The sequence below is a fragment of the Capricornis sumatraensis genome, chromosome 4, assembly GCF_032405125.1.
Source record: "Capricornis sumatraensis isolate serow.1 chromosome 4, serow.2, whole genome shotgun sequence".
Classification (NCBI taxonomy): domain Eukaryota; kingdom Metazoa; phylum Chordata; class Mammalia; order Artiodactyla; family Bovidae; genus Capricornis; species Capricornis sumatraensis.
Genome location: NC_091072.1, coordinates 52,026,572 through 52,098,660, shown reverse-complemented (window position 1 = coordinate 52,098,660; position 72,089 = coordinate 52,026,572).

Sequence of the window (72,089 nt, the reverse complement as noted above, 5' to 3'; positions counted from 1 at the left end):
AACTGTACCCTTTGCCCCTCTCCCGTCTCTCACTGAGTATCTCTCACTGTACCCTGTACCTCTCTCCCGTCTCTCACTGAGTCTCTCACTGAGTCGCTCTCACTGAACCCTTCACCTCCTCTCCCGTCTCTCACTGAGTCTAACTGTACCCTTTGCCCCTCTCCCGTCTCTCACTGAGTCTAACTGTACCCTTTGCCCCTCTCCCGTCTCTCACTGAGTCTAACTGTACCCTTTGCCCCTCTCCCGTCTCTCACTGAATCTAACTGTACCCTTTGCCCCTCTCCCGTCTCTCACTGAGTCTAACTGTACCCTTTGCCCCTCTCCCGTCTCTCACTGAGTCTAACTGTACCCTTTGCCCCTCTCCCGTCTCTCACTGAGTCTAACTGTACCCTTTGCCCCTCTCCCGTCTCTCACTGAGTCTAACTGTACCCTTTGCCCCTCTCCCGTCTCTCACTGAGTCTAACTGTACCCTTTGCCCCTCTCCCGTCTCTCACTGAGTCTAACTGTACCCTTTACCCCTCTCACGTCTCTCACTGAGTCTAACTGTACCCTTTGCCCCTCTCCCATATCTCACTGAGTGTAACTATACCCTTTGCTCCTCTCCCATCTCTGAGTGTAACTGTACCCTTTACCCCTCTCACGTCTCTCACTGAGTCTAACTGTACCCTTTACCCCTCTCCCGTCTCTCACTGAGTCTGTCTCACTGTACCCTTTGCCCCTCTCCCATTTCTCACTGAGTCTCTCTCACTGTACCCTTCATCCCCTCTCCCATCTCTCACTGAGTGTAACTGTACCCTGTACCCCTCTCCCGTCTCTCACTGAGTCTAACTGTACCCTTTGCCCCTCTCCCGTCTCTCACTGAGTCTCTCTCACTGTACCCTTCATCCCCTCTCCCGTCTCTCACTGAGTCTGTCTCACTGTACCCTTTGCCCCTCTCCCATTTCTCACTGAGTCTCTCTCACTGTACCCTTCATCCCCTCTCCCATCTCTCACTGAGTGTAACTGTACCCTGTACCCCTCTCCCGTCTCTCACTGAGTCTAACTGTACCCTTTGCCCCTCTCCCGTCTCTCACTGAGTCTAACTGTACCCTTTGCCCCTCTCCCGTCTCTCACTGAGTCTAACTGTACCCTTTGCCCCTCTCCCGTCTCTCACTGAGTCTAACTGTACCCTTTGCCCCTCTCCCGTCTCTCACTGAGTCTAACTGTACCCTTTGCCCCTCTCCCGTCTCTCACTGAGTCTAACTGTACCCTTTGCCCCTCTCCCGTCTCTCACTGAGCCTAACTGTACCCTTTGCCCCTCTCCCGTCTCTCACTGAGTCTAACTGTACCCTTTGCCCCTCTCCCGTCTCTCACTGAGTGTAACTGTACCCTTTGCCCCTCTCCCATCTCTCACTGAGTGTAACTATACCCTTTGCTCCTCTCCCATCTGTGAGTGTAACTGTACCCTTTACCCCTCTCACGTCTCTCACTGAGTCTAACTGTACCCTTTGCCCCTCTCCCGTCTCTCACTGAGTGTAACTGTACCCTTTACCCCTCTCACGTCTCTCACTGAGTCTAACTGTACCCTTTGCCCCTCTCCCGTCTCTCACTGAGTGTAACTGTACCCTTTACCCCTCTCACGTCTCTCACTGAGTCTAACTGTACCCTTTGCCCCTCTCCCGTCTCTCACTGCGTCTAACTGTACTTCCATAGCGCCTGTCCTATTGGTCCTCTCCTCTCTGTGCCAGCTTTTTAGCTCAATCAATGTCAGTTTCTTAAAGGCTTTCAATGCTATATCTCCTCTTCTGACTTTTCAAACAATCTTCTCTATAATGTCAGAGGGCTCTTTCTAATACAAAGTTATTTTCTTACTTAAAGTTCATCAATGGCTCCTTTTAACTATCAGGCCAATGCCCAAGCAAAGGTCTTGAATACGACAAGAAGGCTCTTCATGAACTAGTTTCTCTGATGTCTACCCATTTTTTTTACTAGTTCCTCACAATCCCCCTTTATATGCGCATGATGTATTCTATGTTTCAGCTCTGCTTGTACCTTCCGATTGCCCAAATCACTCTTTTTTCAACCTGTGCATTTACTATTCCTGTCTACAACTTAGTTACAACTGACATAGGGTAATAGCTAACCAGAAAGGAAAGGAGTTGGACTACTCAGATTTCAAATCACCTCCTCGATTCACTTGCTTCATGACTCTTTGCCAATTAAATGCTGGGTCTCCTGTTTTTCTTTTTTGTAAAATAGGGTGAAAACAACTTTTACCTCATAGAGTTGTGGCAAGGATTAGGTGAGATAATCCATATGAAGCAATGAAAATAAGGCAGCAATAACCTCTCAGTAAGTGTTAGCAGTAATCACCAAACATATATGCAAGGAGTATCTACAGGAAGTCCTGAATTCTACCCAGTCTGAGAAATTACTCACGAAACTAATCAAGCGGATCAGATGCAGTGTTGAGGCCCTATAGTTTGGTTCCACTTACGCATGGAGGCGCCTTCAAGAAACAATGAGAAGAGCCTCCTTTCCAATCTCCCTCTGTCAGCTTATGTTCTCTTTCAGTCAAATTCTTCTCCAGTTCAGTTAATGTTTAACTCCCTTCCTAAACTCTTTCTCATTGGTTCTTCATTTCAACACCATGACCTTTTTGGGGAATTGCTCATCAACTGATAAAAACCTACTTCACCACCCCTGCATATGGGCTGCAAAGTGGGCTATGGAATTTGGGATGGAGAAGCAGTAGGGATGCAGAATGAAGGAGAAGAATGTTAATCCTTTTCTGTGTTAACCCTAATCCTTTTCTGTGGCCTCCATGCAAACTTTACTATTTGAGGGTTTTAATTTGCGGGCTCTCATTTTTTGCCTTGTTTTCAAACTTTTTTTCTCTCCTGTTCCACTCTCTGTATTCTATAACATGATTCAAATCTCTCTCACACTAAAGCTGCTCAATGGATCAACCGTTCCTCGAGTTTCTTCCTTCTGCCCTTCCTAGCTTAATTCTAACCACAATTGTACTACATTTGCAGACTCTTCTTCAAGCATTCCTCCTCTATTTCAGAATAATTTTATATCCAGAATGTTATGTGCAAATTTTAACTTAGAAAAAAAATCTTTTTTTTTTTTTTTGTAAAAAGATACTGGAAAGAATTTGGAAAAGAACAGATATGTGTATACATGTAACTGAATCACTTTGCTGTGCTCCTGAAACGAGCACAACATTGTAAGTCAACTATAGCCTAATATAATTTTTTTAATTAAAGATTTTAATAAGAACAGCAGTCCCCTGTGTCAACATGGAGTTCAGTTTCTTGAAAAGCAATTATTTTAACTCTTTCAGTTAATTTTCCTAGAATTTATCTCAGAGGTACAAACAATATCTGTTATTTCCTATTATTTCAAAGTTCAAGAATCTCTTGAATTTCTACATGGAAGATGAAGATTTTCTTTCTCCTACGAGCTTACTTTCTGAAGAGCAATTTCCAATCACAATTTGAATAGAAGTCAATATGCAGCATATTATTATTACAGTAACTACAGTAACTAAGTAACTTTGTTTACTGCTGGGTCATGCATTGCAGCATAAAATCATTATTATACTTTTTTTTTTTTTTTGCTTTTCTTGGAATTAAATGCCTTTTTAAAAACATCTGCATTGTTTTCTATGTTCCTGTCACTAAATTATTCTATAAATCTCTATGGTGAAGCATGTAGGTTAATCCATCATTTTAACTTTTTCTTTGAAAGACCTTCCCCTGGACCCTTTCCTTCGAGTCCAATAGTCAGTCCTGGTTGCCCTGTAGGTCTGGTATACAGACATCACCCTTGACTTCAACTTCATTTTTCTGGGACTCACCTTTGCCTCTCTTCTGGGTTGCTGCTGCTGCTAAGTCACTTCAGTCGTGTCCGACTCTGTGGGACCCCACAGATGGCAGCCCACCAGGCTTCCCCATCCCTGGGATTCTTCTGGGTTAGGTCTCCTTATTCCTGAATCTAACGCTACCTTCATTTTTGATTTAAATCCATTTATCTGACGGACCATATGTGATGTAAGTGGTAAAATGTTCAATGCCATGTATTTTCTCAAATACCTTTGTTTTATTTTTAATCCTCACAATAATCAGAGATTAGCTGAATACCAAAATGTAGGTTGGCAACTGTTCTCCTTTGAGGACTGCAGGAATTTTCTTTTTTTCTAGCTTCTAGCACCCCTTTCAAGAATGGTTGTCTCCTTTTTTGGAAGTTACCTTCCTTTCTGAAAGCTTTTAAACAATTTTCTCTTTATTCTGACTATGCAAAATCCCATCATAATGTGCCTTTTTAAAGAATTCATTATATATAATTCAATGGGCACTTCAGTTTGGAAGCTCAATAATTCAATATTATTTTTGTATTATTTCATTCCTAATTTTTTCACTAGTAACTTCTCAATGGAACATGAAATGGAACTTCTCAATGGATATGGAACAACAGACTGATTCCAAATAGGAAAAGGAGTACATCAAGGCTATATATTGTCACCCTGCTTATTTAACTTATATGCAGAGTACATCATGAGAAACGCTAGGTGGGATGAAGCACAAGCTGGAATCAAGATTGCCAGGAGAAATATCAACAACCTCAGATATGCAGATGACACCACCCTTATGGCAGAAAGTGAAGAGGAACTAAAGAGCCTCTTGATGAAAGTGAAAGAGGAGAGTGAAAAAGTTGGCTTAAAGCTCAACATTCAGAAAACTAAGATCATGGCATCTAGTCCCATCACTTCATGGGAAATAGATGTGGAAACAGTGGAAACAGTGTCAGACTTTATTTTACTGGGCTTCCAAATCACTGCAGATGGTGATGGCAGCCATGAAATTAAAAGACGCTTACTCCTTGGAAGGGAAGTTATGACCAACCTAGATAGCATATTAAAAAGCAGAGACATTAAAAAAAAAAAAAAAAGGGCAGAGACATTAGTTTGCCAACAGAGGTCTGTCCAGTCAAGGCTATGGTTTTTCCAGTAGTCATGTATGGAAGTGAGAGTTGGACTATAAAGAAAGCTAAGTCCCGAAGAGTTGATGCTTTTGAACTCTGGTGTTGGAGAAAACTCTTGAGAATCCCTTGGACTGCAAGGAGATCCAGCCGGTCCCTCCTAAAGGAGATCACTCCTGGGTGTTCATTGGAAGGACTGATGTTGAAGCTGAAACTCCAACATCACTTTGGCCACCTCATGCGAAGAGTTGACTTGTTGGAAAAGACCCTGATGCTAGGAAAGATTGAGGGCAGGAGAAGGGGACGACAGAGGATGAGATGGTTGGATAGCATCATCAACTCGATGGACATGGGTTTCGGTGGACTCTGGGAGTTGGTGATGGACAGGGAGGCCTGGCATGCTGTGGTTCATGGGATTGCAAAGAGTCGGACATGACTGAGTGACTGAACTGAACTGAACGTCTCAATTCTGTCTTACCAGATCTCGATATCATAGGATTTTATTTTATCCACTGCATGTTCCCTGCATCTAGAATAAAAGATGACATAAAGTACTGCTAATAAAAATTGACTAAAATACTATAATTAGGATATTAGCCCTCTTGGTTTACTTTCCTCACTTTGCTTTCCTATTATCATTCTCTCATGCCTTTTTTAGCTGTTACTGTCTTCCTGATGTTAACTGTTAAATCTCATTATTTTTTAATTTCTTGGAATAATTCTTTCTAAAAATCTTATTTTTCATTAATTGTTCTTTTTAAAAATCTCATCCTATTCTTCTTTCTTGTATCTTCTATTTTTTTTTCTGTGAGCTTATCAATTATTGCTCTTTAACTTTTCTTTTGCTATGTATATATAAATGTTTTCATTTTGTTTGAGTTATTTTTCCTAAGGTTCTTGTCTCACATTAAAGGAATTTCTCAAATGTCTTGTGATCCTTGGAAGTCTATATATTAACATGAAGCAGATAAAGTAGATTAGAAGATCTTTGTGAATATTTAGAGTTTTTGGGCTCGTGGTTCTTATTGTGGAGTGAGTGGATAGAGTCTGCTTTCAACATAGAAGCTCTCAGATGTCACTATCTAGAAAGCCTTCTGTTTCCTACTCCCCTTTCTTGAGAAAGAAAGCTACCATTCTCTCATCAAAGGAGTTAAAAGCTTGGAGGCAGCATTCTGTTAATATAAAAGGAAGCATTTCATGGTCTGTCTATTTATATCTACATTGTCAAGTGTTTTTAGGCCTTCTATTGTATCTGAAATTATTGTATCAGATACAATACTGTGTCTAATACTATATCTGCTTCAATTTAACAGTGATTAAACCTTCCGCCTTATATCTGGATTGAGGAGGAACATGGCTCAGAGGGAATCTGGGAGACTAAGAGTGCATTTAAATTTCAGCGATCATTCATCTCCCTTTTCAGTGATTCTTGTCACCTCTGATTCCTTAGCCATTCCAGGATCTGAAGACAAAACTCCACTTCTCATTGGCTCTTTCTTCTAAAGATAATTACATTGCAGCTCTACTGTATTCTACTGACCATTTTTCCTTGGCACTTCACTCTTGAACAAGCCATACATCTTACTCTTTTCCTCTCCCGTCACTTTTCCTGGAGTATTTTTTTTCCCTTTGCTAACATTTTAGTGAGATTTGAGAGGTAAAAATAAACACATGAACTCAGTCTTCCGTGTTTCAATAGAAGACTTCCCTCTCCAATTATAAAATCAGGCTTCTAGCCTTTTTAATTGGGGTTATAATTACTTTGCAATGTTGCGTTCATTCCTGCTGTTACATCAGAGCGAATCAGCTATATGTATACATATACTCCCTGCCTTTTCAATCCCCCTCCCGCCTGGCCCCATCTCCCCATCTAGGCCATCACAGGGCACAGAGGTGGGTTCCCTGTGCTCTACAGGAGGATCCCTCTGGCCATCTACTTGCTGCTAACACTGTTTTAGCCAGGATCGATAATGACACTTTGCATTCTAAAATCAACATATTGATGATTTCCAAACCTATATATATGAGCCAAGGCCTCTTCTCCACATGTACAAGTGTGCTCTGGACATCATTTGCAGAATTGCACTCACTGTTTTCTCCACCCTGAAGCTATTACTGCATGAAACCATACCACTACTCAACTTACAATTCAAGCTAGAGACTTGGACATTTTCTCCCTCCTCCCCATCCTTCTCCATCTAATAAAAAAAAAAATCAGCAAGCATGGTTAAATTAATATGTTTTATATAACTATGACCCCTCTCCTCGGTGCAAATGCTTTAACCCACTTTATAACAACATTTATTGGGGTTACAGAAAGTGTCCAGCTATAGTCTTTCTGTCTCTATAGTCTTGCACTTTTGATACCATTAAAAGGGAGAATTTTACCAGACACAAATGTACCCGTGCCATTGCCTACTGAAAAGTAATAAAACACTTTTGATCATATGCCCTAATAAACAACTCAAATAACCTTAGTAATTTTTTGGTTCATATGATCAAACTGCTGAAAAGGGATGCTTGCCCCCATAGGACCGGAATGAATCAAGTATCTGAATACCTCCCAAAGACTCACTAGATCTCTCCTCTGCTTCTCTTGGTGTGTTAGGTTTATGAATTCCACTGACTATGCCCACAAGGCTGGAATCCTAGTCACCTGCAATCCGCAGTGCACATTTTACTGGCTTTGCTACCAGAGAAGCAGAGATTTATACTCTCTTAATTCTGACTTTTAATCCTAAAGGAAGATTCTCACGAAGCCAGTCTGGGTTTCCTGTCTACTGTGATAGCCAATGGGAATGGAGATGATTGACAGAATGAATAGCGGAGTATTTTCCCACAAAAGGAGGAATAAGTAGAAGGATGCTGAGCAACAGCACTGCCCACTATGTAATACAGACTCTCCGGACTCAAATTCCAACACAACTTCCTAGCTGTATAACTAGGGAAAGTAACTTCTCAGTGTCCTTCCTGTCTAAAATATAAAATGAGAGTAATGACACTAATCATTTCATACACTTGTTGATTTAATAAGGATAAAATTCTTACAACAGTCTTAGCTCCATAGTCTGTAATAAACAAATATTCAGTTCAGTCGCTCAGTCGTGTCCGACTCTTTGCGACCCCATGAATCGCAGCACGCCAGGCCTCCCTGTCCATCACCATCTCCCGGAGTTCACTCAGACTCACGTCCATTGAGTCCGTGATGCCATCCAGCCATCTCATCCTTGGTCGTTCCCTTCTCCTCCTGCCCCCAATCCCTCCCAGCATCAGAGTCTTTTCCAAAGAGCCAGCTCTTCACATGAGGTGGCCAAAGTACTGGAGTTTCAGCTTTAGCATCATTCCTTCCAAAGAAATCCCAGAGCTGATCTCCTTCAGAATGGACTGGTTGGATCTCCGTGTAGTCCAAGGGACTCTCAAGAGTCTTCTCCAACACCGCAGTTCAAAAGCATCAATTCTTTGGTGCTCAGCCTTCTTCACAGTCCAATTCTCATATCCGTACATGACCACTGGAAAAACCATAGCCTTGACTAGACGGACCTTAGTCATCAAGGTAATGTCTCTGCTTTTGAATATGCTATCTAGGTTGGTCATAACTTTTCTTCCAAGGAGTAAGTGTCTTTTAATTTCATGGCTGCAGTCACCATCTGCTGTGATTAGTCATGTATAAATAAATCAAATTTTTCTTACTGTAACAAAGAAAACCCATTACAACCTGGCCCTTGCTTAATGTTTCAGCGTAATTTCTTATCCTGTTCCTCATACTCACACTGGTAGACAAAATCTCTCTCCATGCCTCTTGGCCATGCTGGCACTATTCTCTGTCTCTGGAATGCCCTTCCCTAGTTTTGTCTGCCTTTGTGCCATCTAAATTTCATCTCAATATTAAAATATTTATACTTCAACTTGGTAATGGTACTTCTAGATCATATAAAAAGTAGTCAAAGATTTATGCAATATTTTAATTGCTCCTCTTAAGAGCTGAAATAGGAAGGGGTTCCCTTTCTTCCCCCCTCTTTATTTCCATTCCATGCTCACTGTAGCTTTATATAGACTAAAGATGGCCAGAGATATAGATCCAACTCAGACTGAACTCTCAGACTTTGAATAAATTATTAAATTTTCCCCTTGAAGCGTCACATTGATGATGGAAAGGCATCTCAAACTCAACCTACCCAAGGCCAAACTCAATATTCCCACTGCAGCTGCTTTCTCTGACAGTACTTGTTCTTGTAAATGGAGATAACCATCCAGTGGTTCCTGTCACCCTGACTATTCACTTCACTATCAACTTGTGCACACTTCTCAACACAACCCTCCTTTCCCAGTTTCATTCTGCTCCTTTCATTTGGGAATGTCTACAGCCAGATGGATCATTTTAAATGCAACTTCACTAAAGTGTTCAATAGCTTTCTTTGTCTTTAACACAAAACCCAATATTCTCACCCTGGCATATGAAGTCTTGTAGGATCAAAGGATCAGCCCACCTCTCCTTCGTTATCTTAAGCCATTCTCCTGCTCACCAAGGAGGAGATTTCTCTTGCTTCTGTGTATGTGCTTAGTCGCTCAGTCATGTCCGACTCTTTGCTATCCCATGGACTGTAGGCCACCGGGCTCCTTTGTCCATGGGGATTACTGTCCAGGCCAGAATACTGGAGTGGGTTGACATGACCTCCTCCAGGGGACCTTTCCACGCCAGGGATCGAAGCCAGGTCTCCCACATTGCAGGTAGATTTTTTTTACCATCTGAGTTACCAGAGAAGTCCAAGAATACTGGAGTATGTAGCTTATCCCTTTTCCAGGGGATCTTCCTGACCCAGGAATCGAACTGGAGTCTCCTGAAATACAGGTGGATTCTTTACCACCTGAGCTACCAGGGAAGCCTCTCTGACTTATACAGATTCCTCGAATTTTCTAAACAATGTCCTGACCTGTGGTCTTTAATTATGCTCTTCTTTTTCCTCAAACACTCCTCCCCACTTCCTAAAAGTATATAAATCCATCCATCCTTCTAGTCAGTTTTAATGTCACTTAATCAGGGAAACTGGGCCTGACTAGGAATATTCTATTTTTATGGCACCCTTGTTTTCATTTTCACACATAAGTCAGAATTTTAATTAATTAATTCTTTGGTTAATCCCTTACTTTTCTTTCTTTTCCATTTCCCGTAAATTCCCCAAAGGCAGAAGCTTTATCTTACTTATGACTAAAGCCCCATTTCTTTGCAGAATACCTCCAAAATAATTGGAACAAAATAAATATTTTTTGAATAAGGGAAATGGCCAATATGAGGTAAGTATAGTAAATTATTTCAATGTAGTACAGGTGAAAAGACATATACTAAAAACTGCTGATATGAGAAAATGCTACATATAAGTTACACACATACTATTTCAATTTTGTAAAAAATGCACAGAAGACAGATGTGGTAGGCAGAGAAATAACCCCGTCCCCAAAGATGTTCACATTCTAATCCTTGGAACCTTTGAATACGTTGTATTACATGGGAAGGGGTAATGGAAACTGTTAATCAACTGACCTTAAAATAAAGAGCGCTATGGATTATTTGGTCAGACCCAATGTAATCACAAGGGTCTCTTAAATGTGGAAGATGATGCAGAGGAGCCAAGTAGGACGGAAGAGGAATGTGGACAGCTCCTAGAAGCTGAGAAAGGCCAGGAAAATTCTCTCCAGGGCCCCCAGAAAGAGCACAGCTTTGCATCCTCAACTTTATCCCAGTGAGACCCCATTGTGGAGCTCCTGACCTCTAGAACTTTAAGATAAAATATTTTAGGGTTTTAATCCCATCAGTTTGTGGTAATCTGTTAAAACAGAAATAGGAGACAAATACTATAAAAGGATATATGAGGATAGGAGAGTTGATGAGCTTTTGTTTTCAAAGTTTGCATGTTTTTCATATAAACTCTCTGTAACTTCTCCTTTCTCTGCTTTTAGCCCAGTTTTATCACTATCCTTATGACTGCCATATTTCCACTCAATCCATAAAATTAAAAAAAAAATGTGGAGGAAATTATCTGGTTCACACATGAAAGCATTTTTTGTCCCTAAAAGAACATTACATGAAAATGTAAATGGCAGAAATTCAAAGAAATATACAGAGAAATTCCATAGTTTTTCTTGCTAAAATGATAAATGAATAAATTTTCATCAGTTACACTAACATCAGAAAAGGACTTTGGAAAATATGTATATAGCTTGATGACTTTTAACACTGAAAGACAGAAAGAGATCCCAGGATAATATTATTGTCCCTTTACTATTTTATCCTCTTTTTATACCTTTACAGTAGTAATAAAGATAAGTACTGGATTTTGAAATCTGAATGGGAAAGAAAAGGGAAATCTTCGATGGGATTTTTTAATGTCAGCATCTTGAAAAAAACTATCTCAATAAAATACACATGCATACCTCATAATATACCTAGGAAACCTGGAGAACAGCAGAGTCTTTACAGTTAATGAATTTACTAACAAGATTAGAAAGTGTGCTCAAGAAGTATGCATTCAACACTACCATTCTCAGTTCTATCTTATTTTGAAATGAGTGTAAACTGACTTTTGAAAGATTTGAAATTTAAATTAGGACAGATCATAAGGTCTCTTTGTCTAGTTGACTTAAAAGATGATTTTTTACACAGAAGCATAAAATATTTATCTTCAATTACATGACTATTATGTTCTCAAATAAGTTGTACATTTCCTCCCCCCGCCCGGCCCCCCACTCCACCACCACCCCCCTGCCCCCACCCCCCACCCCCGCCCCCCAGCTTCCCCGGCCACCCAAGGTCTCTTCTACTTATCTTAATGAATAAACAGATTAAAAATCTGCTTTTCTTTTTGCACATGGCCAAAACCCTGAAACTCTGTATATCTGATATTTAAACCATATGAAAACCTGTCACTGAACAGAGGAGATTATTTAGATGGAGAAAACACCACCAAGCAAATGGAAAATAGCTAGTGCAAAGCATTCATAGAGCTGGTTTCATTTCCCTCTAGCACCTTCTGGTGGCTAACTTGGTATATTGCTGATTTCTCTAGAATGAATAGGAAGAATTTACTGCAAACATTATTTAATGTTTGAGGTATTACTCAGTATCTTGATTATCCCTCAAAGCAGTCCAAATATTTTTTTTCTGTAATTATGGTGATATGTCCATAAAATGACCATATCAGAAAAGATAATTTTAAGATTTCTTCCAGACCTTTTAGTTAATTTATTTGCAGGTATGGTGAATTTTTTGAAGGTTTGAACTCAAAAATAAAATCGGATAAGGCAGAATCAAAAAGCAGGACTGTAGATAAATATACAAATACCCACATATGTGGTTTCAGCTTGGATTATATATGAAAGAAGAAATTTTAACAGAAAAATACCTTTATTTTAATTTTTTAGATTTAGAATGTGATATTATTTAGTGTCAGTAATATTCAACATTTATTGAGATCTTACATGAATGTCTGGGATAACATTAAAGTATGTTATAAATAATTTCATTTGGTTAAACAATAAGCTAATGATGTACGCATGTGTATGCATGCTATTATCCACATTTAATGGATAAAGAAAAGTAATAATTCATTGACATATTTAAAAATAATGAATAGAAAAACACAACAAATACTCAAATGCACTCTCACATTCAAAGAATAAATGTATATATAAATGTACTCATTACCTAACATCATGTACATATCAAAGACCAAAATTGGGAAATTTAACATGAAAAAGTGTTAGTGGCTCAGTCATGTCTGGTACTTTGCGACCTCATGACTGTAGCCCACAAGGTTTCTCTGTCCATGGGATTTCCCAGGCAAAAATACTGGAGTGGGTTGCCTTTTCCTCCTCCAGGGGCATCTTCCGATCCAGGGACTGAATTTGTGTTTTCTTTGTCTTCTGCACTTCAGGCTGGTTCTTTACTGAGCCATAGGGGAAACCTTGTTATGTATATGATATGTACGTGTACATGATATAGTATGTACATGATATGTACATGATGTGATATCATGCCCATATCAAAGACCAAAATTGGGAATTTAACATGTAAAAGGCTCATTACTACATTGAAAGCATTCACTGTGTAGGTTGCAAAAGTTATAAATGAACAGTATCATGGGATACTGTTATAACAGACACATATGTACCAAATGGCAGAAGTGCCAACACAAGTCCCTAAATCTGTATGAAGACACAGAAAGGACAGATTTGGCTAGTGATCAGGATCTCCTGTTAATCCTCTATTTCCATGACCATTAAACATCCAAGGAATCAAAATTTGGCTCGCATCTAGATTTACTGCAAGGAAAAGATACATAAGTCTGAAGAGCCAAACTTTTCAAAGTATTTATCGTAATTTAAGTTTTGAAATTTATTTACATTAAGCAGACAAAGATCCCTGTTTTGTTCATCACTGACCTCCCAACAGCCACCATAGTATTGGGCACAGGGTGAGACGTGCTCAACATCTGCTCAATCGCTCCACATGGCCTCTCCATCTGCCTGTCTCCTTAATGAACATCTCATCACAACTCTTCACACAACACCATCCTATGAAGCCAAAAATTTTCAATACTTTCCAACAGCATTAAATGTAACAAGTGGTGCAATTCTGCAAAAGTGAAGTGTTAATGCATACAGTCTTTACTGTATTGATAGGCACTTCAGTAAATGGCAAGGTTTGATAAAGGAAAAGGGACTGAGAAGAGATATTTTTGTAGATCACATAGTCTCCCATGAGGGCAGAGACCACACCACTGCCACTTCTGCATCCTAGTAACCTGCTCAGTGTTTGGCACACAGTAGACAGACAACCAAATATTTGTTGAAGAATGAAGAACAATCAATAAATGAGACAGCTTATATATTTCACAGAGTGAAAGTGAAAGTCGCTCAGTCGTGTCTGACTCTTTGCGACCCCATGGAATTTTCTAGGTCAGAATACCGCAGTGGATAGCCTTTCCCTTCTCTCCAGGGGATCTTCCCAACGCAGGGGTTGAACCCAGGTCTCCTGCCTCGCAAGCAGATTCTTTACCAGCTGAGCCACAAGGGAAGCCCAAGAATACTGGAGTGGGTAGCTTATCCCTTCTCCAGGGGTTCTTCCTGACCCGGAATCGAACTGGGGTCTCCTGCATTGTAGGCAGATTCTTTACCAGCTGAGCTATCAGAGAAGCACAGAGAGTTAATCACAAATCAGAAAAACACTAAGATTCTAAAAGGCAGAAAGATTATTTGGGATCACGAAGCTTGTCACCCAAAAGCTACAGCAGTACCCTTATGTAGACTCAGAAACAGAAAGAAAGTCTGCACACACTCATTTGGACTTAGCCTCATTGAGGCTTATGCCAAATACGCATGGCAAAGAAGGAGAAAAAAGAAATCGTTTGAAAGCTGAACTTCACGAGTAAGGTCTTGGCTAGAAAACTGCTATCCTCGTAAACATTGCATGATTTCCAAGGAACATGACAAAACTTCTATCAATAATGCCACAAGTTAAATATTTGGCCTAATTCAAGAATAGTTCAGATCATTCTTTTATTTAAACCATGTTCCCACATAAACAAAGCATAGAAACAGCCTGGACACTCTTCAAAAGACTCTAAAAGAACTCAATGATCCATATAATAACATTATTTAACAAAATTTCTCCCAGACTATAGAAGAATATTTTTCATTTTTTTCCATCAGTGCAATTTATGTGCAATTTTAATACTGCCCATTTAAAAAGAGTTTCATAGCCCTTCAGTAATCAAAACTTATTGTTAAGCAGCATTACTAGCATAATGCTTTGTAGAAACAAAGGTTTAAACATCAAAAAGCTGAAAGCTATCACGTACCATATTAACAACATTTTTTTATACTACCTGGCACTTTAACATATAAATACACAACATGTACTTTTCTGGAAAGGACACAAGTATATTACTTACAGGAAGTCTTAAATCCTCTTTTTCATGAACAAAGGGTGCTTATAATTCCTATCAAATGAAGAGTCAGTCAAGCACAGTACACAGTGTAAAAAATACTGCCAAACACAACTGAAATTATTTCCATGTCTTTCATTTTCTAGAGACATCCCACTTACAATAAAACAAGAGAATAAACAAAAAATGTGCATCATGTTGAAGGGCTTGTTTGTGGGCTCCATCACTGCTGTTTTCAATGCAAACATTTGTCCAGCAGAAAATTGAGTTGAATTTCTGTTCCGTTTAAACACAAGGAGCACACGGTTTATGGCAACTGTTGGCACAGAGTAAAACTCACAATTCTTCCAAGGGTGCTACCCTTAATTTCTTGCCCTCAGAAAACCTAAGCAGTGCAGTGGTTTGCAGACTGGGTTAGGGTTGGCTCTCCGGAATCAGAAAAGCCTCTTTTCCTTTAATCAAAAGACTGAGATTTTACCCCCACCCCCAACAAATCAGATAAGTCTTGAACTGCTTTGTTCTTGAGTAAAAGTGCCTTGTAAATTGCTACATTCTTATACAACAATTTTCTAAAACGGTTGTTTATGTGCTAGTATGACTTTCAGCATTTCAGATTTTGAATGTAACATCTTAATTTCAATATAAAGGATGGTAATAGGATCACTGATTTTAAAAAGATAGATGACTAAAGCTTCTCTCTTTACTGTCCATTAAATGTTTCATATTTTTATACCATGCTTCTTACTTATAACTAACACTAATTTAAGTATAAAATGCGTACCTACATTACTAAATTATAGGATTTCATATATGAGAAATGGATATACATTCACATATGTGAGGGAATTAAAGGGAAAGTGAGTCACTCAGTCATGTCCAACTCTTTGCAACCCCATGGACTATCCATGGAATTCTCCAGGCCAGAATACTGGAGTGGGTAGCCTTTCCCTTTTTCAGGGGATCTTCCCAACCCAGGGATTAAACCCAGGTCTCCCACATTGCAGGCAGATTCTTTACCAGCTGAGCCACAAGGGAAGCCCAAGAACCTGGAGTGGGTAGCCTATCCCTTCTCCAGGGGAATTTCCAGACCCAGGAACTGAACTGGGGTCTCCCACATTACAGGAAGATTCTTTACCAACTGAGCTATCAGGGAAGCCTGTGGGGGAATTAAGACAAATATAAACAGGTAATTTTAAATATTTAATTACTCAGAATTTGCAGCAGACACAAATATCTTCATTATGCTAACACAGGGCCAAGGAGCTACTGTCAAAGCGAACCAATTTTATGAGTAGCACATACACAAATAACTGTATTAAAAAGTGGGCAAAGAACTTGATAGATATTTCTTCAAAGAAGACATACAAACAACTAACATGTAAATGAAAAGATGCTCAACATCACTAATCATCAAGAACATATGAATCAAAATCACAGTGAGTGATCACCTCATACCTGTTAGGATGGCCACTAGGGGAAAGAAAAATAGAATATAATGTTGATAAGGATATGGAGAAACTAGAACTTTTGTGCACTGTTTATGATAATACCAAATGGTAAAATCAGTATGAAAATCAGCAGGCATTTTCTTCAAAAAATTAAAAATAGAACTACCATATGACCCAGTAATCTCACTTCTGTGTATTTATAAAAAAGAAAGAAAAAAAAAAAAAAACCTGAAAGCAACCTTCAAAAAGACACTTGCATTCCCATATTTATTATAGCATTACTCACAATAGCAGAGAAGTGCAAAAAATCTAAACATTCACTGATGGATGAACAGATAAAGACAATTGTACACACATGCAATGGAATATTACGGGCCTCCGTGGTGGCTCAGTGGTAAGGAATCCACCTGCCAGTGCAGGAGATGCGAGTTTGATCCCTAGGTAGGGATGATCCCCTGGAAAGGAAATGCAACCCACTCCAGTATTCTTGTCTGGGAAATCCCATGGACAGAGGAGATTGATGGCTACAGTCTATGGAGTTGCAAGAATTGGACAAGTCTTAGCAACTAAACAACAACAACAATGGCATGTTATTCATCCTTCAGAAGGAAGGAAATCTCACATGCTATAATGCGTATGAACCTTTAGGACATTAATCTAAACAAAACAAGGCAGTCACAGAAGGACAAATACTGTATGATTCCCCTATATAAGGTATCTAAAATAGTCAAATTCAAAGAAGCAGAAAATGGGATGGTGATTGACAGACTGGTGGTGAGGGGGGGAGGAAAATAAGAAGTCACTGTTCAGTGAGTATACAGTTTTGGTCATTCAAGATGAGAAACTTCTAGACATCTGCTATACAACAATGTGCCTATAGTTAATACTGCACTGTACACTGAAAAATTTGACAGTGGATTCCATGCTATGTGTTTTTATTACAATGAAAAAGGATAAAATCCAGAGCTATTCAATAATTCCCTCTACATACACACATGTACACACTCACGCACAGACGTATGTCTAACTCTCAGCAAGCTGCAAAACACAGTTCCTTTACTCTTTTCATTATAGTGCTCCCTTAGGATAAACGCTACAAGCAGTTTCCTAAAAACCTTATTCCACAGGATTTCTGATTTCCTTCCTCATCCTATTTAATGGGGTTTGCCTCATCCCATTTAATATTAGTCAAAATCTGGTGTGGGGGGAATTGTATCTCCCTTTTGACAGATAAGAAAGTTGAAGCTTACACATGGTAAGGGGGAATAAATAGCATAGTTTAGATTGAAATTAGATATGTGGAGCTCTAGTTCAGGATTCTAACAATTTTTGTCCAAGAGAAAAATTGAGAATTTAGATTTATTCACTGGTAATTTGATTTGTTACTATAGGACCTTGAATGATAAAAGATTTTAGTTGCTTAGATAAAATGCTTATAAATTTCTATGTCACGACTGAAAAATGTACAGGAAAATTAAAGGTCATAATTTCTGCTATTCCTCTAATGTGGTTGCTCTTGAGGATATTAAAGATGTGTAAAGAAAGGAAAATTACATCATTTCCTTTTGATAAATGAAATCAGATTTCTTGAATTCCAAAACTTATTTAAAAAAAACAGGTTGAATTTCAAAATTTATTTAAAAAAACAAGTATTACAATATTTAATTTAAACTCTTATTTAGGAAAAAACACTGATGTCCTCAAGACTTACGTAGATTGGAAAGAAGCTTGAAAAATGAGACAACATTTCTTTGTAAGAAATTGACGAACTCTACGAGGTTCAAAGTTATAATTACAGGTTTTGTATATTGTAAATATAACAGAAATATATTGTACTTGTGAAGTACAATGATTTTTATTTTGGCTCTAAATCTTAAATGGCCTCGGCTCTACAGACTTCTGAGAATTTGCACTGTAGGTATGAAGTAGTTCATACAGACATACCTAAGTATAATTTTATAAAGACCTCAAGTTCTCAAGATATAAATAAATGGCCTCCTACAACAATGATTGAAGGCCACATAACTTTTTTTTTATCATTCAGCAAAGTAGCACACTACACAGAGAAAATACACAAAAAGTAAAAAATGGCCAAGTCAGCAAAGCTTTGCTACTCAGCCCCTAAGTGCCTCCTCAATGAGGCACCCTGAATAGAGCAACAAAAGACACTGGAAAAAGACAAAAGACTTACTTCAGAAATGACCAATGGTTTAAAATATCTAAAACTAGTGTTTTCAGTAACGCACCCACGCTCAGTCGCTCAGTCATGACAGACTCTCTGGGTTAGGATGTAGATCCCCTGGAGAACGGAGTGGCTACCCAATCCAGTATTCTCGCCTGGAGAATTCTATGGACACAGGAGCCTGGCGGGCTATAGTCCACGGGGTCGCAGAGAGTCCGACAAGACTGAGTGACTAACACTTTCACTTTCACAGCCTACTTAAAATGGCAAAGACTCCCAAATTGTAAGGGATACTTTCAAAAGGCATATCTTCCCAAATTTCCTTCCTAATAGCACATAATGAGGCTTGAAAGTAAAATTTTTAGTACAGAATAAAAACTTGAATTCAATAAGTTGAATCATTTACTATGAATAAAACCATAGATGTTATTGAATCTAATATATTTTAAATTTTCAGGGTTAAATGGGTAGCTGTTTAAGGCAGATGCCAGTCACAGAAATCCCTAAAGAAACGAATGTTCTAAGGTGGCCCTGTGTCACTTTCTCAGTCCTATCCGACTCTTTGCAACCCTGTGTACTGTAACCCTCCAGGCTCCTCTGTCCGTGGAATTCTTCAGGCAAGAACACTGCTGCTGCTGTTGCTAAGTCACTTCTGTCGTGTCCGACTCTGTGCGACCCCGTAGACAGCAGCCCACCAGGCTCCCCCGTCCCTGGGATTCTCCAGGCAAGAACAGTGGAGTGGGTTGCCATTTCCTTCTCCAGTGCATGAAAAGTGAAAGGGAAGTCGCTCAGTCGTGTCCAACACTAGAGTGAGAGAAATAAAAAAAGAATGGAATCTCACAGATAGGTGGCGCTGCACCTTCAATTCTAAAAAGATCTGATAGGCTGTAGGACACGAAGCTGAATGAAGTCAAGAAGATCAGAAACTAGATCGATTAATGAGAGATTGTGCACAGGGCTCATTACAGTTCAGCATGTAGCTAGTAAACTGAAAACAATAATAAAATAACAGCCTCAGCTGATGAATTTCATAGGATAAATCTGAGTATAAGGTAGAGTTGCATTAGATCTTCTTCTCTATCCATTAATGCAGTATTATTTTGGATATATCTTCTTAGCTTCATTTCCCAAATTTCTAAGTTATACAGATTTGACATCTTTATGCCTTATATCCTCAATCTAGATTTTGAGAAGCAGAGTCTGTAACAGTCTGTAGAAATTCTCTGGAATTTCTCCAAATGTCTGTCACAAGCCATGCATTATACATATAATAAATAATATTCCCAGAAGAAAACAGAAAATATGTATGTTTATGATCTCCATAAAATAGTATGATATTTTCTACCATGCAGAAGAAATATTTCCTCAATGTAATAATGTTATATTATACAAATATATAATAATAATACACTTTGCTATGCTAATAATGCGCTTTAGTCATGTCCAACTCTTTGCAACCCCATGGACTGTAGCCCGCCAGGCTCCTCTGTCCATGAAGTTTTCCAGGCAAGAATACTGGAGTGGGTTGCCATTTCCTTCTCCAGGGGATCTTCCCAACCCAGGGACTGAAACTGTGTCTCTTGGGTCTCCTGCATTGGCAGGTTCTTTACCACTAGCTCGATCTGAGGAGTCTTATAATAATAATCATAACAAAAATAACAACGAAGGCTTATTGGGCACCTAATTTTGCTAGGAAATATTACTGGCCTTTTTTAGAAATGATGAGAACACATTTAGGGACTTCTCTGGCAATCCAGTGGTTAAGACCTTGCCTTCCAGCGCAGGGTATGAGTTCCATCCCTGGTCAGGAAGCTAAGATCCCACGTTCTCTGCGGCCAAAAAACAAAAGCGATATTGTAACAAATTCAATAGAGACTTTAAATAATGGCCCACATTAAAAAGTCATTAAAAAACAAAATGAACAATGAATTAATAATGAAAATGAATAATATTAACAAACAATGAATTACTTAGCTGTCAGTATCCATTGAACTGGTAAATATTAGAGCTAGGATTCAGATCCAGACTTTCTGACCATAACGTCCATGCTGTCATCCACCACGAGATAGTATATACATTGTTGTATTTCCATTTCTGGTTTGTACATTTGCATTATTAATCTTAGATTGGAAAGAGATAAAAAGCAAGGGTGCAACAGAGGAAATTAAGACATCAAAAAGTCACACAATAAAGATCAGAAAGGAAGATTATTAAAGGTACCTTTAAAGCATGATAAAGAGTATAAAATAGAATAAGCAGGGGTGCTTCCACTCAGCATTTCATGAGCGTCATATACTCTATATGTTACCGAACACCATTTCTAATTTTTGGTTCACTGACTTTCACTCAAATGCGTAATTAAGAACAGATATATTACTAAAATCAAGCTTTGGAATACTATTTTACGATGCAAAAGTTACTCACTCTGTAAGTTTTAAATAGTATATAAAACTTAATATACATTATAAATCAAATTTTAAAACTATAGGAATAGATAGGCACAGATACATACCATAGATAATTTCTGAACACAGCATATTTTTGTGAGTGAAGATATTTTTATAACTGGATAGAAAACCAAATGTTTGAAGAAATCAGAAACTAATGCATACACACATCTACCTCCCTCTTTCAGATGACTGATTACTTGCTGTTTTCTTCTATCTAAATGAATATGTGAACACACAGAGCTGGCAATGCATAGGTATGCTGCTTAAGTCAACTGTAACCAATGGAAGGGCCATTTCTGGGCCTTCACACTGCCTCAGCAGAAGAACACTAGGCCTGAACTAGCTTCCATGGTGACGCAGCTCCAGAGTGGAAGGACAGGCAGTGTCTGACCCGAAGGCATCTGGGCCCACAGCTGCAGTGCCCATGAGCATTGGCACCGTCACAAAACAGTCCAATAGGACTCAGCCACATGCTCACTTTGTTGAGAAAACCAGACACAGCTCCAGAGCGTGATTTATGAAATTTAGCTGTATATAATTGTGTTAAGTGATCTCCATCACCTCGCTTGCCTGTTTTTTAATGAGCAATTTGCATGGATGAGTTTGCTTTATTTGTATGCAAACTCTGAAACAATGGTTGGTGTGTGTGTGTGTGTGTGCATGTGTGTTTAGTTGCTCAGCCGTGAACAACTTCGTGACCCCATGGGCTGTAGCCCTCCAGGCTCCTCTGTCCATGGAATTTTTCAGGCAAGCATAGGGGAGTAGGTTGCCATTTCCAGGGGATCTTTCCAACCCAAGGATGGAACCCACATCTCTTGCGTCTCCTGCAGGCGGATTCTTTACCACTGCACCATTACTTCACTATTATCCAAAGAAGTTAATTGTTTGGCATTTTATACAAATGAAGCCTTATTTGAAAAGAAATGTCCATAGTTGGGCACTTATAACTATCAGTTATTAAGAATCCGACAGGCAAAACTAAGACTGTAAGCACCTTTAGGTCACTGTAAACATATTCTTGCTAGGGCATCAGATTAATACTTATCGTACTGGAGTCTCAATTCTAATTATCGACAGAAGTGGCCTTTCATTGAAAACGCTTTTTGGACCTCAGCATTTATTGGTCCTGAACTTATCCGAGGCCAGCATCTTCCTGCTTCCTGATATAAAGATAGGGCTTTCAATGTATTTTACTTTAGAGGGAGCCTGGGTACATTTAGAATGGTGCTTTCTAGAAACAATGAGTATTTACAAGTAGAACAAATTCACAAGGGAAAACATTGTATGATAAACATACAATGGTATCTTCCATCCACTTAAATCTTCCCTTAGTCCAGCATTCTTTTTTTCTCTTGGCTTTCCTTTAGTCTCTGCTGCTTATTTTCACAAAAATCTCCTCTCTCTCTCTCTGAAAAGGAGACTGTGGCTTAAAGGGTGTACCAAAGCCAGACATGATAAAGTGCAATATTAGAAAATAATATAAGACATCTAAACCAGAATTTGCTTTTACCATGCTCAAATTACAGGTGGTTTAAATGACCTGGAGGTTGAAGAAGAGATGCACATAGTCTTAATTCAAAAGAACTAAAAGCTTTTTAATGGAGTTATGGGGTTTGAAAAAATAAAGAGGGAGGGGGAGGGAGAGAGAAAGCGGAGGCAGAATGAGCTCACTGTAAACAGCTCTACAAATAGTCCACCAGAGAAAGGATAAAACCAAATACAGGAGGCAACGAATAAGAAAACAAGAAGATCACACTTGAGGGTAAATAACCTTAGCTCTATTTGTTGGCACAGAGGCTGAGTAGTAGAAGACTAATCAGAAAGTTCCTGAGAGCTGACTTAGTGGTTGCTTAGTGGCCACTGGGGTAGCAGTTTTTATCTAAGACTGGAAATGAAGACAACTGTTCCCCAAACCTAAAGACTGAAAAGACTGGACCAGTGTTCAAGATGAGAGCCTAGAATTGATAAGAAGAGGATGGTAGCATCCTCAAGCAGACTGTCAAACATTGCATGCCTGCATCTCACTGGATATAACCAAGTAACTACATCTGATGAATGACTAGCAATTATAGCTTCCACTCTACAATTTCCTCCCACTGTGAGAAGAAAGGTTCCAGGACTTACAGGACAGCTTCAGACCCCTGGGAGGTAAAGAGAGAGAGAAGTAACAGACAGGCATCTAGGGCTTAAAAGGATGGCTGCCTTCTCTGGCTCTCAGGGGATGGTAATAAAAAAATTATCACTAGATTCACAGCAATGGGGGTTCCAGCTAAAAGCTTCCAGTCTGTGGATACCTCCTTCCTCAGAGATCCCTTGCCCCACTGACATCCTGGCTAATCTTCTTTAGGCAGCTTAAGAAAAAAGACTGACAGGACATAAGGAGTGTCTGCCCTTCAGCTTCCCTTGACACCACACTCCATGCCACAGACAGAGATAAGGTCCTGGATGGGATTCCTTCCAGTTTTAAGTTATAATTTCAAGATCAGTTCAAAGTTCTTGCCCCTTGCCCCAGATTTTAAAAGCAAAATGATGAGAAAAGAAAATTAGCCCAATACTCTTCCTACTTTCACTGATTTCCTTAGAGTCAGGGAAAGATAACTTTAACATCGTTACATTAATAGTGAAGACTGGGAATTTCTCATGAGAGTAGTTATGTACAGACAACAAAAGGCAGGGCAGAGGCCATAGCCAAAATAAATAAATAAATAAAATATAAATTTAAAAAATAAGCAAAAACAAAGAACAAAAAAAAACAAAACCCCAACCAATGAACTAACCAAAAACAATCTTCTACGTCAGTCCAGAGGCATGGGGTTAGGTCACACTAACAAGAGTGAAGGATACATGAGTCTCTGAGGTCCCACTGATAATTCTAATGCAAAGTCACAGAGGGTCTGCAGATGACAGTGGGATCCTAAGTGGGTTTGATGTTTCTCAAAATGCAAAGTATTTTGAGCTTTGTTGCATACTGAGACAGTTCAATTAGCAATTATTTCCACAATGCACAATGTTTAGTGATTTCATTTCTTTGAGAAGTGCAAAGTAACACAGTATTTGACAAGGATTTTTATTCAGTTTGTTGTTTTATAAGGTCATTGGGTTGAAATGGAATCAAGAAATATCATGGTACAAAAGTTCTGATCAACAAAAATTGAATAACTTCAAAATTCTTAGAAACGACTTTTTAAACTATGTTTAAAGGTAGCTGCCAGAAAAAGAAAAGCTGACTCAAAGAAATTTTGCCAAGTATATTAGATTAGTTCATTTAATCCACTGCCAAGAGCTAGAACAAGGAAAACACTCAAATCATGTCTAGAAATACAAGTAATGTGAAGTACTATCTTTCTAATATGTTACAGAATTCCATGAAAATTCAAGAGAGCCTGAACAAAGAACACACGTTCTTGTCTATGTGCATGTCAGAGACACTCTACCAGGACTTTGTTCTTGATAACTTTTCTATTAATTTGTTCATTAAACTATGGTTGTGTAATACTGATATATTTCTAAACACTTGTAAGTAATTTCTACTGATACCTATGGTGGGGAGGGAAGTAAGATAAATCACATTAACATCCATTTACCAGATGTAAAAATTGGTACAAAGAAGACAAGTGAGTTTCAACATCACAAAGAACATTGGCAGATTCAAACTTGAACTTAGTCTTCTACTTCTGCCTTTAATCCTTAAGAGTCGCAAGCTGTAGGGCATCCAAAATGTTATTTATTTGACAAGAGTCCCAAACAGGTAACAGCTGCCCAGAATCAAGTCCAGGAAAAAAAAAAACAAGTTTTAGAACCACAAATTAAGTCTATGTTAGATGTAAAATTTTTGCTTCATAATCAAGAGAGTCTGTGCAAAAGCATTTTGTTTCTGAAGTGATTTTAAGTGTTCTGGAGAGAGCTGAATCTTTATTGACTTGAAGTATGTTATAGTTGAAATACATTAGGATATTTAAAAGAAAAAAGTAAACACTCTAACAAGAATAATCATCAGCTGATTTTTTTTTGGTGGGGGGGGTTAGAATCCATTTACTAACTATTTTTAAAAAGTACTGTTGAGGTGTATGTATCTGTTCAAATTATGGTTTTCTCCAGATACATGCCCAGGAAAGGGACTGCTGGGTCATATGGTAGTTCTATTTTAGTTTTTAAAGGAATTTGCATACTGTTGTCCATAGTGGCTATACCAATTTATATTCCCAACAACAGTGTGTGTGTGTGAGTGTGTGTGTGTGAAGTCGCTCAGTCGTGTCCAACTCTTTGCCACTCTGTGGACTGTAGCCTACCAGGCTTCTCCGTCCATGGGATTCTCCAGGCAAGAATACTGGAGTGGGTTACCATTTCCTTCTCCAGGGGATCTTCCCAACCCAGGGATCAAACCCAGGTCTCCTGCATTGGAGGCAGACGTTTAACCTCTGAGCCACCAGGGAAGCCCAAGGAGGGTTAATTGTAACACTGGACAAGGTATAGAAGCAACCTCAATGTTCATCAACAGAGGAATGGGTAAAGAAGATGTGGTATATCCATATGATGGAATATTACTCAGCCATAAAAAGGACAAAGTAATGTCATTTGTAGCAACATGAATGAACCTAGTGATTTTCACACTGAGTGAAATAAGTCAGACACAGAAAGACAAATAACATAACACTGCTTGTATGTGGAATCTAAAAAAAAAGGAGGGGTACAATGAACTTCTTCACAAAACAGAAGTCAAGTCATGGATGTAGAAAACAGCCTCACAGTTACCAGAGGATAAGCAGGAGAAGCGATACACTGGGAGACTGGGATTGCCATAAACACACTACTGTATGAAAGCAGGCAACCAATGAGAAACCACTGTGTAGCACGGGACCTCGACTCAATATTCTGTAATGGCCTGAATGTAACAGGAAAATAACCTAAAAACAAGGGAACAGATATGTGCACATGTACACCTGATTCACTTTGCTGTATACTTGAAACTAACACATTATAACTCAACTGTACTCCAATGTTTTTTAAAGTAATGTGAGCTGAGGTTTGTCTCTGCTGATGCTCATATGAGGCCCACAGTAGCAAAGCTCAAGATTCCAGATAGTTCCTCTGGGTTCATATTGTATAACTGGGCCTACTGAATTTGGCTCACTCTTTAACAAGTTGAACAGAGACAGATTAAAAGATCACTGGAAATTATATATGGAAGGAAAACACACACCTTTTAATTAAGCATACATTTATTGAGTGTTTACTCCATGTCGGGCACAATGCTAATTGCTGGAAACAGAAAATCAACATTGAGAAGGTTGCAATTTAACAGGAGGGTGTGAAACAAATGCAGTAGAAAGACTGCTTCTATTCAAAAGTCCTTTGCCAGACTATGACAGTGGCAATACACAATATCTCAGTTTCTAAATGATCAGGTAGGGATATAACTAACTCATCATTTTGTTGTAATTAAGAAGAAACTGCATATAAAGAATGTTTTATACTTTAAAACACTATGTTTGACATAATCCCTTGCTATGCCTATCAAATATGGTACCTAAAATACTTTACTGAATGTATACTTACATTGCTCCCATTCCACTCTATTGCATGGCTCTTTAAGGTATTGGATGTTTACAAACATGATGCCTTGCAGAGCAGACACAGAGTAGGCAACCAGTCATTATAAATTAAAATGTGCAAGAAAAGAAAGTTGAAACTACTTGGTAGTAAGAGAAAAAAGGTAGGATTCTAGCTAGTACCTTGAAAAGAGAATAGGAATTTAGTAGATAATTGAAAGCTGACAAAACATTTACCTACCTGCAAACTAGCAACATGCAAAAAACAAAAACAAAAAAAAACAAGAAAAAAACACACCTTTTTCCTCAGATGTTATAATCCTGGGTCTGTTTTATCTTTTGATTTCCAGCGTGAGAAGAGTGATCAGGGCCAGGGAAGACAATTGTAACTTACCACTTGGCAGGTAATAGCGGGTGCACATTAAAAGGTGAGTGCCAAAGAAGTGTCAGTAATGGATGGAGGGCAGAGATCAACAGGTCGAGTTTGTCTCTAACTTGAGGAAAGTCTCCTTATGTGGAAATGAGAAAACGATCTCAAAGTCTTTGAACAACTCTTGGGAAATATAGTATGCACTTCTAGAAGTTCAATTTATGCATTAAAGTTTTAATGTGATTTTTCACCATTCATAACGGAGATCTGCTAATGTTAATTGAGTTTTCCAAAATGATTAACCAGGCTTTCTGAAGTAGTTTGCATAGTGATAAGTCTATCTAAAATTTTATTAAGTTTTTATTAAATCGAATCTCTTAGCTACACAACAGGGTAATCTTCTTTGATATAAAGTATGAGTCATAAAAGTTAAAGGTTGTTCAATAATAACTTTCCTGTCTTTATAAAGGAATTGTAAAGTCTCAACTGTAGATATCATACACTGTACGAATATCCTCTATTCTAATAGCTTTGATGGGAAAACACAATCAAAATGGATAGACACATCAAAGGCTTATTCCAATTGAGGAAAGAAGTAAGCTGAAAACATGTAACTTTAAAAATAAGATGGCTATTATAAAATATCTGAAAATTCATATAAGACTAAGAAAATACAGAGACTAAAAATGTTCATTATTAATAACTGACAGCTCTACATCCTCAAACTGTGGCTAGGACATTAAGCTCCTTGACGGCATTAACTTGGACTGTTTGCAATCAGCATTTAAAACAGTACCTATGATTTCAGTGAATCATGCCTGAACTAAGGGCAAAAAACGACCTAGGTGAAACCAACTAAGTACCCTATCTGGTTGGAGCTGCCAATAGCCATATTATTTCCTTTTTCCCCGTGAAACTATGTCCAAGAATGGAACCACGTAGAGGAAAGTAATGCTAAGAAATGGACAGATAAGTCTGTGAGTCCCTTTCTGTTTTGTAAGTAAAGTCCATTTGTATCTTTTTAGATTCCACATATAAGAGATGTCATCAGAAAATGAACTTACAGTTGTGGGGGCGGGGGAAGGATAAGGGAAGGGATAGTTAGGGAGTTTGGGATAGACATGTACACACTGCTATGTTTAAAATGGATAACCAACAAGGACTTACTATACAGTGCAAGGAACTCTGCTCAATGTTATGAGGCAGCCTAGATGGGAGAGGAGTTTGCAGGAGAATGGATACCTGTATATGCATGGCCCTTCACTGTTCACCTGAAACTATCACAGCATTGTTAACCAGCTATACTCCAATATGAAATAAAAAGTTAAAAATAAATTAATTTTAAAAGGAAAAGGAAAGATAACATTTTAAAATATAATTTTGGGGACTGGGTCTAAAGCCATTTTACAATTTTAAATTTCTGAGTTTTGTTAGCCAATAAATTCCCTTTGAATTTCAAGCCAGTTTGAGCTAGTTTACATCATTTATTTCACTATCATGAAAGAAAGACTTCTGGTTAATACATATGCAAACATGATAAATATACTGTCTCCTTTAAGCTAATATAGAAATATAGTTGGTGTAATATTAGGGCAACAATAAGATTTCTCCATTATGCTTTTCACTGTCTCTGGAACCTTAAAAATGACTTACATTGTGCTATTAAGTTCCTAAAATTGTATCATAAAATCTTATAAATATGAAAAATATAAACTAGATTTAAAATGCAAATATCCTAGAAAGAAGTAGTGCTATTATAGAAACTTACAGATGAGTGGGAAATTTCTGGACACACTAAGGGTCTTTGAGCTGATGGTATAAGCCAGAGAACAGACAGAAGAAGGCTCTTTGCAAAGTTGGAAATAAAAAATCCCTTACACAATTTCTTTAGTTATTTAGACTTTTTTTGGAATACACTTTTAGCCAATCTAGTTTACTAATGTCCAGTTTGCTACAATGCAGTCCAGTCCACTTTACTTTAGCAAATATTGAGAGCTGGCTTTTTATTATTGTCACCCTTAGCTATTAATGAGTATACAAAAATCCACTGACTCTTTAACAGGAGCATTTTCCTCTGAAAAAAAAGCTGGTAATTTTTGCTATTTATATGGCAGTTTTTATGGAATTACATGAATTCTTTTAAAGGATTTAAGAGCAACAATTGTTGGATTATCATGGGATTTCCAGAGAATGTGTACCCAATATTATTTAGGAAATCAAATAGGAATCAGAGCGGCTGGACCAAATAGCATTTGGGATATGGTAGCTTTCGTTTGTGCTTCAAAGTGTGTAAGCTTTGTTACCAATACCTTATAAACTCCAGATTGGCACTACTGCTAGTAATCCAATCTATGTGAATCACTTCTCAATTATTTTTAAGTGCTACACAGATATATGCATGAATACACACACACACACAAGCATGTCTCTAATCTTAAAGCTTTTAAATACATTTAAATATTAATAAAACCAACAGCTCCAATAATTTGGCAATCTAATGTGAAGAGCTGACTCATTGGAAAATACCCTGATGCTGGGAAAGACTGAGGGCAGGAGGAGAAGGGGGCAACAGAAGATGAGATGGTTGGGTGGCATCACCAGCTCTATGGACATGAATTTGAGCAAACTACAGGAGATAGCAAAGGACAGGGAAGCCTGGCTTGCTGCAGTTCATAGGGCTGCAAAGAATCCAACACGACTCTGACTAAACAAGAACAAAACTAACAGAGAAGAAAGTTCTTTATCCAATGTAAACGCAACAATGAACCAGGGACATGAAAACAGGATAGAAAAGATCTCAGTGGAACATTATTTTAATGTGTTCATTTGATACGTGTTTAATTGATATTCTATGACTTAGATTAATTTCAAAATGGCAGGGATCTCACCAAGATCACCCATTCCATTCTTCTAGCACTATAAGTGAGAGGAATGACACACGGAAAAGCCACAATTTGTGCAGGAGGTAATGCAAACGATTGTTGGCAAGATTAGCAGCATTAAAATAAAATCCTGTGGTCCAACTGTCTTTTTAGTTTTGCAGCATTTTTAAGTGATTTATTCTGCAGATAACATCCATTTCCTTCTGCTCACAAATCAGTTTTCTATTGTCAGGATCATGCTTTATTTACAAAATTAGTGCTGTTTCAATGATTTTTTAACTTTTTAGAATTCTCAAAAAAGGAATTCTACCCTCTCCTGACCAAGGTGTGCATATATGTCTGAAACCAGGCCAACTGGGCTTGTTCTCTCAGGAATTTGAACTCTCCTAAGTTTGCGTGCAGAAAAGGAAAATGTTACAAATATTTTGCAAAATTTTGATGATTTCTTACATACCTTGCCATATGACTCAGTGAGCTCACTCTTAGATGTTTACCAAAAAAAAAAAAAATGTAAATATACATCTACAAAACAATCTGTATGCAAATGTTCAAGACAGTTTTATTCAGAATATATAAATATCAAGGATGAATCCTATAACCACAACTGATGAATGGATAAATGAATTGTGATAAATCCATAAAATGGAATACTCTTCCACAATAAAAGTAAATAAATTACTGATATATGCAATACATGGATGAACTTCAAAAATATGTTAAGTAAAAGGAGACTCAATCTTAAATACTCCATAATTCCCCTTACAGGCTTCCCTGGTGGCTCAGTGATAGAGAATCTGTCTGCAATGCAGGAGGTGCAGGTTTGATCCCTGGATTGGGAAGATCACCAGAGGAAAAAAATGGCAATCTAGTTCAGTATTCTTGCCTGGGAAATCCCATGGACAGAAGACCATGGATGCAGTCCGTGAGGTTGCAAAAGAGTCGGACATGATTGAGCAACTAAGCAACGATTCCACTTATATAACACTGTGGAATTAAAAAAAAAATTTAGAGACAGAAAACCCATCAATTGTTGCCAGGAACTAGGAAAGGAGAAAGGGATCAAAGATGCATGAGAAAACTGTATGAATAGGGAATGCTCTAGATTATAAGGAATATTTATATTGTTGTGGTGGATATGTGCTGTGTGTCCTAAGTTGCTCAGTCATGTCCAACTCTTTGTGATCCCATGGGCTGTAGCCCACCAGGTTCCTCTGTCAATGGGGATTCTCCAGGTAAGAATACTGGAGTGGGTTGCCATGTGGTGGATATAGGACTATTTATATATGTATTGATCAAAAAGAAAATTCTATAACTGGACTCTAATCTCTCATGCTTTTTAACTTATAAATTCCTTCTTACTTTTCAAGGTCCAGTTCAACCATCTATCACTTCTTTTGGAAAGCCGTTAATCCCTAACTTACCATTTCCATCTCTTTCTTCTCAAGCTCCTGTCACATATTTTATTTCTTACCTTATGGCCCTATTATGATTTTATTCCTTTCATTCTAGTCTGTAAGTACTCTGAGGGCAGGAATAACCTCTCATTACTCCTTTTATCCATGACATGTGACATAAATTTCCCATATGCAGGCACTTAACTCAAATTTTATTTAATGCATGAGAGATTAAGGGAATGAGTCAAAGCAAAATACAAATCCATGGGTTCATACAATTCTGAAACTGAAAATATGAAATTAAAAGGATATCTCTGACAGCTTAATGTGGTAAATTGAACTTGGGGCCAAAAAATAATCATCATCTTCCTTTTACAGATGAATAGACTGAGATTAATCAACTTGGTTATGTATACAACTCACAAGGAATCCAGACCCACATCTAGGAGAGTCTGACTCCAATGTCCTTGATTTTAGTTCCTCTGCTTTATTTCAGCCGTTTCAGCCTGCTCATCCCTGTCGGGAGATGCCCCAAGACAAGCATGAGGGCAGCTGTAGGGAGAAGGAAGAAAAGACGGGTGACAACACAGGGATGATGCATCGAGGGGCACAGAGAGGGCTGGGAGAGTGATAGGCTCAAGGAAGCCAGGAGAAACAGAGGAAGATCAGAGGAGTGTGGGAGTTAATCACACAACCCAGACTCCTCCAGGCTAGGAGAAATTACAGGAGAAGGATACCAAGACGTGCTGACTCCTCTGGGAGACAGAAACTGGGTCAGAATCAGAAATATGCAGCTCTGTACTAAGGGAGTCAGCTTCCAGAGGGAGGATCCCACAAGAACCTTTCAATTGTGTAACCAAAGATGAAGCCAATAAGCACAAATAATGAATTAAATGAATTAGCAGTAGTTGGAAATAACAGTGCAATGCACACAAGTTAGTAATAAAGCACAATCGCTTCCATGATGCTTGTATTCAAGCAACATCAGACTATCAACAGGTGAACACACAGTATAGGAAGCCTTACCCACACATCACTCCATGTCATTACTCAGCCAGCAAATGTGTTTGCATCTATCATGTCTCAGGCACACAAGCAGTCACTAGGGTTAACAGGAAGAAAGAGGAAGGGTCCCTGCACTCAACAAGCTCAGAGTCTTGCCACATGCCTCAAAGAAGAAAGAATAAGAGCATCACATCATGCATCTCCTAGAGAACCGCAAGATTCTCACTCAGAAACAACACAGAAAAGCCGCTCTAGGTATGGTTTGAAATTTTAAAAATATCTTCAGTGAAAGGTTCATGACTTACCAGAAATCCCTTCTTAGGACCGAGCTAGTGCCACTTGTTAGGAAGCCAGAAAAACTTTCTAAAAGCAGGAAGCACCCAGCTAAAGGGCTTTCTGTGTTGGTCACAGATCTTACGGAAAATCCAGAAAGTATGGATGGGGCACAAGTCCTCATGTACTCCAGTAACTACTGGGCTCTCTGATAGATGGCAACATGCCTTACTGCCAAGAGTGAACGTGGAAACACCTGAAAATTCTCCTTAGTGCTTCTCATCCTGTGAATGGTAAGAGAGGCCTGTGAGCACCACCTCCTTTCTACCCTACACCTACAGTTCCAAACCCAGGACGTGGCTATGAGAGGCTAGCTGCCTAGAACAACATGTGCTGCAGCATGAGGAGGCTGTCTCAGCACTTGGTACCGAGAACACCCAGCTACGGAGAGCAGTGCCTGCGGTAGACGCAGGCTCCAGGGGAAGATGGGGAAGATCAATGGGTACAGACAACACTGTTCTACTTACTTCCTCTTCCACTTTCTCCGAAGGCTAGCCTGATGTATTAATCACTCATTTCTGCTAAACAAATCAAAAATTTAGTGGCTCACAATAACATGCTTATTATTTCACAATTCCCACTGTCAGGCGACCAGGCAGACTAGACTCTGCTTCGGGATCCACCCCAAGGCTGTACTGCAGGCACTGTCCAGGGCTGGGGTCTCACCTGAAGGCTCAACTGGGGAGAAATCTGTTTCCAAACTCACACAGTTGTCAGCAAAGTTCCTTCCAGGCTGTTGGACTGAGGACTCCATTTCTTACTGGCTGTTGACCAGAGGCCCCCCCCTTTTAAATCCAAGAAGGCTCACCTTAATTCGAAACAATACCAGTAATAGTGTTACATGGGCAAAGGATGTCTTTTTGGGCTACAGGCCCAGATTATTTAAAGTGGGAGCTGATCTTTTTTGGGAAGTAGTAGCCATAGGTTTTCTTCCTTTTAATTTCTATACTGATGAAATGTGAGTTTTATATTCATTCAACAAATATGTATTTCTTTAAGAGTATTGTTTTAAGTTTAGCAAATACACTGGCATCAAAACAGACAAAGTTGTGTCTTTAAAAAACCTACATTCCAGTAGGGGACAAGCTCCTAGATGGTTTGGAGATTTGATCAAAGATTATATTTAGGACTCTGAGGGAGAGGGAAAGGGTGGGATGATTTGGGAGAATGGCATTGTAACATGTATACTATCATGTAAGAATCGAATCACCAGTCTATGTCTGACGCAGGATACAGCATGCTTGGGGCTGGTACATGGTGATGACCCAGAGAGATGTTATGGGGAGGGAGGTGGGAGGGGGGTTCATGTTTGGGAATGCATATACACCCGTGCTGGATTCATGTCAATGTATGGCAAAACCTATACAGTATTGTAAAGTAAAATAAAGTAAAAATAAAAATAAAAAATAAATAAATAAATAAAAACATGCCTTAGAGCTCAAAAAAAAAAAAAAAAGTTTTAGCAACAACAAAAATTGAAGCTAGTGTGACAAAATTTAAGAGTGATTAAATCTTGGTGAGAGTATTTGGATGCTCATTATGTTAGCCTAATTTTGTTTATGTTTGAAATTTGTATAATATGTTTTAAAAAATGTGAACCCTTTGGCTTTTGCAGTACCAGATATCATTATTATTAAAAATAAAAAAATAAAAAATAAAAATAAAGAGTGAAAAAAAAAGATTATATTTATTGTGTGTTTACTGGGTGCCAGACTGTTTTAGATGCATTTTACCATTAAATGTCTATTCTACTCAATACACATATAATTTGATTTCCTTATATATTAGATAGGGCTTCCCAGATGGCTCTGGTGGTAAAGAATCTGCCAGGCAATGCAAGAGATGCAAGAGTTGCAAGTCTCTCTCTGGGTCAGGAACATCCCCTGGAGGAGGAGATGGTAACTCACTCTAGTATTTTTGCCTGTGAAATTCTATGGAGAGAGACACCTGGCGGGGCTACAGTCCATGGGGCCACGAAGAGCACACTCTAGCCTAGCTTAACTTTATATATTAGATACTATTCTACAGCCTGTTTAGAGTAACCTATCTGTGGTAGCCTAGTAAGCTGGGGGTATATATGTTTCGATCTCTGGTCGTTTATGATTCCAAAGTCTATAAATCACTAACTCTCACTATATACCACATTTAGTTCAGAGAGCCATCAGTTTGGGAAACACATGAACAGAACCATGAAAAAGATTAAAGCATTAGAAATTGACAAAGACCCTAATCAAACCTTAAACAGGTTGCTCTAAGGCCTCTTGACCAGACCTTGTCCTTGGGCCCTGTCATCAGCCTGCCAAGCTCAGCTGTAGGATCAATTCTACTGGGTCCATTTAGTGAGGATCCATCCACCCTTGATATCTGACCACTCCGCCTGACTTCAGCAAGAACCCTCCCCTTCCCTCGACGCCTCCTCTTCGTCTTTTGTATCCACTGACTATAATATCCCTCCTTGTCCTTGCTGCATTCAAAGTTGAGTCTATGTCTCCTCCTTATTGTGAAATCTTGACATCTATCACAGCAGTTCTGAATGAAGTCTTCCTCGCCATTTTAACAAGTGTCTGAACAACTTTTTCTTTAAAAAACATTAAGTATATAAGTATCAAGGAGGGCTAGGCAAACCAGAGGTGGCTCTAAGAGAGGCCATTCATGTAAAGGAAGTCTGGTAGTTGGATTTATTTGTAAACATGTGGTATGGACACTGAAATTGGTTATTGTGTATGACAGATTATAGACTCAGAGAAAGGAGGGACTCTTTTTATAACCATACCTGGGGTAAAAAATATTAGCCATGACAACAGTTGGTCACAGAATTCTATTGCAGGTACAAGGATTCTGGAAGAGAAAACTGAGATATCTAGGAACAGAGATCACAGACACTATAAACCTTGATAATAAGGAGAGAGCAGGGGATTGCACTGCAGTAGAGAAGGCAATGGCACCCCACTCCAGTACTCTGGCCTGGAGAATCCCATGGATGGAGGATCCTGGTGGGCTGCAGTCCATGGGGTCGCTGAGGGTCAGACACGACTGAGCGACTTCACTTTCACTTTTCACTTTCATGCATTGGGAAAGGAAATGGCAACCCACTCCAGTGTTCTTGCCTGAAGAATCCCAGGGACAGAGGAGCCTAGTGGGCTGCCGTCTATGGGGGTCACACAGAGTCGGACACGACTGAAGTGACTTAGCAGCAGCACCAGCAGCAAAACCTCAGGGACCTGCAAGGTGTCCCAATTATTCTGCTGCTAAGAGACACAGTATCCTAAGTATTTCTCATGTATCCTATTAGAACGTCGTGTCACTCGGAATTAAAGATTGTAAGCAGAGGCAGATGCTCTTTCATTTGAAGGGCATTAAAAAAGGTACCTAGAGAAATAAACTAAACTCTGCAATCCAGAAAGCCATAGGGCATAATGTGTTTTGGGGAGAAGAGTGCAAGTCTAAAGCAGGAGATAAAATGGATATTTTTTGTGAGCATAGCTACCAGGACAGTAATACCACAAGCGTGGTATTTTCAAGGCTAATCAGGTATGGAAGATGGTAACAGATATTGCCCAATAGCATAAGAATAAGTAAAATATTCTGTGACTCCAGCAAAACAGTTCAGTTCAGTCGCTCAGTTGTGTCCGACTCTTTGCGACTCCATGAACCGCAGCACACCAGGCCTCCCTGTCCATCACCATCTCCCGGAGTTTACTCAAACTCATGCCCGTTGAGTCGGTGATGCCATCCAACCATCTCATCCTCTGTCGTCCCCTTCTCCTCCTGCCCTCGATCTTTCCCAGCATCAGGCTCTTTTCCAATGAGTCAACTCTTCGCGTGAGGTGGACAAAGTACTGGAGCTTCAGCTTTAGCATCATTCCTTCCAAAGAACACCCAGGGCTGATCTCCTTCAGAATGGATTGGTTGGATCTCCTTGCAGTCCAAGGGACTCTCAAGAGTCTTCTCCAACACCACAGTTCAAAAGCATCAATTCTTTGGTGTTCAACTTATTTATAGTCCCACTCTCACATCCATACATGACTACTGGAAAAACCATAGCCTTGACTAAGGGCTAATTCTAACAGGAGTTCTCAGAGTATTCAGTAAGTAACTAGAAGCCATAATAACAGATTGTCAGTAAAGGAGCCTCCACTTGTAAGTGGGTCCGTGGTGAGCATGAATGGCATAGTCACAAAGTAGCCATTCAGTTGATTCCAGGTAATGATGCTAGTCCAAGTGATTCCTGGTTTACAGACTGGACTACCAGGTACAAGGTTTGTAGACGAAAGGATGACAAGCTGTTCTCCCGGCCTATTATTTGGGCTCCTAGTTTAAGGCACAGTTACAGTTGTCCTTGTTCATGCGAAACACAGATCTAGAAGTCAGCCCCCACCCCCTGCATGCTACCTGAATTGCTTCTGGACAACCTCTCCTTAATCTCTCCCTCGCTCCCTGCACTCTAGACACTCTGGTCTTCGCTGTCATTTGAAGGGTCTGTGTATACGCTGCCCCTCTAATAAGAACGTTGACATTTTTTCCCTATCACATCTGCTTGGTTAACTTCAATTCTTCAGATTTTTAACCCAGACATAACTTGCTCAGAGAAGCTGTCACTGACCTTCTGGATTAGGTTAGTTCTCCTTTTTTTGTGATATTCTTGAGATTATGTGCTTCTCCTTTGCAGCCTTGTGCATGTGTGTGTTAGTCGCTTAGTCCTGTCCAACTCTTTGCAACCCCTTGGACTTTAGTCCACCAGGCTCCTCTGTCCAGGGAACTCTCCAGACAAGAATACTTGAATGGGTTGTCATTTCCTTCTCCAGGGGATCTTCCGGACTCAGGGATCGAACCCAGGTCTTCTGCACTGTAGGCTGATTCTTTACCATCTGAGCTACTGGGAAGTTTGCATCCTTATCATAGTTATAATTCCTGTGATTCCTTGATTAGCATCTCTCTCTCTGAAGAGAACATAAGCTTTATATGGACATAAATATATTCTAGCCTTTTAAAATATATACGTTTGCACATTAGTATCTCTCTTGTGCATAACAACACATGAAAACAACCCAAAAATGAATGGCTGAATTAGCGAATAAAATATAATTACTATACCTTTATTTTTTAAATAAATTTATTTATTTTAATTGGAGGTTAATTACAATATTGTATTGGTTTTGCCATACATCAACATGTATCTGCCACAGGTATACACGTGTTCCCCATCCTGAACCCCCTTATCTCCTCCCTCCCCATACCATTCATTAATAGCTAAACATGCTTCTTTGTTTTAAGCACTGACTATAGCTCAGAACTATCACTAATAATGGTGATGGATGGTGATGGGAAGCATCTGTTGGACCTCCCATGAGTAGTACACAGTGCCAGATCCAAAGGATAGAGTATACCACACTCAATAAAGTGCTTCAACAAATTCATCTGATCCTTACCACCAATAAAATAATGCCATTTCCTCATTACAAATTTGACACACTACAGGCTACAGGGACGATTATTTGCTAAATGCTATGGAGCTGTTAAATGGTGGAGCAGTGCCTTTGACCCGAGTTCTTTGAGTCCTAGTCCATTTCTCAGAAACATCAGTGAGTTCTTATATTCTAAAACTATAAATGTAAAATATTTCATTATGGATATCTCATAAATAAAATCTTTAAGATATAATCATTGTACCCCTATATAATAGACTCATTACATAAACAGATAAATTTCATACTTTAAGCCCTCCTATTCTTGTCTTTCATTCACATATTCCAATGTAATGTTTATTTCAGACACAATATTAGGCAAAGAAACTTCCCAACTAGGTTGTGTACTAGAATCCCTGGAGAGAGTTTGGCATCGTTGCTAATGGTGATACCATGATGTACAAGGTACAGTCCTGTATTAAATGAACTTAGAGTTTAATAAGTTAAATATATATGTGTATGTTTATTAAAATTTGATGTAATAAAGTAATATGGGTAAGACCTTAAGTACTTTGAATTCTGACAGATCTGAGTTCAAATCCCAGATTCTCCAATCACAATGTGGGACAAGTTACTTTCTAAACCTCAATGATTTCATCTATAAATGACAATGTAATAACCAACCTCATAGGATTATATCTAATTTATATTAGCAATCACTCAAAAATGGAAACAATAGTAAGATACCGCTTAATATAGGTATTGCATTACATGAAAATTCAAAAAAGGAAAAGCTACATTTATCATTAAGGGTCATTATCATGAATGCCCAGCCGTTCATATGAAGTTGTATTAACAAATTAAAATAAACAAAACATAGAAGTAACAAGACTTTTAATTAAAAGTATGAGACAAATTATTTATTTTTTCAAAGAATCAGCTTCAGAATAGTACCCAAAATATTCCATCTTACATGTTTTGTGGGGACTTTGCTCAGGAAACCACACTGTACTACTTTCTATAGAGGTGATGCCAGACCCCGTCGTCTAAGTTGCCACTGTGATAAGGAAACTATTAAAGATTCAGGTAAACCAAGCAGAAATAAAGAATGCCATTTACAGGGGAATGTCACACCATAATTGACTTCTAAAGCCATATTCCTGACAATAACTGAGTTGTTAATGGCTCTAAAAGAACTTGCTCTAGGCTGGTCAAGTCCCTCCTGACCCACTTGCCACCTGCTGCCCCATCTTAGGATATTTAGCCATTTGGTTTTCTCTGCTCCTGCTTTATTTTTACTGCAAAACTGTAACTGCATATTTTAAGTGCTATTTTAAATGCTCTTAATTTTAAAACAAACATGAGAAGAAAGATGTTCACTCATGTGATTCTTATCAGAATAATATTACTTGCTCCCTTTTAGTAGATGCACAACAGTAGCCAACTGTCTCCTCTGTTAAATTGAGGTCCTCATTTAATCTCATTCATTTTTCATTTATCAAGGCTTGACTGATTATTCACTCCATGCACTCAGTAATGTTGCAGGTGTTAGGAAAACAAAGAGTAATGGATTGATTCTACTTTAGCTTCCTGAAATGCTATTTCTTCTTTTTAATATAATTGAGATTCAAAAATAATTTTCCAATATTATTTCATTTAGGCTCCTTTTTAATAATCATATTATTAACGTAAAAATAGTATTAGTTTGGCTCAGATCTGCGAGATTAATGTGAGGAAGATAGTGGATATAACTGACAAACTGCAGGAAAGAAAACAAATTTAGAACATAATTTATTACTAAGATGTAGATACAGTTTAAGACTTTGGTTTTAATTTTAGCAATGTGAACTACTGAAACAAACTCAGAATATCATTCACACTGAATAAGCGTTCCTTTTTTCATGAGAAAGGGAGGAAAGGGGGGAAATTTATAAGTGAATATTACTGTAGTTATCACACATATATTTTATTACTTCTTATTCAGTAGCATCCAGGATTGTAGCTAAGATAACCTCCACTTTAACAAAGGCGAATAGTAATGTTCTAGAAAAGCAGATAACTTGCCTAATATCCTTCTGTTACATGGCAGAGCTGGGAATGGCAGGCACAGCTGTCTGGCTGCACAGCCCAGGCTCCTTCCACTCCACCATATTGCCCCATATGCAGCAGAAATGAGATAAGCATGCCTTTGACAACAGAAAGAAATTTTAAAATGTTAAGTTTCAGGAATTTAAAATGTATTCATATTGGAATGATGTTTACAAAGTATAAAACATCTTACAAATATTTACTGGTTTTTAATTACCTTGTTAGAAATGGTAACTAAACATTATCCTTTACAAGAATGGATTTTCTTATCCTTTACATGAATGGATGTAGTTTTCTAGACATTTAAGTAGTACTTTTATTGTTCCCAGCCTCATATAATCCACACTAAGTTTATCTGCCTCCTTTGGAGGCTCTCATTTGTCAAAGTGACCCAAGACCTCTCTGGGGCATCACACTGAGACAGTTTGCTTCTCAAGTGGTGTCTGGGCACCATCTGCATCAGAATCACTTGTGAAACTGAAACAATTCAGCCCCACTGAAGACTTGAGACAGGGACCTGAAAATCTGCATTTATCAAGTTCCATAAATTACTTTATACAGGTGGCTCCTGAAGAACCTGATAAAAGCTGAATGTTAACATACCTTGAAGTATGAGAACCACTTATCTAAGGCGGAGAAAATGGCTCAATGTTAGTGATTATTCAATTTCATTTCAGAATGGCAAATGGAAAAAAAAAAAGGGTCCATCTAGTCAAGGCTATGGTTTTTCCAGTGGTCATGTATGGATGTGAGAGTTGGACTGTGAAGAAAGCTGAGCACCGAAGAATTGATGCTTTTGAACTGTGGTGTTGGAGAAGACTCTTGAGAGTCCCTTGGGCTGCAAGGAGATCCAACCAGTCCATCCTAAGGGAGACCAGTCCTGGGTGTTCATTGGAAGGACTGATGCTGAGGCTGAAACTCCGATACTTTGGCCACCTCATGCGAAGACTTGACTCATTAGAAAAAGACTCTCATGCTGGGAGGGATTGGGGGCAGGAGGAGAAGGGGACAACAGAGGATGAGATGGCTGGATGGCATTACCGACTCGATGCACATAGGTTTGGGTGAACTCCAGGAGTTGATGACGGACAGGGAGGCCTGGCATGCTGCAATTTATGGGGTCAAAAAGAGTCAGACACAACTGAGCGACTGGACTGAACTGAAATCTAACAGCTGACATGGCAATAATTAGTCCTACTATGATTTCTGAAAATATTGAAATATTTCACTGCAACATACAATTTGTGTAGTAAAAAATAGGTGCATTACTTAAAATGCTGACTCCCCATTTTAATTATTACCTTAAATAAAAACAGCTAAAAATGAAGTTCTCCTTTAACTATAGTCATTTGGAAATGTTACCTTTATGATAAACCCTTACCTCAGTTTATGTTCTTACTCATTTTTTACTGCATCTAAGCACTAGGATGGTGTTTCTACAATCAGCTCTCGGAGAAAAACATCTAAGTATAGTACACTGCTACAGTTGCTAAGGTAACCACCATCTGCTAGTCCCTTAAAAGTCTGAGTTCACAGACATCCTAGCCCACCTTCCTGAAATATCCAGCATAAAAGCCACTGCCTAGAGAAATTTGGGTTCCCGTGTATCAGTTATACATCTCAGACTAGAGAATCTATGGCGTCAAAAGAGGCTGATATTTTTAGTCTACAGTCTTCAAACATTGGTAGAAGACTAGCTATGTTCTAAAATGGTTCTCGAATGAGCTCATCTTGATTCATTCAGTAATTTTAGCACTGCTTTGGCTTGAACACTGGTACATAATGTTGAGCTTTCTGAGATTTTTTTTTTTTTTTTTCCTGGCAGCTGATGTTCAAGACATGAGAATAACATATTTTGCTTGGAAAAGCAGCAGCAGTTTCAGCAGGAAATGTTATCTTCTTTTAGACTTGTTAATACTTGGAAATAGGCTGCTCAATGTGTTGAGATCTTCCATATTTCTACTGATAAGGTCTTTAATAATGTTCTCAACCCTGTTTCCTACTTAATCCTTCTGCTGTGCTATGCTAAGTCGCTTCAGTCATTTCTGACTCTTTGTAGTCCTATGGACTGTAAGCACACCAGACTCCTCTGTTCATGAGGATGCTCCAGGCAAGAATACTGAGTGGGTTGCCATGCCCTCCTTCAGGGGATCTTCCCAATCCAGGGACTGAACTTTCATCTCTTATATCTCCTGCATTGGGATATTCTTTACCATCAGTGCCACCTGGGAAGCCCACTACTGTTTCAGTCTTAAATCCTGAACTTCCCGTCTTTTATACTTTTTATCTTGGTTTCACCCTAGGCCCTTCCAGAGAAAGTTACGGAACTATGGAACTTCAGCCCACTGATAATTCAGGTTTTCTGATTTTAGTTGGCTTCTTATAATGTCTGAGAAGTCCTTTCATTCACCCCAAATTGCTTACAGAACACTGTTTAGAGTGGTCAGCCAAACTCTTCTTCTTTGCCCCCACCCCTATACATCCCAGTTTCACCAAATTTCTCTTTTCTTATACTGCTTCTCCTTTTTCATTTCCCATCAGTCCTTAAATTCTCTAGAATTTAACATCCATTAACTTCCTCCTACTGAAAATTCATTCTCCAAAATCTTGCTTTTGTAACAAACCATTTCTTGTTAATAACCGTGCTTTATCTGAACACTGGTTTTTATAATACTTCACTCTTGTTCTCTGTCTCTCACTCTGTCCCCCTCAGTTACTGACTCTTCGGTGAAAATTCAACTGAATATTCATGATGAATCTATTATTATCCTGTCACCAGACTAGACCTTAGAGATGAAACAGCGAACGAGATAAGGTCCTTATCCCCAGGGAAAGAAACAATAAAAAGGTACTCACAGTATTAAGAAAGAGATAGCACAGACTACAGCGAGCACATACAGTGACCAAATCTAACCTATTCCGGGGGTCAGGAATGGTCTTGAGGAAGAGCCTGAATGGTCCTTAATCAAACAGTATTTGCACCATCTCTTAAGCTAATTGATGAGTGTTTCATGTAAAGTTTTATCACTTATAAAAACTTCAAGTATATTAATATTGTTTTCAACTTTGTGGACCAACAATAATTATGTGGGAGAAGTGAATGGAAAGAAAATTTTCAAGAAGAAAAAATAACTTAAAATTGAGCTTGCAACAAATATACTATTTAAATGGATATCAGTGTGTTTTCATTTGCTATGATACTTATATTTCACTGGATATAATTAAAAGTGTGATATAGCAGTTTTATGTAAAATCAATAATTATGATATATTGAAAACTTTATCTTTATAAGATACAATGAAAAAGATGTGGACTAGCATACATTTTTTATAAAAATAATTTTGAGGGAATACTCAGTCCAACCGGTTAAAAACACTAAATGACATGTTGATGTTTTTACAAGTTGTTACTATGCAATAGGGTAATCGATTCTGTCCTGATCCACAAGTAGCTTATAATCAAGAAAGGCGTTATCATCTCTTTAATAGAGTTCACGGAACCTACCTAAATCATATTACCATTCAGTGGTTGAGCCTATGAATCCAGTTTTTTTCATGATCATCCTAGCATTGTGCGAGAATGATTCCATATGCTGTTCTTTTTTTTGTTCATACTTGGCCTGTGACTGGGCAAATAAATAGTCCATTTAAAGCTCTGGCAGATATAAGCTTGATTAATTAAGTCTCTTTCATTATCTCTAGGCATTTCCTGGGTCGATTTCCCATCTCTTGATTGTCCACAGATTCAGACATTTTAGGTGTTTTTAGATCTTGGATTCTCAGAAATGAGTTTGGGATGGCCCCAGAAGTGGAAGGATAAAGTGTACACTTTAGGACTGGTTGATAAATATGGGCTCCACAGAGCTTTCTTCCATATGTGCATACACACACACACATCCTTTCTCATATATGAGCATATAATGTGTCCAAATAATGAAGAACATCCCTAAAAATGTCAAACAGCAGACCTAAGATAATAAAATGCACCGGACCACTTCTTTCAGCTTTTGTAACTGATCATCTGTCATAGTAAAAAAAAAAAAAAGAAAGAAAAAAACAAAAGGGAGAAAGAACATTGCGTATCAATTGCTCATGTTTTTCCAGCCTGGACGTATAAAATTAGAAGGCTGGGTTGACCGGAGATAAGACTCAGAAAATGAAAGAAAAACAAATTTTGTACACATATGAAGCCATATTGTATATATTAAACATACACAATGTTATATGTCAATTATATCTCAATAAAGCTGGAAAAAGTGAAAAGGAAATTTTTAACCAGACTTGAGTGTGCATATGCAGGAAATCATGGATGCAGTACGAGAAGTACACTCTCCAGTGGCTCGTGGGATAATGAAAAGGTTGTTATGGAAAAGAGACCCCACTAAGAGGCAGTATTGCATTTCAGACAAGTACACACTATTAATTTTGTTTCTTTCTTTTTAATTCTCCTATAACTCTGCTTGTGTATTACAACATAAAGTCTAAGAAGAAGAGATCTGAGCTTTGAAAATTTCATCAGAGCCTTTACGAACCAACTATTTTAAGAGAGTGTTTGAAATAGAGAAATAGGGAGTAAGGTATATTAAGAGCTTGTTGTGACGTCAGATGGACCTGGTTAAAATACTGGCTTCTCTCCACCATGCACTTATTATCTGGGATATGTTATCTCAGCCATCTAAGCACAGTGTCATCATCGATAAATGGGGATAATACTAGAATGAAATAATATATACAAAGTATTCAGCACTCATGGATGCTATGTATGGACTCATCATTAATTCTGAGGCTTAAAATAGCCTTTGAAATAAAAATCCAGTCATTCAAATATGTGTGCTTGTGTTAGGGGTGTGTTAACAACTGAGTTAGAGTAAGTGTCACTGAAGGCACTGAATGAACAAAGAAAGGGAGTTTATCACCTTCAATGCAATTGGAAACAGCAGATGGCACACCTGTCAGGAAACCTGTTTCACGAAAACTAAAGAAGCGTTCAGTTACTTGACATTTTCATGGCATGTCACACATTGCATCTAGGAAGAACAGTGGAAAGATGCATGCATATTTACATATTGGGATTCTTCAATAACCCATTCACAAAATAGCCATTTTTCAGTTAAAGCAGAAGAAAAATAGAGGCTCTCAATAAGTCCAAAGTAATAATAATTAAGAATTCCAGCTTCAGAAATCTTGAAAAATAATAATCATGTTAGAGGACTAACATTAACTGATTTCAGGACTTACTTTAAAGCTAAAGTAATCATAATAGTCTGGAACTAACATAAAGACAAAAAGATCAATGGAATAGAGTCCATAAATGACCCAAATTACTTTTGACAAAGGTATCAGTGGAATTCAGTGGGGAAAGGAAAATTGCTTTTTTTTTTTTTTGCTAGAGTATACATGTGTACATACACACACACACACCAAGTCTAGATTACAGAAAATGCAAAAACCATACTATGAAATAAAAATCATACTACAAAGTTCACTGAAGGAAACACAGGCAATTATATTTGTGATAATTATCCCTGTAACCAATTAGGAAAAGATTTCTAAGTAGAACAAAAAAAGAGCAAACCATAAAAAATTATAATAAACTTGATTTCACTAGACTTAAAACTTCTGATCATTGAAAGACACCATTAAGAAAATGAGAAATCAAATCACAAAATGAGAAAATATTGGCAATACGTAAATCATATACTTGGATTCAGATTATCTAAGCAATGCCTACAAATAAATACTAATATGATTATCAAACAAGTCAGTTAAAAAAAGGGCAAAAGACTTGATACTTCAGAAACCCATACATTGGAATCGTAACACATGAAAAATGTTCAGCATAACCATCAAGGGAAGAGAAATGAAGATATCACTTCATACTCACTAGAAGGGCTAAGTTTAAAGTGCGATAGCATTTAATGGGAAGAGAATGCAGAGCAATGGTACATGGAATCATGAGGCAGTTTCTTATAAAATTATAAATATGGCCACCTTATGATCCATTAATTCTGCTCCTATGGATTTACCCAAAATAAATAAAAACACATCTCCCAAAATACTTGTACATGAATATTCATGGAAATCTTATTCACACTACCCTAAAACTGTAAACATCCAGTCACCCATCAATAGGAGAAAGAATCTAAAACTGTAACAACTGAACATATTCATTCAATGGAGCATTATGCAGCAGCAAACAGTAAACTTCTGATGCAGGGCAAAGGGATGAGTCTCAAAAATGTTCTTCTTAGGAGAGTCCAGACATAAAAATGCACCTACTGTATAAGGGCTTCCCTTGTGGCGCAGCTGGCACAGAATCTGCCTGCAATGTGGGTTTGAGCCCTGGGTTGGGAAGATCCCCTGGAGAAGGGAAAGGCTACCCACTCCAGTATTCTGGTCTGGAGAATTCCATGGACTGTATAGTCCAAGGTGTCACAAAGAGTTGGACACGGCTGAGCGACTTTCACTCACTCATTGTATAACACAATACTGCAGTGTTCAAGAACAAACAAAATCATTCTATGAAGCAAGAAATCAGAGGAGCCATGGCCTCTGGGAGAAAGGGGGATACACTGGAAAGATGATAATGCTGTGTATCCTGATTGAGGTTTTGGTCACATGAATGCATACACCTATCCAAATTCTGCAAAATACACTTAAGATCTGTGACTGTGACTGAAATTAATGCCAGCGAAAAAGGATAAAATATCCACCTGAACAGAATACCTTGCATCAGAACCTGCTGACAAAAAAGTGATCATTTAACACGTTTTGCTGCTCTTACCTTTTCTCAACTACAAATCCACTCACATGAAGGTACTTCAACACAGGTGAGACTCTCTTTCGAGTTAAAATTTTAAAACAGACATTTCTGTAAGAAAATACGCCTTTATCCTACTGAAAATACCAACTGTCTCCTGTCCTAACGATTTGTGCTCTACTTCCTAGGACTCACAGTGTCGGGCGTGTGTGTAATTTCCTGGGTTCTGTCTCGCAGCAACAAAGATTTGAAATGGTGGATCAGTGTTACAGCTCAGAGTTTCATTCAGCAAAGTTTAGCGCTTAGAGTTTTATTCAGCAAACAAGAAACAGAACACCCATGAGGCATGAGGGCCTGTGACCTCAAAGAAGAGGCCTGAATCCATGCTGGCTTCCCACTGAGCCCACCCAGTGCAATTTAGGGCTAGCCCCAAAGGGGGCGTGCTTGTTCCACAGGAAGTGCTCACGCAGGCTGGCAGTTTTTCCTTTGTTCTCTTTTCCCCAGGCTTTTCCCTTTCCTTTAGCCACCACCATCTTGGACTCCTTTTTCCTATTCCTTCCTAACAGTAGGAATGGCAAAGATTTCCTGGGCCAGAATGCCTACTTACTAAAGGTCTAAAGGTTTGATAGAATTGACATCACCAACATAAATTACTGTTACCTACCTGTCTTTCAACAAAAAGACATGCAAAGTGTGTTTTTATTATTCGGGTGCTATTTTAACTAGGCTTTCAATTTCATTGTTCTAAAGGGAGACAAAGTAAGTTGGGGAACCCCTGCTTTGGACTGAAATATTTTCAAAATTAAAAGATAATTAGGATAAAGTACTTGCCTGATAAGTTACCAAGCCATCTTGGAAATAACAGCAATAAAAAATACTACGTATATCTAGGTATGTAACAACAACTTCAAAAAAAAATTTTTTTAAGATAAAAACCAATTGCCAGAAATGTGACAAAAATTTTTATAATCTTAGCCAACCTTGATAAAAAACTATTGATAAGAAAAGCTATTTTAATAAATTATTGTCTCCACTAGATGAAAAATGCCAGTCAGTACTTATCCTGCGTGTCCATATTCGATTCATCAGATTCTATTCTGTACCCTGACCCCTTCTCCTAGCATTTACTCTTATCTCCTATCTGAAGGCTAAAGGTCAAGATGCTCTTAAATTTTTCTTTGGATAGATATGGAGATATTTCATCTTCTATTGTCAACCATTTTCCACCTGTCTTAGAAGAAAAGTTTCCTGAAAATCAATTAAGGGGCACCAAGAAGTAAAGGTACCTCTTCCTTAGCTGAATTTGGAGCTAACTGAGAAATAAGACAAAAATCGATTAAGTCCAAAATATCATCTTTCTTATTGTTGAAGTAAACACTGGAGACAATGACTAAAGCGTAAGGGTTAAATAAAGCTTCTATATATTATCAAAAATCAAAGCTAAGCAGTCTTATCAACCCAGTCATAACAATAATTTAAACAAACAAACAAACAAAAAAAACAGGAGAATTCACAACAGGAAGGAAAGAGAAAGAGCGGGCTATAAATACCCAGTGTGGCAAATTCACAGATTAAGTGAATTATGACTCCCTCTTCGCCTAGGGGAGTAGTGTGTAGAAGGTGGAAAGAAGCAGTGTTACCCCAGCAAGCATTCTCTCCTCGTGGAGGGAAAACCCCACTGGGTGGGAGAGTAGTACATCTCTGTTTTCCACTCCACCCCTCCTTCCTTAATGACATAAAAACATGTCCTCAAGTTTTATCTGGGTCAAACGCAGATACGGTAGCTCGAGCACCTTTCATTCTCTCCCTCTACCAGTAAATCTCTGCTCTCCTTATCCCTCTTGGCTTCCGTGCTCCTTCAGTGTAACAGCATGCAATCTCCACTGCTAAATCCTTTCCCTTCACCATGTGCCCGCGCGCATCTGTAACTCGCCTCCTGGCATCCTCAGTGCGGCTCCTGAGGAGCAGGCACGTGATGCTTGCCCTCCCACTGCCCGCTGCTTCCCCACCCGCTGCAATCTGGCCTCCTCCCATCCATCCACTGACAGTTTGGTGCCTCACGTCAACAACTCTCTCTGAGTTACCAAAGCTACTGAGTGTGTCTCACTCCTGTCCCTACTGGACTTTCCACTGACACTGTTGCCACCCTTTCCCTCTTTGCTGTCTTTCAGACAGTGTCTCTTCCGGCTTCCTTCACACCTTCCAGGCTGCGGGTCTCTATTTTCCCAGAGGTTCCCCCTCTGCTTCCGCTGGCTGGTGCTCCTCCATGTCCCACCTCTGGCTTTCTCTTCTCACACTGCCTCCCTTTGCTCAGTGTCTCTTTCACCACTGTGGAGTCAACTATTACTTAAAAACGGATAACTCTCAAATTTTGTTTAAATGTCCTTTGAGTCTCTCTTCTGATTCCCAGACTCAAATACTTATTTCCCATCTATAAACACGACAGGGTCTGAAAGAAATGTACCATCCTGTTCACCAACTTGTACGTGCTCCATCTTAGTGGATGCCATCAAATGCTACCCATGCATTTCCAAGTGCTCCTCAAGACTGAACCACGCATTCACCTCATTACCTTCATTCAGGACCTATCACGCCTCTTCCTAATATTATCCCATGCTTCCTGGCATCCCCAGAATCTCCATTAGGACCCTGACATTAGCAGAGGCCTCTACCATCTCCTACTTAGATGGTGTGGATATTCGAAAGCACCACCTCAGTCATACCTACATTGTCCTCAGGAGCTAAATGAAAAAGAGCTAAATATGAAGTCCTGAATTGGGATTAGAAAGAAAGAAAAAGAGCTAGAGCTGCTGCTGCTGCTGCTGTTGCTAAGTCGCTTCAGTCGTGTCCGACTGTGTGCGACCCCAGAGACGGCAGCCCACCAGGCTCCCCCGTCCCTGGGATTCTCCAGGCAAGAACACTGGAGTGGGTTGCCATTTCCTTCTCCAATGCATGAAAGGAAAAGTGAAAGTGAAGTCACTCAGTCATGTCCGACTCTTAGCAACCCCATGGACTGCAGCCTACCAGGCTCCTCTGTGCATGGGATTTTCCTGGCAAGAGTACTGGAGTGGGGTGCCATTGCCTTCTCAGTTGAACCACAAATTCAAATGAAGTTACCGTTGAATAGTAACTGCTCAGAGGTCTCTATATAGACACAATCATGTTTAAGATGCCTTTGGTCACAAGTAAGGGAATGCAAATGCAAACTTTTTTTTTTTAAGTTTTGGAGTTACTTAAAAGATAATGGGAGAAGGCAATGGCACCCCACTCCAGTCCTCTTGCTGGAAAATCCCATGGACGGAGGAGCCTGGTAGGCTGCAGTCCATGGGGTCGTGAAGAGTCAGACATGACTGAGCAACTTCACTTTCACTTTTCACTTTCATGCATTGGAGAAGGAAATGGCAACCCACTCCAGTGTTCTTGCCTGGAGAATCCCAGGGACGGGGGAGCCTCATGGGCTGCCGTCTATGGGGTCGCACAGAGTTGGACACGACTGAAGCAACTTAGCAGCAGCAGCAGCAGCAAAAGATAATGAAATACTTGAAGAATCTCAAAGGAAGCAGGGCCTCAGGAGGCTCTAGAAACAGAAGCCAGAAAGCCTTCAGGAAATCTGGGCACACTCTCTTCAACCCTCATCTCTTGCCTCTCTATCCTTCTGTTTCCTTCTGATTTCTCTGTGACTGGATTCCTCTCCTTGTTAGGGTACCATATGGCATCAAATGGCTGAGGTACTGCTCCTGCATTTTTACAGATCTCTTAATCTAACCACATAGAGGCTGAACAGAAACACATTATTAAAACTTCCTGAGAAAGGGGGAAGTTACTAGAACAGACGTATCCGTTAAAGGGTTATTTAGAAAACACGGCTTTTGGTAACAAATGAAACAAATACCAACCAGCATCATTCAGAAGGTTGGGGAGCTTCCTTGAAGAAATAAAGAATCCCTATGTCCTTTTATTATCTCCAAAGAGAAAACAGTTAAGGCATGATATTCATATAGTGATGATCTTGAGTTACTAATAAAAACTGCTTAGTACACTCTATTTTCTGAATCAAATGCCTGCAATACTTAAGGTTCCCATAGAAATGATAATTTCCACTAAAACGTGTTAAATTTAAGTGCTTAAATGTCAGTTATAAGTAAAGTTCATTTACCCTTTCCCTTGGCATGCTGAATGGTTGAGGCATTCTGCTTCCAATCTTTTCTCAAATAAGGCTGATTATACATTTTTAAAATACAACATAACTGTATAATGTCTATTGCTTCCTCCTAATCTTCCATTCCCATTTGCCCACCACCTTCATCCTTTTCTATTTATTAGAGTTTATGTGTACTTTATTTATAAATCCATATCAGATACTAAGTCCATAAGAAGTTACATTGTCAAAATCCTAACAGCAAATCAGTGCTAATAAGGCATAATATCAGAGCCCACTACTCCTCCTTTAGAAAATTATGCAATTTAGCAATCTTGAAGTTACAAGAAACAAAATATTCCAAATTTGTATCTGTGGGGAACAACAACAGTCTACTTGCTGTGCGGAAACTAGCCAATGGTCAGAGAATAGAGGCTGGCAATGTTAAGGGAATAAGACGAGAGTTTTTTAAAAAATGATTTTATATCATTATTATTTTAGAATAGTGAAATTTATTGGCTACTTTAGTAGATTGTTCAGGCCTGGAAAACCGTTTGGTTCCAAAACACATTCATTTATGTATTAGTAACAGCAGCAGCAGCAGGTGCCAAGGTTTCCAGCGTGCTTGGTAACTGCTGAGCGAAGCACTAATTACTCCATTCATACACCTCATTTATCTACTCAGCAGGCCTATGCAGACACTGGTATAGCCCCATTTTACAGATAAGACAGTGACGTTCAGAGTAGTTAAGTAACTTGCCTGAGAGCTAGTAAGTAAAATCATGATTAGAAGGCAAATACCATCTGTTCTTGTCTGCCTACACAGATTGTTAGGCCCAGGACAAAACGAAAACGTGAGGACTGCTGTTCAAAAATGATTAGGGGTGTTCAGATGCCCACAGCAGCGCACTAAGCCGAGCGTGGGCACTTCTAAGCACGAGAGTCTGTCCCGCCTCTGCTCCGTCAGATCACAACGTCTGCAGTTCTCTCTTTTTTTAACCCACCTAAACTATCCACTGAAGCGACTGAGCAGCAGCAGCAAACTATATTCTTCAAAGCATAAGTATCTGTAATGGTCAATTAGCCAATTATAAACTAAGACTCAGAAGTCATACTATGGGCTGTACGTAGATACACTCAATAGTATTTGTTGAATAAATAAACCTATTTCTTGGCCTCAAACTGAGCCCCTCTCTTCAATAACTCATGCTGAAAATGCCTCTGGTTAAACGCAGAGATAGGTTAAGAAAAGAAAAATGGATCATTAGGAATCCATCCGCACCACTGGGGGAAACTGCATGCTCCATTTGTGCCGGTTTGGGAGTTTTTATGACTGTAAAGAAGCTATTTTAAAATCTAATTATCATTTCTATCTAGAGTTGACATTTAAATTCTGGGGCTCTAAGCAAAGCTTAGAGAATGCACTCCTCACTTTCCCACCCCCACCCCCAATACACACCACCCTCATCCCACCCCTTAACTTTCCCTAATAAACAGTTTACCAGCAGAAGCAAAAAAATGTCCTTTCTCCTCAATCAGTTCTTACTGAAGGCCAACATACTTGATACTCAAACTCTGCTTTTCAAAAGACATTAAAGGGTCAGGTTTGTAACCCACAAAAGAAGAGTTCTGCAAAAATAAAAGAAAGTCCACCCCCTTTCTAGTCCTGGGAGATTGTTAGGAAGGAAAAAAATTAAAATTAAAAATTAATGTAATACATCCTTGGTGGCTCTGCCGGGAGAGCACTGGAATCAGGGTATCAGTTTTCTGAGAGAATCCATGGGAGAATGCCATCTTGTCAGCTCTTATTTGTGAGCCAGGGAGTTAAGACATAGAGGTTAGGTAGAGGATAACCTTAGCGCTAGCGTTTGGAAGCTGCTGTGGCTCAGCTGGTAAAGAATCTGCCTGCAATGCAGGAGACCTGGGTTCAATCCCTAGCTTGGGAAGATTTGCTGGAGAAGAGAAAGTCTACCCCCTCCAGTATTTTGGCCTGGAGAATTCAGTTTATATAGGACTACACAGTCTATGGGATCGCAAAGAGTCACACAACTGAGTGACTTTCACTTTCCCATGTCAAAGTTAATGACATGTTGAGAACCAGCGGGTTAACCCTTGAGCCCTCTTGGTGAGTGAGGGGCTATGAGAACTCCCAGGCCACTGGAGAAATGGAGGATAAAAGAGAGGTTTGAATGTCTACATGACTAGCCACTGAGGACGTGTCTAGAAACACCAGCCAGGACCAAAGAACAGACAGAAGATCATGCATCAATCAAGTATATCAAGGACAGAAACCTGGAGGGTACAAATAGCAGTGAGTGTACACACACACACACACACACACACACACACACACACACACACATACACACACAAGGGACAGCATGGGACAGAGCCCCACGTTCTTCCCATGACCCCAGGTCTCATGACGCACAACCTTTCCAGAGTGCTCACCCGCAGGCACCTGGATGCCATTGTAGAGAGGGAAGAAGGTTGAAAGGGGGGTACTGCAAACAGCACATTTTTGTCTAAATGACAGGTCGACATTAACCTATAAAGACCACTTAAATGTTCACATTGGACAAAACTGAAATTGTATTGGTGTGACGGTCAGTTTTATGTGTCAACCTGACTAGGCTAGAGTTCCCACTTGTTCAATCCAACACCAACCTGGGTGTTGCTGTGAAGGTACTTTGTGGATATGATTCATATGATTGTAATCCATAATCAGTAACCTTCAAGTAAGGAGGACTATCCAAGATATTCTGGGTGGGCCTTTCAGTTGATAGGTCTTCAAAGCAGAACTGAAGGAAATTCTGCCTCAGACAGCAGCTTCAGCTCCAGGCAAGAGTACTGGCCTGCCTTTAGGATGCCAATGGACTTGTCTAGCTTGTCCCCACAACTTTGTGAGCCAATCGTTTATAATAAGTCTCCATACATATTTCCTCCTACTTCTGTTTCTCTGGCTGAACTTGGATTGATATAGTCAAATAAAGCCAAAATAATAATGAAATATGTAAATATTATATTTTTCTTCACTTCTTGGCTTGTGGCAAGAGTAATTTCATATATATAAATCAGACCAGCATACCTAAAGTATTTCGTGCCTACTCCCCTCTTGGCCTGAAATGTGTTTATCCTAGTCTCTATCCTCCTTCTGAAGTGTTAGTCACTCAGTCGTGTCTGACTCTTTGCAGCCCGCATGGACTGTAGCCCGTCAGCCTCCTCTGTCCATGGGATTTTCCAGGCAAGAATCCTGGAGTGGGTTGTCATCCCCTTCTCCAGGGGATCTTCCCAACTCAGAGACTGAACCCAGGCCTCCTGCATTGCAGGCCAGTTCTTTACTATATGAGCCATTCTTTACCAGCTGAGCCACAAGGGAAGCCCAAGTATACTGGCGTGGGTAGCCTATCCCTTCTCCAGCAGATCTTCCTGACCCATGAATCGAACCGGGGTCTCTGCATTGCAAGCAGATTCTTTACCAGCTGAGCTATCAGGGAAGCCCATCCTCCTTCCAAAGCTTGATCTAAAAATCTACTTCCTTGAGGATTGCTTCCTTTGACCACCAGTCATATTCAGGTCTGCTGTTAAACATGTTCATGACACCTGTTTTTCTCTTGTAGCAAGCATTACAATTGAAACGAATGTCTCATTATTTGATATTCATTTGTCTTCCCCCTGAAATTTAAGCTCTATGAAGATAGAGTCAGGTTTGACTTGGCGAGCAATATACCCTCACTATTGTGCACACTGTCAAGGACTTACAGCACGTGCCAAACAAGTGTTAACTGAGTGAATGCATGCACATAAGTGGGTGTAAAAGTTAAAACACCCTGCATTTCACATTTGAATATAATCTGAAAATATCTGCTTTTGGTAGTTGATCCTTAGCAATACCTTTAAGGAACTCTAGTTTAGGATTCAGAATGTGGAATTTAAGATGTAAAAACAGCAGGAGTTATTAGCATTGCCTGTGTAAACAGCCCACTGAATACCACAGTCAGTCAGTTTGGGCTGCTACAACAAAATCTTTCTAGGGTCTTCCTTTATAAGATTGCTAATTAAGATCCCTTAACCCTTCCTTCAAGTGAGGATCCAAGAAATCTTAAACCCAGAAGAGGATCCTTGCTTAACCACCAGGGACACTTTTCTCAGTCTTCAGCCTCTAGAACTATGAGAAATAAATTTCTATTGTTTATAAACTCCCCAGCCTGGTATTTTGTTGTAGCAGCCCAAAGTGACCAACAGTGGTATTCAGTGGGCTGTGTACACAGGCAATGCTAATTACTCCTGCCTTTCTTACCTCTAAATTCCACATTCTGAATCCCGAACAAGAGCTTCCTGATAGCTCAGTTGGTAAAGAATCTGCCTGCAATGTGGGAGACCTGGGTTTGATCCCTGGGTTGGGAAGATCCTCTGGAGAAGGGAAGGCTACCTACTCCAGTATTGTGGACTAGAGAATTCTATAGTCCCATGGACTATAGAGTCCATGGAGTCGCAAAGAGTCAGACACGACTGAGCGACTTCACTTTCGCTTCACAATCGTATTATGAGGACAGCACCTTCGTGACCTAATCACCTGCCAAGCCTCCTCTCTCAATAATATCACCTTGGAGGTTAAGTTTCAACATGAATTTGGGGGAGATACATTTAGACCACAGCATTCATGAAGTTCTTTTTAGTTAATATCATACAAATCACATGAGCTAAAAATGGCTCAAGCCAGAGCTGTGTGAAGAAGAGCTCATAAATTGGTTTGCCAATTTTACATTTATGCAGAAACAGAGATTTTATGGTTCTCCAAGACAGCTAAATGACATCACATTTTATGACATTCTTAATAGTATTTGAATCCCTTGGAAATAATGATTCATCTCATGACTTATGATATTAATTTGGAAGTTTAAATTGGGTAATGATAATTTAGGGAGTTGTAAATATTTTTAATAAAAACCTATGTTCATACTCTAAAGGCAAACCAAATTCTTGGAATTTTGACACAACCTAAACATTAGACATTGATCATATTAGCAGAAAAGTAGAAACGAAATAGAACCTCCTTATAATTCTATGTACTCTGCACTTTAGGAAATGAAATTTTTCATGTTGAAAATCCTTCCCGTGAGAAAAGGATCCTCAACTATCTACTCACTTATTTCTTTTTAAGTGGAGAAATTGTAGTAAAGGCTAAAATCAAACACTCAATACAAAAACTCAGGAACAACTATTTACTTTCAAATGAATTTGATGCCACTTGTGAATCAGAGTATTACTTGGACATATGTTCAACAAATTAGTGCATCTTTCATATTCACTAAGATAATTTCACTGGCTCAAGGAAGATCTCATGCTTGAAAGCAGATATAGGAACTTTAAAATGTATGTTATGCTTTGGATATACTGCTAAGAGGGAATCTTTTTAACAGTTACATCTAGTATCTACTAGTGCTGCTCAATCAGTAAAGACTCTGCCTGCAATGCAGGAGACCTGGGTTTAATCACAGGGTCAGGAAGATCCCCTGGAGAAGGGAAATGGCAATCAAGCCAGTAGTCTTGCCTGGGAAACCTCATGGACAGAGGAGCATAGCAGGCTACAGTCCGTGGGGTTACAGGAGTATGACACAACTTAACAAGTAAACTATGTTTCCCCAGTGGCTCAGTGGTAAAGAATCCGCCTGCAATGCAGGAGCCGCAGGTTTGATCCCTGGGTCAGGAAGATCCCCTGCAGAAGGGCATGGCTACTCATTCCAGTATTCTTACCTGGAGAATCCCATGGACAGAGGAGCCTGGAGGGCTATACAGTCCATGTGGTCGCAAAGGGTCAGACAGGACTGAAGCGACTTAGCATGCACGCACCTACACCTTTCAATGAATCAAAAGAAATTAGTATTATAGCTATCAAGCTCCATTTAATGATTCATACAGCACTCTGAGTATGAAGGTCTGGCGATGAAATTTTATTATTAAAGACTAAAGTTTAAATTCAAATATGTATGAACAGTGAAAACAAAAATTATTGTCAATGGAGTTTTTAATCAAAATGAAGGACACATCATTCAACAACAACAAAAAAATGATGAATAAAAAAACTGCTATTCCCATGTTAATATCCTTGATTTAATGAAAACTTTTGAATTTATATAGCAAACTATACTTGATTACTACCAAATATGAGCAAACACAATAACTATTAATTTCAATGAAGTATTAATGTGCAAATACGTGAGTTATTCAAAGTGGGGGAAAAAAAATAAAGAACAAAGGTCAAGCGTCTTTTACTTGGAAACCATTAGTTTTTTCTTTTTTATCCTCTTCTCTTATTACCCTTCAAAATAGTCAAAAAAATTAAATCCATTTTAACAGTGACTAAAACTAGCAAGTAGTTCCTTTCCCACAAAATTCCTTGCATTCTCCATCCACATTCTCTGTGATTGGGAATTTATTTTTTGGACTTTGACATGGGACTGATGAATTAAAAAAAATTAAAACCCTTTGACTCTGAAAATTGATTTTTAAGTTATTATTTCTGAATAATAATACAAACTGTTTTAGATCATATAATCTTTGCTTATTAAACACTTCAATATAGGATACCATGATTTTAAAATTTTTGGTTTAAGAAATTAAATATGCCATACCCCAAAATGGGTATTCTGCTTCTGAAAGAAACCTATCATTACCCATCATAATAAACAACAAGTAGAAAATGTTCAACAGAAGTATAAGAAATCAAATCAGACTTACCAGAATCTCTTTCAAACAAATTTTATCCTCCTATCTGATGTGGGTATCAAAGCGAAGTTTTAAATCAAATAAAAATACTTAATCCAGATAGAACAAGCTTCAAAGAAGCACAACATACCTTTAAAGAATAGGGTTTAATTCCTCTTTCAATTTAATACTTTTAGCGGAATATTTAGACTTACTTAGCACAAGTCAATTGCTCTAAAATCTTTGAATTCATTCTCAGGATGTACTAAATTAAAACTATCATTTTCTTGTAGAGTATTTTTTTCCTAATAGATATTCAGGAATTCAGCTTATATTTTAACACATATCTGATTAAACAACCCTATCCCTTCTTTTAAGTAACCTAATTTTTTGTAGTCTAGACATTATAGAATTCATTCATTCACACATTCATTCTACAGGTATTTGCTCTTTGCTATACACAATGTGCTTGGTTTAACAGGAATAGTTATTAAAATCACAAACCAAGGACCACTGTTCTACCAGTAATTCGAAAAGAAATTGTTTATGGAAGATCTGAAAGATTCAAGAGAGGCCTCTGGATAACAAAACATGCAGTTGACTGGAAACCCCTGGGGCTGGATTTGTCTACATGAAATATCTGAACGACTTTAATATGGAATTTTATAAAAACAGAGGAGATTAGGAATAAAGTTGCACTTAAATTATGATCAATGGCCAATAGAGTAATTATTTCATAACTATATAGGCTCCTCAAGTTTTCTTATTTGTCAAGTAAGGATAGGTAATCCTAGAAGTGAAGTGAAGTTGCTCAGTCGTGTCCGACTCTTTGCGACCCCATGGCTGTAGCCCACCAGGCTCCTCCATCCATGGGATTTTCCAGGCAAAAGTACTGGAGTGGGGTGCCGTTTCCTTCTCCAACTTAATCCTAAGCACTAGGTAAATACTGAATAATTATAATGAAATGTGCAAAGAGTTTGAGAGGTCATATGATGTGTTTCTTCTCTAATGTGTGCAGCGTGTTAAGTCACTTAAGTCGTGTCCAATTCTTTGCAACCGTATGGATTGTAGCCCACCAGGCTCCATGGGATTCTCTAGGCAAAAATACTGGAGCAGGTTGCCATTTTTTCTGAGAAACTATCAAATCAACACTTCCTTGGTAACTCTAGGCAAAGCATTTTCACTTTCAGTGGAATGGTTACAATTAGAGGCTGAAAGTCAGACAAAGTACCAGGGAATCCCCATCTGTCCTCCAGGAACCACTGAGTGATCCTAAGAAGGTTCTTCCCACTCACAGCCACAGTCACTTCAAATGTAAAAGAGGAATGACCATGTACATCTTTTAACATTTTAAACATTTAATGTTTAATGTGGTAATGATTTAATGTTTGTATGTCCCCCTGTCTCACCCATACACCCCCAGCCAATTAATATGCTGAAACCTAACCCCACGTTAGTGAGGCTGTGAAGGAGGAGTCTTCATGAATGGGATTAGTACCCTTATAAAAGAGACTTCGGAGAGGAGCCCTGTCCCCACTTCCATGCAGGACACATCAAGAAGATGGCTGTGTATGAACCAGGAAGCTTGTCTCCACCATATACCAAAATCTGCCAGTGCCTTGAACCTGGACTCCCCAGCTTCCAGAATGCGAGAAACCAATTTCTGTGCTTCAGCCGCCTGGTCTAGACATTTCTTAAGCACGCCTAGTCTAGACATTTTTGTTAGAGTAGCCTAAACAGACTGATACAACTTGTAGGTTTTTCATGAAGATGAATGAAATGACGTCACTAATGTGCCAAATATAAAGCCTGGACTGTCACAAATGTTTAACAGTCAGTATTTTTATAACTGAATTTCAGAAAATAAAATATTTTAAAGCTACTTCAGCTCTACATTGTTTTCTTCTTCCCCACATACTGAGCTGTTTGACCAATAATGGAGACTTCCTCACAACTTTCTGAGAGAAAAGAATATCGTCATGAGAAGAAAAACAGGATGGAGAGAAAATGTTCATTTTTTTCATAATAACTTTTAAAACATTTGTAGTCTTTACAAAGGAACCACAATATGAAATAGTGCCACAAGGCCCATAATAATTTCGTACTTAGAACTAAAAATAAAAAACAAGAAGTCAACAGGTTTTCTGTGATGCTGACTAAATACAAGAAAGTATAGATTATTAATCATTTCTGATTTACACAGGAATATGAGAGTATGCCAAAGCCTTTGACTGTGTAGATCACAATAAACTGTGGAAAATTCTGAAAGAGATGGGAATACCAGATCACCTGACCTGCCTCTTGAGAAACCTATGTGCAGGTCAGGAAGCAACAGTTAGAACTGGACATGGAACAACAGACTGGTTCCAAACAGGAAAAGGAGTACATCAAGGCTGTATACTGTCACCCTGCTTATTTAACTTCTATGCAGAGTACATCATGAGAAACGCTGGGCTGGAAGAAGCACAAGCTGGAATCAAGATTGCCAGGAGAAATATCAATAACCTCAGATATACAGATGACACCATTCTCACGGCAGAAAGTGAAGAGGAACTAAAAAGCCTCTTGATGAAAGTGAAAGAGGAGAGTGAAAAAGCTGGCTTAAAGCTCAACATTCAGAAAACCAAGATCATGGCATCCAGTCCCATCACTTCATGGCAAATAGATGGGGAAACAGTGGAAACCGTAGCTGACTTTATTTTCTTGGGCTCCAAAATCACTGCAGATTGTGACTGCAGCCATGAAATTAAAAGATGCTTACTCCTTGGAAGGGAAGTTATGACCAACCTAGATAGCATATTCAAAAGCAGAGACATTATTTGCCAATTAAGGTCCATCTAGTCAAGGCTATGGTTTTTCCAGTGGTCATGTATGGATGTGAGAGTTGGACTGTGAAGAAAGCTGAGCGCAGAAGAATTGATGCTTTTGGACTGTGGTGTTGGAGAAGACTCTTGAGAGTCCCTTGGACTGCAAGGAGATCCAACCAGTCCATTCTGAAGGAGATCGGTCCTGGGTGTTCTTTGGAAGGAATGATGCTAAAGCTGAAACTCAGTACTTTGGCCACCTCACGCGAAGAGTCGACTCATTGGAAAAGACCCTGATGCTGGGAGGGATTGGGGGCAGGAGGAGAAGGGGACGATAGAGGATGAGATGGCTGGATGGCAACAGCGACTCGATGGATGTGAGTTCGAGTGAACTCCAGGAGTTAGTGATGGACAGGGAGGCCTGACGTGCTATGATTCATGGGGTCGCAGAGAGTCGGACACGACTGAGCGGCTGAACTGAGCTGAACTGATGAGAGTTATGGGCTTCCCTCATAGTTCAGTCGGTAAAGAATCTGCCTGCCATGCAGGAGACCCAGGATCGATCCCTGGGTCAGGAAATTGCCCTGGAGAAGGAAATGGCAATCCACTCCAGTATCTTGCCTAGGAAATCCTATGGACAGAGGAGCCAGGCAGGCTACAGTCCATGCGGTCGCAAGAGTCAGATACAACTTAGCAACTAAACCACCACCACCACAACAGTTGGGTTTCTTAAAGTACTCAGAGTTACACTATGAACATCTCCCTGATTTAGCTTTAAGGGATCCAGTGACCTAAAGGAACTGTATAGGAAATTGTATTTGCATAAGTGCCTATATGCTTTTCTCAGAGGAAATATCTAGGGCTTTCACAGGTTCTTTATAGGTTCTCAAAAGGATCTATAACCCAAACACAAAATGCTGCAAAAGTGCTAACATACATCACAACTCTTACGCACTGCAGAGCCCTGCAAACTTGTCTTCAGGAACTGTCACTAAATATTTATCTTTAGTTTACAAAAACAACAGGCTATCAGGGGAAAAAAAAAAAAGCTATCAAAGACTCTACAAAGACTAACAAGATTATAGCATGCTTTTTCTTTTCTTGTTTTTAATTTAAATAAAAATAAATAAGTGGAGAGGCAGTAAAGGTATCACATTTTAATGGATAAGAAATTCTGAAGAAAGATTTATAGAGTAATAAATATTTTACTCTTGAAGTTCAATGGAATTTGAGATTTAGGAACTATAATAGTACTTGGAGATTATCATCTATGAATTTAGCAGACAGGTATTAAAATAATATATTTTCCCTATATCATGTTTGGCATTAATAATGATACTGTCAGATTGCATATTTAATATAATTACAAGTACACATTAAAAGTCTCAAAAAGGAAAAAGTATCTTAAAATATCCTCAAGCATTGTGAGGAAGCAATGGACATAGATCTACTGAATATCAAACCAACTCCTCTAGGGGAAAAAAAATAAGATCTGTTCAATAGAACTTAATTCTTTATTGAATATGACAGTTATTTGGTACAGGATGGAAAATTTTTCTGATATGTTTTAAGTAGGATGACCATGGATACTTAAATGTTCAGTTCTCATACTTCTGAAGTAATTTGGATCCAGAATCTAAAATAGCTACTGAATATGTTATTAACTCTTTATATATGTACGTTAGCACTGGCACATACCACAACCTGAATGAATTCACAGTTAATCAATTTTTTTAATAATGATGTTATTTCTTATCAATGTTTACCTTCATCAAACTCTGTACCAAGCTAAAGGGTTAATACTAAAAATTGGAAACATGTATATATAGATAGATAACAGATAGGAATAGCACTTCCAACACAAAGACACATAACTACACACTTTTACGTGTGTTGGGTGAGTGTGTTCAGTCATTCAGTCATGCCCAACTCTTTGTGACCCCATGGACTGTAGCCCTCCAGGCTTCTCTGTCCATGGGATTCTCCAGGCAAGAACACTAGAGTGAGTTGCCATCCTCACATAATTGCCCATGACTACATAGCTAATAAGGGACCTAGCCAAAAATGTGAACGTAGGTAATGCAGTCCAGAGTCCTGACTCTTACCCTTTGCTTGCAGCCGCCTCTGGGAGCAATGGTAACAAACAGGTAAGACAGGTAGTGATGACAGGTGGATTGTTTGGGAAGTGGTAGCCACGTGAAGAGATGCCAGAGTGGTGAAAACCTCATGAGCGTTTACTGGTTACTGTATACTTTCCATGTAATATTAACACATACATGTGATTGAGTGCGGTGGGTATACACTCAGGCACACAGGGTGCAGGCTTGACTCCACACACTTGCAAGAAATGCTGCTTCACATGCAGGATAATCTTTACTTGCAGTGGGAAAAGCTAACTTTGTAGGTTGCATCTTTCTGTTTATGTTTGTTTACATTTTTCTTTGGGTCCTTAATTTCCAAACTTCATAAACCTGTCTTTGGCTTGAAAAGTTATGTTTTGACACAACTCACACAGTAGTCAGACTGATGTATGTTTGGCATTATATCAATTCATACGTGGGGAAAACAGGTGTTAAGTGTTTTATGGAATTAAAATTCCTCACTCAAAAATTAGTTAAGGAAAAAGAAGATCTTCCCAGTAAAAGGTGAGATGTTTAAAATGACACAGATTGCTGGTAAAAAAAAAAAAAAAAGCTGAAGTGAATAAAAAAGATTTGTACTCAGTGTATACTTAATGCAATTTACAAAATTTAAATGAAAATTAAATAAAGCACTGTTGCTGTAAATTGCAAATTACAAAATAAACATGATAAGGTATAAGCATTTTTCTTTCATGAAATAAAAACCTGATTGCAAGGAATGCATTCTTAATGCATTTAGTATTGATCACATATTCACCTTGAACTTTGTATCCTTTTGGAAAAAAGAAAAAAGTGAATTTTTTCACCAAAATACTCTTGGATAAAACAACTCTTATTTTATCGCCAACTTGGGTTTTGTTATCACATTGTCTGTATGACCTAGGAATGGAGTCTAAAGCACGAATATTTGCAATGTATTTGTAACAAAATATAAATATATAATCAAACCTATTAAAGTTTCATTTTTATAAATTTAAAGTACTTGCAAACTAAAGTTAGAAAAAGCCTAATATATTGGAGAAATATATGCAAAAATCCATTCCATCATTCAATAAATATGTATCAAGTATTCATTATGTGCTAAGCACAGTTATCTACTCAGGTAGCACACAGACTATTTCTGGGAGACATCCAGAATGAGATACCCTTTAAAAATCCTAAAAACTTTTTATGAAAGAATGGTTCATGCACTAGAATTAATAAATGTGTACATGATAAACATAGGATAGGATATAAGATACAAGATATATATAGGATAAGATATATATAGGATACAAGATAAATATAAAAATTATTTGCATCTGATATGAACAAAATATCTGAAATACAGTTAAAACAAATTTTAACAGTAGCATTAAGAAAATAAAATATTTAGGAATAAATTTAACATAAATCCAAGACCTGCAGACTAAAAACTATAATAACATTGCTGAGAAAAACTTCAAAAGACACAAAAAAGGTAAGATGTGCCACATTCATAGATTGGAAGAATATGATTAAGAAAGCAATTCTTCAAGCTGATCTACAAATTCATCTATAAATTCAACAAAATCTTAATTAAAATTCCAAATCTATTATAGAAATTGATAAGCTAACCTTAAATTTTATATTGAAAAGCAAAAGACCTAGAAAAGTTAAGCAATTTTGGAAAAGAAAGCCAAAGTTGAAGGATATATATATACTCTTTGATTTTAGAGGTTAATATAAAGCTACAGTAATAAAGAGTGTATGTTAATTCCAAAGACATAAATACCAATGGAATGAAATAAAAACTCCAGAAACATACCTTCTAATTATGTCAACTGATTTTTCATAAATGTGCCAAGGCAACATGAAGAAGAAAGAAAAATTTTACACTAAATACCACTGAGATGATTGGATATTTATATGACAAAATAAATTTAACATCTAGCCTCACACCATTTACAAAAATAAACACAAAATGAAACAAATATTCAAATGCACAAGTTAAAACTACAAACTATCTAGAAGAAACAGGAGACGACAACAGGAAAAATAGCAGAACACCCCTGACTTTGAAGGTCAGTAAAATTTCCTTGTGTTACTCCAATGCCATGATCCATTAACAAAACTTTTAAATTTAACTTCAGGAAAATCAGTAACCTTTCTCTTCAAAAAAACACCATTAAGTGAAAAAGATAAGCTCCAGACCATGAAAACACACATGCAACTCACTAATAAAGGTTTTTCTCTCTACATTCATGAAATGCAAATTAAAACGACAATAAAATACCACTATTTACACTAGAATGATTAAAATCATAAAGTCTGAAAAATCTGTTTGTTGAGGCTATGGCTAATTAGAACGCGCAATAATCTCTGGTGGGAATGTAAACTGTGTGCCCATACTGGGTTATATTTGGCCAGGGATGGGAAAAGAATGGACAGCAGGGGCCACAGAGGAATTTTTGGTGAAGACAGATGGTCTAAAATTGGACTGAGGCCGTGGTTACAAAATTACACATATTTCCTCAAATATATCAAACTGAAAACTTACAATGGTGAACTTGATTGTATATAAATTATACTTTAAAAAATGAAGTACAATTTACATATTACTTTAATTTTTTATTAAAAATAAAAGCAATACCTTTAGACAATTCATGTAGAAACCTTGTGGCATAGACATGAAAAAAATATCTAATCCCTTTGAAGGCACAGGATTGTCTCATAGAACTAAATCTTTCTGACTTTTCCCAAATTCTCAGCTTTAAAAATTTAGCTTATGATTTCACAATATTTGACTTAAATGCTATGATAAAAACAAATACCATTAAAGCAGGAAAATGGGACTAACACCTACTTGCTAAAATTATTCTACTTAATAAACAATATATTTAAACTGATGGTGGTAGCTGAATAAGAACTTCATTAGATTTTGCTCCATCTACCATAAGTAATTTCTGATGTATTTTTATACATACATATATATTACATACACATATATAATTACCATAAAGAAAAATAGCTATCTGGTCTTCCTCACTTCATGGCTATCTGAATGTCTTTCTTAATTCAGAAAACTACAATTTTTCCCAATACCCTTCCCACAGAGATAAAGACAGACATATACACACATGTATATGTGAAAATAAAGACATATACACACATGTATACAGTGCTCACATGTATACTGGCTTCCCCAGTGGCTCAGCTGGTGAAGAATCTGCCTGCAATGCAGGAGACCTGGGTTTGAGCCCTGGGTAGGGAAGATGCCCTGGAGAAGGAAATGGCAACCCACTCCAGTATCTTGCCTGGAGAATTCCAAGGACAGAGGAGCCAGGCAGGGTACAGTCTGTCAGATCGTAAAGAGTCAGACACGACTTGAGTGATTAACTTGTTTTTCAATACAGGGATGTAATACATTTATGTATAACGTGTGTGTGTGTGTGTGTGTGTGTGTGTGTGTGTGTGTGTGTGTGTGTGTGAAAGTTGCTCAGTTGTGTCCGACTCTTTGTGACCCCATAGACTATACAGTCCATGGAATTCTCTAGGCCAGAATACTGGAGTGGGCAGCCTTTCCCTTCTCCAGCGGATCTTCCCAACTCAGGGATCGAACCCAGGTCTCCCACATTGCAGGCGGATTCTTTACCAGCTGAGCCACAGGGGAAGCCCTTAGAAAGTTAAGGGCAGAAGACAAGTCTGCCCTACTGATGGATCAAATTTCAGAGGTTTGTTTGTTTGTTTTTAAGTATTTTGAATCCCTGCGGCTCTTAAATAATCCACTCCAATCATCATTCATCTAAGCAGCGAGAACTACTGATAAAAAAAGCATAGGAAAGACGCTGGTAGTAACAGACCAAGTCACCAGCAAGATGGAGAAAATGTGAGAATGGGCCATTCAGTGCACATTTGAAAAGACTGAGGCTCACAGAGGAAAAGCAGTTGAAAGTTTACTTCAATATTTTTAATGTCAGTATAAATATGCTGGGGAATTCCCTTGAGTATAAATGACCAAAATTTTCTAGGAATTGATTATGTTCACCAAGAGGTAATTATGACTACAGCTGGTCTGAAAAGTAGAAAAGTTGTATGATTAATTTAAATCAAAGGGACCCTGTCCTCTAAGGCATTTTGTGTTAAAATGATATTAGCAGTGTAAAACGTATTTGTATTTTGATGCGTCTAAAAGGCTGAAAAGCTAGTTTTAATAACAATCTGAGTCATTGGGATGAATTAACTCTAGATTTAAGAAAGTTGCTTAAAATTAATGAGAAATGGAATTTTCAATTCCCAGTACCCATCCAATAGTATCAAATCACTTGAAAACATGAAAGTTTGGAAACTGTTCCTATATCTGTCTATACGTGTGTTCAGTCGTGTCCGACTCTTTGGACCTCTGTAGACTGTAGCCCACCAGGCTCCTCATATATCAGCAGCAGCACCTTTAGTCTGATGCTCTATCTATTGCTGACCTAGTAACAGGTATTATAAAGACCATCTCTATGATCTTTATTAGCCTGTTATTGAATAATACCAAAAGTGGGAAATGTAAGTCATTAACACTAACTAATGTTTTGGAGAAGCAAAGGGCAACCCACTCCAGTACTTTTTGCCTGGGAAATCCCATGGATGAGGAGCCTGGAAGGCTACAGGCCATGGTCAAAGAGTTGGACATGACTTAGTGACTAATCAGCAAACAATGTTTTCCCAAGACTGGTATCGGGCTCCAAAAACATTCTCAGATTTATTGACCCTGTAAAACCCAGAGAGATGATATGGGGAGGGAGGTGGGAGCGGGGGTTCAGGATTGGGAACTCATGTACACCCGTGGCAGATTCATGTCAATGTATGGTAAAACCAATGCAGTATTGTAAAGTAAAATAAAAAAAAAATAAAATAAGCATTCTTTAAAAAAAAAAAAAGCATCCCTCTACAAATCAATTACAATTTGTATAATTTTTAAATTGAAATAATAAACCACACAAAATAAGTCAAAGAAATACAGAATTATGAAACGGTTCATCAGATTTTGCACTTAAGACAAATTCTGTCTTTTCAAATCATGATTAGATTAATTCAGCAACCTAATAACAAGGCTTCCTTTCCAGCTGTATCTCCTTGAAACTCGGCATCAAGTGAAATATCTCCTGACAGCAGAAAAGTGGCGACTAGAACTGCTTCTCAAGTTCTTCCTTGTTCTCGCCAACTGAGAAGCGCTCAAGGTTCATCATAAATGTCAAGTTCAGGAAGACTTTCTTATTTCACCCCCTCCTCCATAGCTTAGGGTAAGTTCCCCAAATACACCTCTCAATATACCTCATACTTTCCCTTTCAGGACATTAAAAACACAGAATCATTTCACTGTGTGCAATTAATTTGTTTAAGGAATATTTTTTGATTACTAGCTTGAAGACACATGTGATTAACGGCTTCATCAACTGCATCTTTAGAAGCCAGCACAGAGCCTGGCACCTGCTGCTGCTAAATCACTTCAGCCATGTCCGACTCTGTGCGACCCCATATCCGGCAGCCCACCAGGCTCCCCCATCCCTGGGATTCTCCAGGCAAGAACACTGGAGTGGGTTGCCATTCCCTTCTCCAGTGCATGAAAGAGAAAAGTGAAAGTGAAGTCGCTCAGTTGTGTCCGACCCTCAGCGACCCCATGGACTGCAGCCTACCAGGCTCCTCCGTCCATGGGATTTTCCAGGCAAGAGTACTGGAGTGGGGTGCCATTGCCTTCTCTGCCTGGCACCTAGGAACTATCTGAAAAAGAAGGGAGAAACAGAAGGCCAGCCAAAAGCCAAAAGTGGAGAAGACAAGCTTAGCAAAGAGAAGACAGGATGGAGGGACATCAGGACATCACCACTGAAATGAAACAACAGAGCTCAACATATCTGAAGAGGAAGATCTTTGTTTCAACATATTCTGACTAAATGACTCATGAAAAGACCTAAACTAAAGTGCAAGAGGAACTCAACATGATCTCGGTAAAGAAATTAAAACTATTGCAAAGAGAAGCAAAATGAAGACTGTCATTTGAAAAGAAAGAGCTAGTAAATTATTCTTTTCCAAAGGCACACATAAAAAAATCTTTCGTCATACAAAACATAGCAGAGAGCAAGTTTTAATGGCAAAATGAGTTTGTGTTTGTCATATTACAGAAGACTGCTCAAACTGAGCCTATTACAACAAAGTCATTTTTACAGAAGAGTAATCAATATAATGGTCACAATGATGTACAGATACAGTGCACATGAATTCTGCTTGTACTTTAAAATTCAAATTGAAAGTTTCTTTGTATTTCTGATTTACCATCCCTTGTCTGTATCTTGAATTCAATGTGTGAATCAAAGATAATCCAAGCCCTGAGCTGCATAATTTGATGCAAACAACATGATGTGCTAATTTATGCCTTTTAATTAAATAAGATAAATTAAAACTTGAAATAAGTGCCAACAGGACAAAAAATAATATAGCACATAGTGTATTTACTATCCAGGGGTTACATGGAATGTATTATCTCCATCTCTTGTCACTAATACTCATTATACAACTTGAAATATACAAATATCATCAGACTTTGAAAAATCTAAGGTCACTAACAACCTGTGTTTTATTCACTAAGTTATCCTCAGTGCCTAGTAAACTGCCTTCCATATAAGAGGTGCTCAATAAATGTTGATTGAAAGATGGAATGAATTTTTCATTCCTGGTCTAGGTACATCTCTGTTGCAGTGGGCTCTCTGCAGAACCACTGGCTTGAATAAGGTCTAATCTGAATTATATTCTGAAATATATTTAAGAAATTGAGAAAGGAACAACCCAGGAAATTCATCTACTGGGGATAATGTATGATTATAGCTTATCATCTGAGCCTGATTCTACCTAAACCACCTCCCTAGTCTACTTTGCTAGTTCCCAAATAGCTTACTTTATGATGTGCTGAATCAGTCACATCAAAAACAATATGGGGGGTAAACAGAGGATTTCCAATTGACTCTGAAAGGGAAAATTAAAAAAGACTTATCTTCTCAGGAGACACTTTAACCAATAATATCTGCCAGCAAAAAAGTTCAGGAAAGTTCATAGAATAGAGTTGAAAGAAATGTTAGCAAGCTCCGTCAGCTCTAAACTTCATACACAAAGCAAAACTGAGATAATTATTAGAGCAAACAGGTGCCAAAAATTTTATGACATATATGAGGGGACTTGCTGTTTGCAGTTTTCTTCACAGTTTTTCTCCACAGTTGGATGAACAATAACATTCAGAGGAGAGCTCTTCCACTGACTGCCAAGCTCATAATAAAGAAGCAGAAATACTTGAATAATCAGTTTGGCCCTGATCCAACTATTACCATTTAATAACCAGTCAGTAATATATTCTAAGACTCTGTAATTTGTGAGACATAAATACTGCTATTAAACTGATTATCTGCAATGTTCACCACCTTTGATGTTTTTGACTTAAAACACCATACATGACAAAGTCTCCAACCAAGAGCCCAATTAATTAAATAAAATTAAGGGTGTCTGGCTGTACACGTGTGCATGTGTACATGCTCCTGAAAAGATAATAAAGATCAGGTCTTTAACTATAGCTACATTATAGCACAATTCAGGATCAGACCTTGTTTGATGATAAATCTCAGCAGCTTCATGGTTTTTGTACTCCTCCAAAGAAATTCCTTTGAAACCAGGACTTACTTTTACCAGACAATGCTGCAAGACTCAATTATACTTTGTATGTCTTTCCAACTAGGTATGATTTTTCAAATAGGGCAGAATCTCTGTTTGGGCAATGATAGAGGGTCCAACAAGAGGGAAGTACCAGGATCTGTTTTCTTCTCTTTGTTATTTCATTATTTTTGAACAGCTGCCAGGTTTCTCCTTGGTCTTGAGGGCCCAAAATGTAATGTTATTGCATTTCTCCATCTGTTTTAGGAGAAGTTGAGATGTACACTGTAAATTAAGGTACAGAAACCACAGTTTTCTTTTATATGGTATAGGAATGGTAGAACTGTGCTTTTAAAGCAAGCAATTTCCTGACTGGCAGGCTTTATTCTTCAGTAGTAGTAAACACAATACAGTAGTAATATCACTAGAAAGAGAAGTGCATCTATATTACTTCATTCCAAGCCTTAGAGAGGGTTGGCACAGTAGAACAGCAGCGCTGGCTGTAAAATGTCAATAAATCACTTCATGTTATATCAAAAAGAACAGGATCAGAAACAGCACTGAACAAGCAGTGACAGATTCTGACCATGTGCCTTTCCAAGTGTTTCTGGAAAGACAGAAGGAGGGTAAAATGGAGGCAAAAAAAAAAATCTCAAGTCCCAAACTTTCTCAGATTTCTGAGATTAAAGAAAAATGTCTACTCAGTTTCAGCAAAGAAAACTGTGCTACAAGTCTACAGCTGGCTGTGACACAGAGCTGTTTTAGAAGACTAATGACTTGAGCTTACTGTGATTTTAGCTGATGGATAAACAGAAGAAAGTGTAATTTGATGAACCAGTTAAGACACGTAAAGCCTTTCTGATATACAAGGGAGCTGCTCTCCCCTTACCAAGAGATGTCACCCCCAAGTCATTTTTAATTATAATGAAGTTAAATGCTTTGATTTTAACTCTTCATTGTATAAATATGCAATAATTTATTCATTCCTTTCTTGATGGCATTATCTAGTTCATTTCCAATTTTTGCTACTACAATTGTATTTCTTGCACACATAGACACATGTCTCTAAGAAATATATAGGTAGACTGTCTGAAAATGCTGTTTTTGTAGGTCAAAAACAGTTAGGCATCAGCAATTTCAGACAGTTCAACTCAATAGAAGTGGAATTGCCAGGTCATGTCAGGATTACTAGGTTTTACCAAATTGCTCTCCAAAGTGGTTTTGCAATTTATATTTTCTTTATCAAGAGTATTTTAAAGAAAGTTTTGCTTTTCTGCAGTCTTTTCTGCAAAATGATGACTCATCTCCCACTGAGGAATTGCTTTTCCCAGGGTGTTGCAAGACAAATCTCTTTCTCTCTGCTCGGCATCTCTGTGATTAGTTTTCCAAATTCATCATCTCTTTTGTACAGTTTGCTCGGCAATTATAATCTTCTACTTCCCTGATACATTTTAATGCCATAAAACTTAGTCAAAGGAAATAAACAGAAACATATCTAAAGAAGGGGAAAGGTACATGATACAAGGCTAATCAACCAGCCTTCATCTCTAAGAACTGAATCCAAGAATTAGATGATGGTCAGGAAGATTCTATATGAGAACCTTTGCCATGTGGCTTTCCAGGTGGCTCAGTGGTAAAGAATTTGCCTGCCAAAGCAGGAGACATGTGCGCCATCCCTGGGTCAGAAAGATCTCCTGGAGAAGGAAATAGCAATCCACTCCAGTATTCTTGCCTGGGAAATCCCAGGCACAGATGAGCCTGGCAGGCTACAGTCCTTGACGCTGCAAAAGAATCAGACATGACGTAGTGACTAAACAACCACCACCGCCTCTGCCATGGGGCCACTTCTCAGCTTTTTTCCGTTGCAGTGTACCCCCTCTGAAAGTTCA